This window comes from Diceros bicornis, chromosome 2 (genome assembly GCF_020826845.1).
Source record: "Diceros bicornis minor isolate mBicDic1 chromosome 2, mDicBic1.mat.cur, whole genome shotgun sequence".
In the NCBI taxonomy this organism is placed as follows: Eukaryota; Metazoa; Chordata; class Mammalia; order Perissodactyla; family Rhinocerotidae; genus Diceros; species Diceros bicornis.
In genome coordinates, this window is record NC_080741.1 from 40,006,036 (window position 1) to 40,062,809 (window position 56,774).

The 56,774-nt window shown below is 41.0% G+C and overlaps 2 protein-coding genes across 7 annotated transcripts; one reads left to right on the top strand and one right to left on the bottom strand.

Moving 5' to 3' along the window:
• Positions 1 to 581: 581 nt before the first annotated feature.
• On the bottom strand, positions 582 to 8,624 carry EPM2AIP1 (EPM2A interacting protein 1). Of its 5 annotated transcripts, none has more exons than XM_058554904.1 (2): positions 6,157 to 8,624; positions 582 to 2,494 (listed from the first exon to the last, which is right to left on the bottom strand). In XM_058554904.1, exon 1 carries the CDS (start codon positions 8,451 to 8,453, stop codon positions 6,627 to 6,629), a length of 1,827 nt encoding a protein of 608 aa, XP_058410887.1. In that variant the 5' UTR covers positions 8,454 to 8,624; the 3' UTR covers positions 582 to 2,494; positions 6,157 to 6,626. The 5 variants fall into 5 exon arrangements, with proteins under 5 accessions (XP_058410887.1, XP_058410849.1, XP_058410878.1 ...); XM_058554866.1 differs by having other exon boundaries at positions 582 to 2,499; XM_058554895.1 differs by having other exon boundaries at positions 582 to 2,499; positions 6,098 to 8,624.
• A 291-nt stretch (positions 8,625 to 8,915) lies between these two features.
• On the top strand, positions 8,916 to 56,173 carry MLH1 (mutL homolog 1). Of its 2 annotated transcripts, XM_058554844.1 has the most exons (19): positions 8,916 to 9,064; positions 11,208 to 11,298; positions 13,645 to 13,743; positions 16,969 to 17,042; positions 18,677 to 18,749; positions 20,112 to 20,203; positions 21,639 to 21,681; positions 21,817 to 21,905; positions 24,182 to 24,294; positions 26,938 to 27,031; positions 27,930 to 28,083; positions 37,902 to 38,278; positions 39,970 to 40,118; positions 47,701 to 47,809; positions 49,726 to 49,789; positions 52,795 to 52,959; positions 53,528 to 53,620; positions 54,241 to 54,354; positions 55,717 to 56,173. In XM_058554844.1, the coding sequence occupies exons 1-19, from the start codon at positions 8,949 to 8,951 to the stop codon at positions 55,882 to 55,884; spliced, it is 2,277 nt and encodes a 758-aa protein (XP_058410827.1). In that variant the 5' UTR covers positions 8,916 to 8,948; the 3' UTR covers positions 55,885 to 56,173. The 2 variants fall into 2 exon arrangements, with proteins under 2 accessions (XP_058410827.1, XP_058410835.1); XM_058554852.1 differs by lacking the exon at positions 53,528 to 53,620.
• Positions 56,174 to 56,774: the final 601 nt, after the last annotated feature.

Genomic DNA, 56,774 nt, shown 5'->3' on the forward strand with positions numbered 1-56,774 from the left:
GCAAGACCTTACACATTCTTGAATTTATCTAGGTTTTACATTTTTAACCTTATTCTCTAAATCTCTTCCAGGAGTTAAACAGTATTAGAAACCATTTTACACTAATTATTTTAATCATAGGGCAATGTCTCTTATTCCCTACAGTGCTAGTAATGGATTTAACATAAACCAGTGTTACGGCTTATTAAAATTATGTATGTAGATTACAACTGTTTTAAGGACAGGGTTAAATCATTTATCTTGATTCCCCAATCTATAAGCAGTGTCTAGTACAGAGAAGAGTAGGGAGAGGGATAAAGGATATGATCTAAGATGGGGTTAGGAATAAAAAGGTATGTGTGGGTGTAGATCATGCAGGGCCTTGTAGACCATGATGAAGACTTTGGATTTTATTCTAATTGTGATACTAAGCCACTGGAGGATTTTGAGCAGAGGACTGGCATGGTCTGATGTATATTTTAAAACAAGGATCACTCTGGTAGCTGTGTGAATAATTGAGGGAAGTATAGAAGTAGGGTATATACCAAAGAGTATACCAAGAGAAATAGGTGCACATGGTCACTGAAAGACAGATACAAAAATGTCCATAGCAACTTTATTTATAATAACCACAAACTAGAAACAACCAAAATTTCCATCAACAGAAGAATGGATTCATAAATTGTGGTATAGTCATACAATGGAATACTACAAAGAAGTAAAAATCGAACTGTGGCTACATGCAAGAATACGGACTCATACACATAGTGTTAAACAAAAGACACAAGAGTACATATAATTATTACATTTACATGAAGTTTTAAAACAGACAAAAGTAATTCATGGTGATCAAGGTCAGAATAGTGGTTATCTGTGTGGAGGAGGGACACAGGTCACCTATTGGGGTGCTAGAAACGTTCAATATCTTGATCTGGGTGATGGATTCAAGGGCGTATTATAAAAACCCACTGAGGCATACACTTAATATTTACACACTTTACTGAAATGTTTTACCTCAATAAAAAAAATATTTTGAAAGAAATATTAATGGAGAGATATAACCATGTGTTAATCAGGAGAGTTGTCTTCCAAATATTTCTGGTTTTCCTCCGAGGCACGTGGAAGGATTACACTCCTCCTTGAACTTTGGTGTGGCCATGTGATTTGCTTTGGCCAATGAAAGTGCTTTAAGGGCCTATAAGTGATTTGTCATACTTTTAGACTTTGTGGGCCATACACTCTCTGTCACTCAACTCTGCCATTATAGAGCAAAATCAACCAGACAATACATAAATAAATGAGCAAGGTTGTCTTCTAATTAAAACTTTATTTACAGAAACAGGCAGCAGGACAGATTTTGCCTGTGGGCCAGTTTGTTAACCCTTGGCCTAGAGCAAAGTCCCTAGCTAAGTTGTAAGAGAAAAGTTGTGTGCGACGCTGAGATTTTGTGGTTGTTACCGCATGGCAACCTAGCCCATCCTGATAGAGAAATTGGTTGTTTTCAAAACACCGACATACTGAACATTGGCTTAGTTGGCAGGCATTCAGGAAACTGCTAGTGAAGGATGGAAGAAATAATTTATGCAGGGGCAATTCATGTTATGGAGTTGTGAAACTGTCCCTTGAGAAAATCTGGAAGGTAGAGAATCTATCCTTTATTAAAAAAAAAAAAAAAAGACAAGAAAACAAAATATTTTATAGTTCCCGTTGGCTGCATTTGACAAAATGTAAAAGAAAGAGATGAACTCAGAGAATAATTCATCAATTTGCAAGCAGAAATGCAAGGGAGGAGACAGAATTCAAAAATTCAAGTACTTATTGAGTGGGATGACGCCACTTCTCAATTACAAAAAGATAAAGTGAGAAATCCTTTAATCCTAAGGTTGATTAAAACCCAGTTTTGCAGCAAGGATCAAATCACTGGATGACTAGTACACCTACTGTTAAGATCTCTGAATGAATTAACGTGTCTCTGACTAAAAGGCCAACTGAGAGTGTAACACTGGTAATCCCACAAATTGGACAAAATGGCTCAAGGAAAATGAGACTAAGTGTATGGCTCCTCCATGAAGCCTGAAAGCCCTAGTTACCCAGAAATTAAATTCAGAGAGGCATGCGAACAAGAAAGCAAAGAAATATAGCAAATCTAAGAAGCACACATTGACTAGATGTCCCTTTTGGGTCATCTTCCTTGGGGAGGTGATGAGGACATTCTGCAGGTAGGAAAGCAAGTGAACTGAATATCTAGTGACCAGAAGGGCTGACCGAGTCATTCTTCTAATATTTTTTAAATTTACTTACTTTTAAATCCCAGAAGAGCCAGAAACCATCTGTAAAGGAAAGCAGCCAGTAAACAGTTTTCTCCTAGGATTGAGCTTACAAAAAAAAAATGGATATTAACTCTTAAGCAGCATTATCTTTTTCCAATACTGAATGTAACTTTTTAATTACTGAAGTATTGTTTTAGTCCACTAAACAGTTGTCCAATCTTTTTCATCCAGGTTCCTTTGGAAGTCTGCCCTTGGAAATTAAAAAAAAAAAAAAAAATTGAGACTTCCACATCAAGGAGGTAAACACTTACTATTACATAGCAGATTTATGTGAGTATATCTGGTTTTGAATCCTGGCCTTACTACTTATGTTTAGTAGGGCAAATTGCAATCTAAGTTTGTTTCCTTAACAACGTTCACATAAGAAATATTTCAGCTACATGCCAAGCACTGAGCTAAATTACAGGAATACAATTCCCCAGTCACAAAGAACTTAGTTTCATTTCTTAATTTGTAATATGTGGATAACAACTACCCAGTGAGCAGTCTAAGGCAGGACCACTGTGGAGGTCAAACGAGACTACGAAAGGGCTTCAAAAGATCCTAAGAACTATACAACTATTTATTCATCCAAACATTTACTGAAATGCCAAGTATTGTGCTAAGCACTAGAGATATAACAGTGAGCAAGGCATATGGTCCCTGCCTTATAAAGCTAACGGTCTAGCAGTGATCAACACATAACAATAAAGTATGCTAAGAGTATGGTTGGGAAAGAACAAGGTATTTAGGGAGTGCATAGGAGCACCTAGTCTAGAGTGCACTGATGAAGGCTTCCTAGAGGAAGTGGTACATAAACTGAGACCTGAAAGACGAGGAGAAACTATCTTATCCTAAGAGTAATGGTGAAAGCAGTGGAGTGATGTGATCAGACACGTCTTTTGGAACAATCTGGCTGCAATGTGCAAAGTGATCAAAACCAGAAAGAGGGAGACTAATGAGGAGTCTGTTGCTATAATTTAGGTAGGCTGATGGCCTGAATTAGAACAGTAGCACTGGAGAATTGAGAAAAATTTAGATAGCAGATTAACAGGTTTTTGTGAGTGGATGTGATGAATGAAGAGGGAAAACTCAGGGATAACTCAGTTTTTGGCTTGGGCAAGGGCAACTGAATGGCTGGTAGTGGCAGTGCCCTTTATTGAAAGAGAGAACATGAAAGGAGGAGCAGGTTTGGGGGCAAGATCAACGACATGTGGTGCCTATGAGACAGCAAAGTGGACTTAAGTTAGCAATTAGATACACGAATTAGGAAAGGTCTAGAAAGGAGATATGAATTTGGGAGTGCATACAGGTGGTAACTGAAGCCATGGAAGGAAATGAGATCAGTTAAGGAGATGATGCAGAAGAAGAAGATAGCCTAAAACAAAATTTAAAAATCCCAAGAACACAGGTATTTAAGGGAAAGAGTTGCCTGCAAAGACCGAGAAAACCCACCTGGAGATAGTATCTCCCTGAAGCCAAAACAAGAATTTCAAGGAGAGTGGTCAGTGGTGTCAAAGAGGATAATGCTGACAAGGACTTAGCTAGCTTGGTAGAGCCGTTTGAGTGGCAATATGGGAAACTGGAAACAGACAAATTTTTAAGAAAACACGTTGGAATGAGAGATATAGGGACATAGAGTTTTTGAAAAACAGCACTTATTATAGCTATATTCACTGACATAACAAGACCAGTAACAACTACTTTATAAAAAAAAATTAAAAAAAGACTGCCATGCAGTTACAGAATTACCTAATACAGAAAATAGTAAAATACACACTTTTTTTCTTTTTTACAAACAAGACTAGTTTATAGCAAATTCTCTATAATTCAGGGTCAATTTAAAATCCTTGACTTATAGCTCCCCCCCTACTCAGTGACTACATAATGCAAACTAATTTTATATTACCTTAGGCAAAATATATAGTGGAACTTCACAAAATGTACAAGACTGCAGAAAACAAAAGCACCTTTCAGGTCTTCCAATCATTCTTTCAATAAAGCACTTGTCAGGAAAGAGAATACTTCAAACTAGTGGGAAATTACCGGTAGACTTTTTTTGTTTGGTTTTTCACTATGTTGTTTTTCCAGATATTTAAGTTCACTCTGTTAACCAAACTCTCAACTTGACCATTCTTGATAAGTATCATTAATATATAACACTTCCTTTTCTGTCCTAATTATGTATAACAGAATAGAGCCCTTTAATCTGATTCAACATCAACTACTGATTTATAAATGCTATCGTGAGCAATCAGAAACTATCAAGGCCTTTATTGCACCTTACCAGCTAAACTTGAAATGTTGGAATTAGTCTCTCCTATCAAGTATTGTCAGTTTGCCCAAATTTCCCTTCTAATTTTGCTTCTACCGGTAATTTGCCGTTCCTCAAAATAAGATAATCTACACTAGGGGTCTGCTGGCACTTCAGGAGGGGTAATTCTTCATTGTGCCAGCTGTCCTATGGACTGCAGTGGGGGGGGTGGTCCTTCACACTTAAAGGCCAGCAGAACCCCCTCAGTAAATCTAACAACCAACAAAGTCTTCTATATGTTTCCCAACATCCTCTGGAAAGAGGCGTTACTGCCGCTGGTTGAGAATCATTGACACAATTTGGTTCTTGGGCTCTTATGGCATCTACTTGGATTGCTCCAGGTAGCAGTTCCTTCTAAATTCTTGGTTGTGGAGCCGGCCCAGTGGCTTAGCGGTTAGGTGCGCACGTTCCGCTACTGGCGGCCTGGCTTCGGATCCCGGGCGCGCACTAACGCACCGCTTCTCCGGCCATGCTGAGGCCGTGTCCCACATACAGCAACTAGAAGGATGTACAACTATGACATACAACTATCCACTGGGGCTTTGGGGAAAAAAAGGAGGAGGATTGGCAATAGATGTTAGCTCAGAGCCGGTCTTCCTCAGCAAAAAGAGGAGGATTAGCATGGATGTTAGCTCAGGGCTGATCTTCCTCACAAAATAAATAAATAAATAAATTCTTGGTTGTATCCCGGCTCCTTGAATTTGCTGGATTAGTGACTACAGAATAATGTGTTACAATAGTTAGGACTTTAGCACAAGTTTTCAATCGTACTTGAGAGGATATCTAAATTGGGTTCCGTTCTTAAATCATTTTACATATTTGGCTTTACTGTAAGATTTCCTTTTCATGGTTAACTTAAGTTTGAAAAGAGTTGTTTTACCACAAAGCAGATGTTGCACTAGTAATATGGAATTGCCACAATCTGTGAATACAGCTGCTTCTTGAGCTAAATATTTCCACTTGTGCACTGTCTTAAATACAGAACGTGTGGGACAGTTTCAAATTCTATAATAAATCCATTTCCAGCAGCTAACAAAATCTGATACCATATCACTTTAAAATAAAGGGTTTCCTTTAAGCAGGATTTCTTTATAAAGCAGTAACACCCATGCAGATAGGACAAATAAGCTAAACTACCTCACACCTCCTGATCCTGGAGTGCAAAAATCTTTTTGCATCTTTTGTGACAGGGCCAAACTTCTGTCTAGAGTAGGAAAAAGAATTACTAATGGGCAACAGCTAAGATTCTATACTTACCGTAGTCCCTTCATAGGCAAGCTGATATAACAGCACCCAACTGTGAAAAATACAGGGGACCCTCCAATAACTGGTTAGTCTCATCTCCAAACTGCAGGAAGCCGCCTAAACCAGCAATTTAAAAATAATTCTTGCTCGTCTGACTAAAATTTTATTTGATTATTTCCTCTAGTAGTAATATCATTATTGCTGGGGTGGGTGGGGGGACATGCGGGGGTAGGAATTTGTGAATATTTACTTCAGATTCAGAAATATATTTAAAAAAAAAAGTCTTAAACATTTTGATAGACAAAATACCTCCACTGTATGTACGTTCTTCCTTTTCAGAAACTTCTAAACTTGCTATGTGAGTTTCTGCAAATTGGCTCAAATATACATTTAAGGAGTTGATAATTTCAGATTATATGCATCAGAATTTTAACTTTGTTAAAATAAGAGCTAAAATTTCTTTGAAACGCCTTAAAAACAGACTCCTAATTCAACTCACATCACCAGTACTAAACATCTTTAAAAACAGTCATATCACAAAACCAAAAGACAATGACTTTGTCATTAAGTTTTAAAAAAGGTGTTCGCATGTTTCAGTCCCATGCTGCCTTTTGAGATGAAAAAAAAACATCTGTCAGAAGAATCTGAATCGTGATCAATTTGGATGAATAAACTTGCTGCTTTCCCACAATCCAAATTAGTAAACTTGAAAAATCAAACAAATTTTTTTTTTTAGAATTGGATTCTTGTTGAGTGTTTCAACGTTGTACTACAAAGGCTTATGGATTAGATTCATTTCTTCCTCTCACAAGATCATCCCAGTGCGGCTCTATTTCAGTTGTGGCAATCCTAAACAGGGCGTGGAGATGCTCGTCTGTCAATGGCTGGCTCAAAGTGTGTTGATTTTGAGTCAAATATGAAAAAGCTTTTTCGCAGATTTCACTACTATCAAACAAGGATGCCACCTTACAGGCAACCCCTTTGATAATCGGGTAAGATTCAGCAGACAATCCAGCGTAGAACTGCCCCAAGTCTTTGATTCTGTACTCATTCCAAAGGTTTGTATTTGCCTGAAGTTTTGTTAGCTCCACCCTTACCGAAATAGGGGCATATTCAGGTTTAAAGTTAAATGGATTTGCAAAAAGTTCTAAGTCCTTTTTAATGAACCTGAGGTCCTTGAAATGTCTCTCAAATTCTTTTTGTAGGCGACAGATCACCACTTGATATCTTCCAGAATCAAATATTTCTTGATCTTCTTTAAGATGCTGTTTAAGCTCATCAACAACCTCTCTCAAGGCAGCAAAATGTGTTAGATCTTTTTCCTCAATATGTCTCTGAAGTAAATTCAGTTTAACTTCAAAGGTACAAATATGGTCAAAGGCAGCAGCAGCAAAGACTTTACTAACTCTCAATAGTTCACTGAGTTCTCGAAGGTGGTCCATAATATCCACCAAGAAGCCAAAGTCACAAAGCCATTGCTTGTCTGCGAAATGGATCGTTGTTGCCCCTATTGACACCAAGAACGTTTCTATCTCTTTTCTTAGGGAAAATATTAGTTTTAAAGTTTTCCCTCTTCTAAGCCAATTGTTCAGACATCGTCCATTAACCCTTTCACCATGCTCTGACTCAGATTCAGTTAGTAAAGCCTGAAATTCGGGTCGCCTAACGCCTCTGGTCTTAATCAAAACGATCCATTCAGATACGGTATTTATGATCTGATTAACATCCACATCGTAGGAGCTCAACAGTTCCAAGTGAAGAAATCCTGAATAATGGATAACATTCCAACAGTTGGGGCTTACAGCCTTCTCTCTCATGTATGACACCAGTCCTGAGTTCTCACCAATCATCCTCAGAGTGTGGGTCGTGGTTAGTCCAACCATTCGCTGCAAGCTAAGCCCTGCCGTCTGTAGGGCCTCAAGGATTGCCGCCATCAGGGCACCAACACTGAAGTGATGAGTCAGGTTGATTATGGTCAGAAGCTCTTCTTGCACCTCCAAGTCCTGGCCCACGCCGCGGACAAAGACCAGGAGGTAGTTCTCATAGGCCACAAAAGCCTGGTCGTCCAAGGCAAGGGAATAGGCTTTAAAGTCCTTAGCTCGGTTAAAGAGCTGACTGCGTAGATCGTTGTTAATGTTCAGGACCCTCTGCCGTGTGAGCTCTGGAGATAAATCAATGCCATCCAGAACGCTCACGTGCTCGGGCAGCACATCTCTCAGCATCACCTCCATACACCGGTATACAAAGTCGCCCTCGCCCCAGCCGCGACCCTTCAAGGCCAAGAGGCGGGCGAGCCCCAGGCCTGCACGAGCGGCTCTCTCCTCGGGAGTGAGCGGGGCGACCACCGGCAAGTCGCCCTGACGCAGACGCTCCACCAGGGCCGCGCGCTCGCCCTCCGCCACATACCGCTCGTAGTAGTCGTGCTCGGCCTCGTAGTGGCGCCTGACGTCGCGTTCCCGGGTGGCTACAACGAGGCGGCGACAGACCAGGCAGAGGGCCCCTTCGCCCTCCGGAGGCTCCACCACCAAGTAACGCTGGGTCCACTCAGGCCGGAAAACGCGAGACTCGTCGACTTCCATTTTGCTCCTCTTGGGCGTCATCCACATTTCACTGGAGGCCACAGGAGCACGGCCGACCGCCCGGCGGCCGCAAGAAAAGGGGATGTGCAGGAGCAACCGCCAAGCACCTCCTCCGCTCTGCGCCAGATCACCTCAGCAGGGGGACGCCAACCTCCGGCTACGGCACCGCCGTTCCTATTGGCTGGAGATTTCGTATTCCCCAAGCCCCAGGAATGAGCCAATAGACTCATTGCGCGGACAGTGATTTCTAGCGCGCAGGCGCATACCCTTATAGCTTGGGGCTGAAGCTGCTTTAGGGAGGGGCGAAGAGACCCAAGAACCCACGGACTTAAAAAACTTGACTGGCATTCAAGCTACCCAATGAATAGCTCCCTGGCCCCGAAGCGCCGTTGTCACTGGAGGGTGGGGCAAGCGGCGTAAGCAGACTTTAATGAAAGGATGTAGGCACGAAGCACTGAGGTGATTGGCTGAAGGCACTTCCGGCGAGCGTCTCGACGTAACCTGGGCTCCTCTGGCGCCAAAATGTCGCTGGTAGCGGGGGTTATTCGGCGGCTGGACGAGACAGTGGTGAACCGCATCGCGGCAGGGGAAGTTATCCAGCGGCCGGCTAATGCCATCAAGGAGATGATTGAGAACTGGTACGGAGGCAGTTGAGCCGGGCTTCCTTACAAGCTACCACCTAACGGGCCGCTCCTCAGGATAGCGCGGACACGCCTCCCTGCCCTGGGCAGAGGCGTGTACCGCGCATGCCCCCAGCGGAGGAGGCCTGGGCGGGGGCGGGAGGAGGGTCTGCTTTCTCTGCCCGGGTATCGTGTGTTCTTGAGTGCTCTCGTTGTGGAGTAGGTGCAGGTGGAGGGCTACGCGGTGCTGTTTTGATGGTGCCATTAACTAAGGGAAATACTTTTAAAGTTATATATGTAGAAGGTGCAAAATTTAAAACATATAAAAATTTTCGGTGGAGAACAAAATCTCCCTTAATTCTTCAGAAGGTACCATGTTATCAGTTTCTGGCTTATTCCAGAAATCATCCATACACTTTCAAGAGAACAATTCATTTTGAATTTTATTCTAAATAAATTATCCAGATTTTAGGACAAACCGGTGGACTTTTTCTGGGTTTAACTTGTGATTTGCGTGTTGCCAAATTAGTGACCCCAGTTAGTGTCCTGCTGCCCTTTACTTTCTGGGGGGGCACTTTGAAGATATCTGATTTTATGGGGTATTCCACGGATTCTAAAGTTTAGAACTGTCAAACAAACCGTGTGGAGGGAAGAGATTAAAAACCGTGGGTGTAAACTGTAAACCTCAAAAAAGACAGATGCTCATAATGTACCTAAATGTTATGTCAGATCCTTTGTGTTAAAATCAGTTGATCTTAGTAAAATCCATACATTAAAGGAAAAAAAAAATCCCAGTAAAGAATAGTAGCTTTGTAAAGGACTTTATTGTGAAAACATGAACAACGATTCAGGGTATTGGGCCTCAAAGAACAGTGGGTCAGACAGGACCACCCAGGGAAAGGAAGAGAATTAGAAGGTAGACAAAAAGGAGCAGGGGCCTGGGAACAGTTTCTCCTTTGGACTTTACTTACCTAGTATGTAAAGGCTGGCTTTTGTTTCTGCCATGTTAGAATAAAGTGACAGAACAATTTAGGCCTATTATTCTACTGGGCCAAAATACTGTACAACAAAACTAAACATATTAGCTCAGTGGCTTATAATTAATTCTATAAGCAGATATTTTTGTATAGAAGCCAGTTATGCTCTTTTTAATATGTAAGTCACGATGGCTAATACAACTTCAATTCAGAGGCTCCTGAGAAAGGTTTTTAATATTTAAGTAATTCACTGTCTTTTTTCTGAATAAAGAATTTTCTGAGTAAGGAGTAGATGCTTCTCTTTCTTGTGTAGCCCCAGGCTGAATTTGTTTTCTCTTAGCAGATGGTCTGTGCCCCTCAGCTGCTCTTGAATGTACAAAAGATTTATTGGCTTCTTGAAGAACTTTCTGCATTGCCATTTTTTCTTTGCTTCAATATAAATATATTCTTAAAGAAAAGGGAATAGTAGAGAAAAATATTTAGAATTTTTTTTTAATAACACTTTATTAGGGTCATTTAGGAGCCTGAGGCTGAGTAAAGTTTGAGTAACAGATGGTAGAATTAGTTGAGAAAAAGGTAAGAAAAAGGTGTGTGTTAAAACATCCTATTTCTTCTGGGCCGGCCTGGTGGCGTAGTGGTTAAGTTCGGCACACTCTGCTTCAGCTGCCTGGGTGCGGATCCTGGATGCAGACCTATGCCACTTGTCAAGCCATTCTGTGGAGGTGTCCCACATACAAGAGGAAGATGGGCACAGATGTTAGCTCAAGGCTAATCTTCCTCAAGCGAAAAAAAAAAAAAGATTAGCAACAGATGTTAGCTCAGGGCTAATCTTCCTCAAGCAAAAAAAAAAAAGGATTCGCAACAGTTGTGAGGGGTGAATCTTCCTCACCAAAAAAAAAAAAAAATCCTACTTCTAGCTTCACTTTCTTTCCTAGAGGAACAGAAATGGTGCTGAATGTCCTACTGGAAGTGATGGTTGTCTCTTTCTGCCCCGCTCTTCCCTGTCTCTCACACAACATGTAAACTGATAATCGCGTAGTCACAGAGCCTGTAAAACAGGAAAAACACATTAACGAGACAGTCTTATTTATCTGGAATTTGTTTTTATCCCTTGCCTCATATTAAAATATGTGCATTAGAGTAGTTGCAGACTGATAAATTATTTTTTCTGTTTGATTTGCCAGTTTAGATGCAAAATCCACAAGTATTCAAGTGGTTATTAAAGAGGGAGGGCTGAAGTTGATTCAGATCCAAGACAATGGCACTGGGATCAGGGTAAGTAAAACCTCAGAGGAGCAGAATGTTTGTGTGCTTCATGTGATACGTCTGCGGGACACAGCAGAACCTTCCCTGTTCTGGAAACTCTGGGCTTTTGTGGATGGGATTGTTTGACTGAAAAACTCAACACCAACAGTAAATATTTACTGAATACCTATTCTAAGCTGGGCACTGTTCGGGGGAATATAGAGGTCAAGGAATGAGTCATGAGGCTGTTTAAAGGATGAATGTTCTGGGCAGAGAGAATAGTACATCAAAAACCACAAAATGGAAGCATGCCTGACACGTTTAAGGACCAGCAAGGAGGCCAATGTGTCTAGAACAGGGTGAGGGAGTGGAAGAGTAACAGATGAGGTCTGAAGGATAAGCAGGCTGATCATGTAGAACATTGTGGGCCATTGTAAAATCTTTAGCTTTTACTCTGAATAAGGTGGGATACTATTAGAGGGTTTTGAGCAAAGAGGTGATGTGGTTTGGTGAAAGTCTACAGTATGGCAAGTAGACTATAGCGGGACAGGACAGAAGCAGTGAGGAGGCTCTTGGAGCAATCCAGGGGAGGAATGATGGTGCCTTGGACCAGTTTGGTCACAGTAGAGATGTTAAGAAGCCATGAGATTCTGGGTTGATTAGGAAGACAAAGCTCTCAGAATTTGCTGGTGTAGAGTGTGAGAAAAGAGGAGTCAAGAATGATTTCAAAGTTTTGGCCTGTGCAAATGGAAAAAAGAGTTTCCATTTACTGGTAGGAGAGACTAGGGAAGAAGCAGGTTTGGGGGAAAATTGGAAATTCATTTTGGGGCATGTTAAACTTAAGATGCCTGTTAGTTGGATACATGTGTGAGTCTGGAGTGCAGGGTAGAGGTTTGGGCTGGAGATAAAAATTTGGTGTATTGCATTTTGATGGTATTAAAAGCCGTGAGACTCCCATGAAAAGATGTTCAACATTGCTGGTCATTAGGGAAAGACAAATAAAAACTATAATGAGATACCACTTGACATCCATCAGGATGGCTATTATAAAAATAAGTTTAAAAAATAACAAGTATTGGCCAGGATGTAGAGAAATTGGAACCATTGTACATTGCTGGTGGGAATGTAAAATAGTGCAGCCATTGTGGAAAATGGTATGATAATTCCAAAAAAAATTGAACAGAATTACCATATGATCCAGCAGTTCCACTTCTGGGTATATACCCAAAAGAATTGAAAGCAAAGTGTCAAAGAGATTTGAACACCCATATTCATAGCAACATATTCACAATAGCGAAAAGGTAGGTGCAACCCAAGTATCAACAGATGAATGGATAAACAAAATGTGATATATACGTACAATGGAATATTATTCTGCCTTAAAAAGGAATGAAATTTTGACACATGCTACAACATGGATGAGCCTGGAAGACATTTTGCTAAATGAGATAAGCCAATCACAAAAGGACAAATATTGTATGATTCCTCTTACATGAAGTTCCTAAAGTAGTTCAATTCATAGAGACAGAAAGTAGAATGGTGGTTACCATGGGCTTGGGGGAGGGGAGAATGGAGATATTTTTTTTTAATGGGTACAGTTTCAGTTTGGGAAGATGAAAGAGTTCTGGACATGGATGTTGATGATGGTTGCACAACAATGTGAATATACTTCATGCCACAGAACTGTACACTTAAAAATGATTAAAATGGTAAATTTTGTTATGGATATTTTACTACAATTAAATGTATCTGTAAAATGTGTCTGTAGATTTTTAATACAGAAGTTTCCTAATAATTTTTTTTTTTTTTTTTTTTTTTTTTTGTGAGGAGATCAGCCCTGAGCTAACATCCGCCAATTCTCCTCTTTTTTTGCTGAGGAAGACGGCCCTGGGCCAACATCTGTGCCCATCCTCCTCCACTCTATATGGGACGCCGCCACAGCATGGCTTACCAAGCAGTGCGTAGGTGCGCGCCCGGGATCCGAACCAGCGAACCCCGGGCCGCCGCAGCGGAGCGCGCGCACTTAACCGCTTGCGCCACCGGGCCGGCCCCCCTAATAATTTTTATAAAATCCATGAGACTGGATGAGATCATCAAGAGAGTCAGTGTAGAGAAGAGGTTCAAGATGGAGTCCTGGGTTATTCCACTGTCAGGGGAGATGAGACAGAACCAGCAAATGAGACTGAGAAATGAGACTAGTAAGAAAGAGGGAACACCAGATCAATGTGGTATTCTGGATGCTAAGTGAAGAAGTTACTGCTAATTTAAAAACTCTTCTCTTAAGAGGGATTTCTTCGTGGATTCAATGAAGAAAAGGGAAATTCAAAAACATTTGGAAAAATGAGTAACATTTACTTATTTTTTTATATTTTCTAGAAGGAAGATCTGGATATTGTGTGTGAGAGATTCACTACAAGTAAACTGAAGTCCTTTGAGGATTTAGCTAATATTTCGACCTATGGCTTTCGGGGTGAGGTAAGCTAAGGATTAAAGAAATACAATATCCTCATGTGATGACATTTCTGCCATTTGTCAGCATATGTTTCTCGACAGGTAAATAAGATATGATATTTTTTACTTGTTAAATATATCAAATATAAACAAACTTAAATTCAATTTTTCAAAACAGAATTGTTCCTAAATACTTAATGTACCATAAGGTATATCTACAGGGACCCCCAGGACATCATATGTCTCTTCATAGAAGAATGCAACACCACCTACAAAGTTTTCTTGTCCAAAAATCAAACTTGAATCTGATCAATACTTAAATCTAAGTACTTATATACAGAAAATATAGGGAGCAAGGGAACATGGTAAATGATACTGAGATTGGGAAACTGCAATGGTAAAAGATTTATTTCCTTCAACTAATAAGCTGCAAGGAAAAAAAAAAAAAGTAAAGAAGGGAGCAAAAACCTGTAGATTAGGAGATGTGAGAGGCATATGAACCAGCTCCCATGTAGAGCTCTTACTTGGACCCTGATTTGAACAAACTAAAAATTTTTTGAGACAGAGATATTTGATCACAGATTGGTTCTTTGATGGTATTAAGGAGAAATTATTGTTCGTTTTCTTGGTATAAAAATAATATAGTGTCATGGGTTTTTTTTTGAGTCTTTATCTTTTAAGATATGTACTGAAATATTTGAGTGAAATTATTGATGTATCATAGGAATATATAATATAGAAAATACATAAATATATATATATATATATTTTTTTTTTGGCTGAGGAAGATTTGCCCTGAGCTAACATCCGTTGCCAATCTTCCTCTTTTTTTTTTGTTTGAGGAAGATTAGCCGTGAGCTAACATCTGTACCAGTCTTCCTCCATTTTGTAATTTTATTTATTTATTTATTTTTTCCCCCAAAGCCCCAGCAGATAGTTGTATGTCATAGCTGCACATCCTTCTAGTTGCTGTATGTGGGACGCGGCCTCAGCGTGGCCGGAGAAGCGGTGCATCAGTGCGTGCCCGGGATCTGAACCCGGGCCGCCAGTAGCAGAGCGCGCGCACTTAACCGCTAAGCCACGGGGCCGGCCCAGTCTTCCTGCATTTTGTATGTGGGTCCCCACCACCGCATGGCTGACGAGTGGTGTAGGTCCGCGCCTGGGATCCAAACCCGTGAACCCGGGCTTACGAAGTGGAGCATGCCAAACTCAACCACTAGGCCATGGGACCAGCCCCCATAAAAATATTTTTAAGACTAAAATAGGATCTTATATTTTTATGATAATACTCTGTGGATATTTTTTCATTCAATGTATATAGGCCTACATAAATTTTAATGGCTGCGTACTATTCTATTACATGTAGGTACTGTAGTTTGTTTAAATGATCTCCTGTTGAACATTTATACTCTTTGCCATTTTTTCCTGTTTAATGCTCTTGTGAATATTCATGTACATACAGTGTGTTTTGTTGAATTATTTCCTTAGGATAAACTTATAGAAATAACATTTGTAAGTAAAACTATGCATACTTTTGAAACAGTTTGTATTAGTTTCCTATTGCTGCCAAAAAAAAGGGCCACAACCTTACAATTTTGGAAGTCAGAAGACATGAGTGTCACTGGAGCTGACTGCGCTAAAACCCAAGTTTTGGGTTTTAGCCAAGTTTTGGCAGGGCTGTGTGCCTTTCTGGAGGCCCTAGGGTACTAGAGAAGCTGTGTGGAGTAGTTATTTTGGAGGAATGAGAGTGAAGGTGCGGGAGGGGAATGGAACCAATTACTTTTCATTTTAGGCCTTTCTGTAGTTTTTAGTTTTATATCATGTGCATGTATTTTATTCAGTGTTTTTAAATTAAAAGAGAGCTGTGACCCAATCACTGCAATTCAGATCAAACCTGGGTTGTTTCGAGTACCCTCAGCCTCACAGTGAGCCCAAGTTGTTCCAGGCAGGGGCAATATCAGACTGTTTACCCTGAGGTTCCCCTGATTTTAAGTATGCCTCAGGTCAAGGCCTAGCAAAGCAGTTTCGTTGTGCCTTTGCAACTTCTGTGTCGATTTCAAATCCCATGGCCTCCCAGAGCCTTAGCCTATCTAGGCTAGGGTATCTTTGGGTTTATTTCACTGTAATTAAATGGGGCAGATTTATTGAGGGGTTTCTGTGTGCCATCCGTGGTTCTCAGTACTTTGTGTGTATTGACTCTTTTCCTCTTTAACAACTCTGCGGAGTAGGATATATTATTACCCTTTTTTACATACGAGGAAACTGTCATTGAGAGATTAAGAAACGTGGCCAGGGCACACAGCTAGAAAGTGGCAGAGTAGGGAATTGAACACTTGACAGTTTGACTTCAGTCTGTGCTCCTGTCTTCTTGCTCCAGTGCCCATACAAAGGCCCCTGAAGCAGAAGGACCATCTGCCAGTGTCTCTCTCTCTTCCTGGCAGTTATGTAGTGTTGTAGTACTGTGTATATGTAATATCCTTCCTTACACAGGCGTCAAAATCATTTACATTTTTAATGGTGAAAATTAGCTCAGTTACATAAACCAGGGAAATCCAGCCTAGGATTGGTAATCTTTGAGCCTGATCCCTGCTGCTTGTTAATGAGCTGAACCTGCCTCAGGCGATATTCACTGTCTCCTGAGATGCTATCACACAGACCCATCACAGTGACTGGGTTGCATTTTTATGTGCTGTGATATCCTTGTGAAAGGAGATAGAGATTCCAAAGAGCTAGGAAACCAGTCTTGATTATAAGGGGAAAAAATGGTCATTTTTTTAATTTGTTTTTTCTTAATTGCATAATTTTAAATTTACATTTCTACACATATAATTGCCTACAGAAAACAGTTCTGAGTAATAGTATACAACATTATCTACTTGGAGTGACTCTAGTATCCATTTCTGAAGGCAAGTTTTTAAAATTGTTGAAAGACAAATCGTTGAGAATGTTAAACATGCCTGTAACTCTATACCTGAACACAGTTGCTATTAATACATTAATGCTTTGGTGTGTTTCCTTTTGTACTTTTTATATATATATTTTTTTCCCTTCTTCTAGTAATTATGCTACAATTTGATATCCTCTCTTTTTTTTGAACACGTCATCAAAGTGAGTGAACAGAGTGCTCATTGTTGCCATTTGTTAATACAAAAAGGAAGAGGCAGTTTAGATATCCTTTCCCTTAGTGACATGACAGGGGGTGACCCAGCAGTGAGTTTTCCTTTCAGTCCATTTCCTTTTCTTCCTTAGGCTTTGGCCAGCATAAGCCATGTGGCTCATGTTACTATTACAACTAAAACAGCTGATGGAAAGTGTGCATACAGGTATAGTGCTGTCTTCTTTTATTCATCTATATTCATCCAGAAATGTGCTTTTTGCCTGCATCTCAAAGTAATCCTACCTAAACACCAATGTTATCTTTTTTAGTTGAGATCTTGGGTTAGTTTTCTTTCCTCCCTTTAGATTAGATGATAATCCACAGAGATGATTATTAGGTAATAATCTTACTTCATGGATTCTTAAAAGATAATATGTGACATATTACAAGTGCCTAGCAAGGTGTCTGTTACACAGAGGTATTCTAAGTAAGGGGTAGCTGTGGATGTTATTCTGTCCTTCTTTCCTTCGGTAGGGTATCGCTTTGGGCGATAGTACTCCAGTACGCTGGAGTACTGGAAGCTCACAGTTCCTTAGCTGGCTCACGAGCCATCAACTTCCTGTCGCATGTGCATGCCTGTGCTGGCTTGCCTTCCCACAAGTGGCCACTAGCTGTCGGTTGCACTAGCACAGTTTTCAGAGGCTGATGAGCAGCCTTGGAACAGAACAAAAATGGGATTCATGGAATCAAAATCATACCTTTCTTTTTATAAGCACTAGCCATTCACTAGTGGAAGACAGATAGGAATACTAATTCATGCCTAACAAAGAGAATTTTTTTTATCATACAGATTGTATGTAAATTAATATAGAAAATAGCTTCAACAAGGGCGGTCCTGCCTATTTCTCAGTCTTCAACAGACAAATGTGTGAAGTAATGGAAGATGGAGCATTTCAGAGTATAAATGCTAGAGGAGTTTGACTCTCTGTAAATATTAATCGCCCTAGGGTCTGGGTGGGCTGATATGATTAGAATCTCTTCTCACAAAATGGGGAGACACTTTTGAGTTAATGTCTTCCTAAATAGCCTGGGACACAAGTTCTGTTTCTTCTCTTCTGGGATCATGTTATGCCCAATTGGGACGTATAGTGGCTTGCCTTCCACGGTGGGATGAAATTCAGAGTCATGGTCATAGCAACCAGCACCCTCCTTTCCACCTCCACCTTTCCAGCCTCTTCTCTCCACACAACCCCAGCTGACACATATTCTAAAGCTTCTGTGCCTTTGTGTTTATGTTTTTCTCTTCCTGGATGGTCTTCTGTGCTCTCCCCACCTGAAACTATTCCTCCCTAGAGCCCAGATGAGTTGTCATCTCTTCTGTGACACTTTCACTCACCCCTACTCCCACCCCAGGCTGAATGTTTTCTTCTCTAGATCGCCTAGCACGTTGTTCTACACTTTAAGTCAAAGTCTATCCCTCGCCAGATCAAGAGCTTTCCAAGGCCTTTCTTTATTACCGAAGCCTCTGCAGGCCCTGATACATGCTGTTTAATAAATGATTGCAGAATTACTGAAGAAATTTTACTGTCATCTTAGGCAATGGCAAAACGGTTATTTGTAGTTCAGAACTCAGAAACTAAAAAGTAACATTTTCTAGAAGAACAGGGATTTTTTTTTTAAGTATCCAGTTAGAATGGTTATGAAAGTAGAGGAGAAATAAAGAGGAAAGTGATAATTAAAATAGTATGTAACGTAGCTGTGTTTTAATGTATTGTTGGTATAACTTCCTTTTTTACCCTTTGGATAAGTATCTGTTCTGTTTCTATTAGATATTAATACTCTCTTATATTTTCTGATTAGAGCAAATTACTCAGATGGAAAGCTGAAAGCTCCTCCTAAACCGTGTGCAGGCAATCAAGGGACCCAGATCACGGTAAGAATGGTACACGGGAGGGTAAATTGTTGAAAAAGAGCTTTGTATAAATATTGAAATAAAAAATAAGATTGTCTCTGAGTTTTCAAAATAATAATAAAATGAATATTTACTAGTTAATAGAAGCCCCAGGATATCACTCTCTAAGCAAGAGAAATGATTATTGGCTTTGTGCCATGGCACCCTGCCCACCTCTCATCTTTTTTAAGAGGCTGGGAGATTTCTTTTATTGGGATGGCAGAAATCAGTGGAGGGTAGTTGGCATTGAAAGAACGTTAAGCTTTGTTCCAGAAGACGTAGAGTCCCAGCCTTGCCACTCAATGGTTGTGTGTCCAGAGGCAAGTCGTTTAATGTCCCTTCACCTGACTTTTCTATCAAATGGAATAAAGAATACCTGCCCAGGGGCCGGCCCAGTGGCATAGCAGTTAATTTCGCACCCTCTGCTTCAGTGGCCCGGGGTTCAGGCTTCGCAGGTTTGGATTCCGGGCGTGAACCGATGTGCTGCTTGTCAAGCCGTGCTATGGCGGTGTCCCAGATAAAGTAGAGGAAGATGGGCACAGATGTTAGTCCGGGGCCAGTCTTCCTCAGCAAAAAGAGGAGGATTGGCAACGGATGTTAGCTCAGAGCTAATCTTCCTCACGAAAAAGAAAGAAAAAAAAATACCTGCCCACTGAAAGGGTGTTTGAGTAATATGGCTGTAATCATTAGTCAGAAGAAAGTCTATTTTGCTGCCTTATTTCTGTGGTGCCACATTTGGTCTCTTCCCATTCTGTGATCCCATAAAGCACCGCACTGTCATATTATGCATCCCACCCCTCCCCCACCATCCCCAGCTAGAGCACATCTCCTTGAAGGCCTGTTGAGGCAGGCAGAAGGCAGAAATGAATGTATGCTTCCAAGTGCATGTTAAGAGGAATACCGTACCAGGGTGACCACACTGTGATTTCCAAGAACCCCACATTATCTCAGAAATTTTGTGATTATTCTTAGTTTGAAAGCCATGTGATATTATAATTGTTCATAAATTTATGTTTGCCCTACTAAATCTTGTGCTATCCTGGGCAAGACTGTGCTTTATTTGTCTTCATATTCCCAGCACAAAGCAAAGAGCCTGACATCAAGATAGCCTAGTACCTATTTGAGAAATCAGTGAAAGAATGTAGGAGGCAGGAAAAATATCCTTTGTTTCCATTGTTAAGGTTGCCCTGTCTCTTGCCCCCTCCCCCAATCAGTGCTTAGAACTGTGCTGTTGGTAAATGTAGTTGGATTCTCTGCCTTAAGACCCAGCTTTAGGTGGACAGCGTGGGTCTTTATTTCCATATACTTCTATGAATTTACAAGAAAAATCAATCTTCTGTTCAGGTGGAGGACCTTTTTTACAACATATCCACGAGGAGGAAAGCTTTAAAAAATCCAAGCGAAGAGTATGGGAAAATTTTGGAAGTTGTTGGCAGGTACAGTCCAAAATCTAGGTGTGGGTCTCTGAGATCTCTCACCGAAGGAATGTGTTCCAGTGCTTATAAATTGAGAACAGTTGCTGAGCTAGATGGAAAACAGCAGTAGTAGCCTACAAATTGTTTCTGGTCAAGGTTTAGTCACCAATTCTGCGTTTTCCCTCACCTCCCTAGGAGAGAGCATTTGGTGTCTATGGGTGAGGGTTCTCTAGTGGCAGGCAGAACAAACTGACTCTAGCTAACCTGAGCAAAAGAAATTTGACGGACAGCTAGGAGTGACTCACTAAGGAGGGAAGTGTAGACAGCTGCTCCTTGCGGAGGACAAGAACCAGAGTTCCTTCAGGGATTTAATGTAGTGACCCTGCCCCAATTGTTTTCGTTCTTTTCCTGGCTCTGCTGAAGAGTCTATTTCCTGGGAAAGTGCATCTGATTGGCATAGCTTGGGTCCCCCCATCATGTGCCCATGTCTGTGGGGAGAAGATTTCTTGATTGGAAGTCTAACTAAGGATATATCAAGTGGAATGGGGAAGGGGTAGTTTCCCAAAGGAAGACTAGAAGCTGTTAACAGAAGAAGGGATTCAGAGCAGGTGAAAACAACATTATGTCCATGATAGACTTAATCTGCTGGTACAGTGGTGCTAGCGTGGGCTCTCTCAGCCTGCATGTCCTGGAATTGTAACAGAGAGGTGGTAACTATTTTCAGTATTTATAAAAAATCTAAAATTAATAAAATATTTGCCCCTAATAAAGTAGAACAGATTTATACATCGTTTCTTTCCTTTTCCCTGGAATTGTGTAAATCAGTATCAAATTATCAATATTATCAAATATCAATCAGTATTAATTATCTCCTGGAAATAAAGAAGTTCTAGTTGGATGTTTTGGTTCTAGCTGTGGTAAAGTGAATTATTGTTGCTGCATAAATGCATTTTGCTAGACAGTCCTTCGGTTCATGGGGCCCCTGGAGGAAGGAGTAATAAATAATAGCCAACCGAGCAAAGGCTGGGAGGTACTGGAATAGGACCTCAGGTCAAGGAAGAAGTGGGTGAGAAGGAGGGTGTTTTGAGGGGCACTGAGAGAGAATAGAAGAGTGCAAGGGTTGTTAAAGCTAGGTTCTCAAGCTTTCCTTAAGGCAACCCAGACCTTTTGAGACACTGAAAATAAAACTGTAGGCGAGGAGGAGATTGCATTGAAATATCCTTGAGTCTAGTCAACAACTTATAAAAGCAATGTGGAGCCCTATTTTTTGTTTGATTCAGCCACATTTAGCATTGATAGCTCCATAAAATCTCTGCTGGCATATTTTCCTATGGGTAAAATATGATATATGAAGATATTTTTGTTTGATATATCTTTGTTTAGATAAAGAGGGCTCTGACGTGTCTTGTGCATTTGGCCACTCTTTGCTTACTGTTTTGTTTTTTTTCTTTGCCAGGTATTCAATACACAACTCAGGCATTAGTTTCTCAGTTAAAAAAGTAAGTTTTTGATTTATGGGGGATGGTTATGTATTGTAAAAGAAAAAAGGATTTTTTGTAGTTTTTCTGTGGAGATGTTATGATGTTTTAATCACAACTGTGCTGGGATAATAAGTTGTATCTTCTGTTTATCAGCAAGGTGAGACAGTAGCTGATGTTAGAACACTGCCCAATGCCACAACTGTAGACAATATTCGCTCCATCTTTGGAAATGCTGTTAGCCGGTATGTTGATAACTTATATTTTTAAAAAATCTTTTGCTTTCCATGTCTTGGTTTATCATTTCCTTACATTATTTTGGAATCTGTCAAATTAGCACCTGCCTTAAGAGTTTGCTTTAATCAAATATGCAGGCTTGTTTTCACGCTTCGGGTTTGTTAATTGTGTCCTTATTTCATATAATCAACACTTCCTGGATGAGTGTTATCTCCTAGATGCTTTGGCTGTAAATCAGCGTGTTCTCTCTAGGTCTCTGTCTTCAAAAGACTTATAATTTAGTAGAATTCTTTCATCTTCCAATGCTTCCTCTCTTCCTTGTATTTCTGTTATTGTCACTTTAGGATTTCATTTATTGTCATTCACCATTTATTAATTGCTTCCCATATCCCAGGCTTTGTGCCAGAAGTTAAGGATGTAAAGCCAAATAAAATATTTCCTGCCCTTAAAGACTTCCCTGTCTGGTGGCAAGCAGATTTGTAAGTGTCACCAAATCTTCATTGTCAAGGAAAGCCTAAGAGGGGGAATTGTTTGCGTGATAGATTCCTCATGGCACTCTCCTCTGCAGGTGGAAACCACCATTTCCATCACACACTCCTAGCTAAATCTCAGGCCTTTACAAAGCCCAAAGTGCCTGTGTCATAACTGAGGGGAAAAATAGTAAGACCCTTCTATACGCCAGGCATACAGCAGATGCTGGGTGCACAGATGAGTAAGACAGCCCCTGACTTCACTTTTTCCGATAATCCTTTTTGTGTGTGTGTGAGGAAGATCAGCCCTGAGCTAACATCCATGCCAATCCTGCTCTTTTTGCTGAGGAAGAGTGGCCCTGAGCTAACATCCGTGCCCATCTTCCTCCACTTTATGTGGGACGCTGCCACAGCATGGCCTGACAAGCGGTGTGTCGGTGTGTGCCTGGGATCCGAACCCAGGCCGCCAGCAGCGGAGTGCGCGTGCTTAACCGCTACGCCACGGGGCCGGCCCCCTTTCTGATAATCTTAAAGGCAGCAGCAGTAGTCCCAGAACCTAGTTTTCTACTTTGAAGGACAGATTATTCATTCTTTGATCAAAACAAGTTCCTAACTAGAGAACAGTCAATTTGCTTTTAATGACCCTCTTCTTTCTAATTAAGTGTTAAATTAATTTTTTTAACTGTGCTCCCAGAGCAAAGAGAGAGCTCTATTGTACAGTGAAACTTTTAAGAGCTTCCTGACTAAATTTTAAGACTCAGAATTAGTTGTTATGAAATTCTAGGGACTGTAAGATATTAGAAGTCCCCTGGAACAGCAGTTTCCAAAGCATGTTTCCAGAACACCAGTCTCTTAAGACATTTTGGGAAGAAAGAGTTTGCTGGTTCATTGTGTATGGAAAACACTGCAAGCCATACCCTCTGCTCCGAGATTCAGAGCACACGTTACTGCGTGAAAAGCTTCTGCCATACATTCAACAAATGCTTAATGAGTGCCTGCTGTTTGCTCAGTGCTGTGCCGTATGTTGGAGATATACAGTAGGGAATAAAGCAGAAATGACTCTTGCCCTCAGCGGACTCACATTCTAGTTGGAAAGACATGAAATAATTATGCCATTCATTAGTGATTGTGCCAGGTGCCTCTAAGGAAAAATATAAGGCACAATGGGGGATTCTCTTGGGGTCAGGGAAAGGGATAGAGAAGGCTCTTTGAGGAAGTAATCCCTGATATATATGAGGGATGAGGAGGGAGGAATTAACTATCTGACAGTAGATTAAGAGTGGAGCTTTCCAGGCAGAGGAACCAGCACTTGGGAAGGCCCTCAGGCAGCACTGAGTGTGGCTTGTGTGAGGATCTCCCTTTCACCTAGTAATCTCTCCATAAACACACTGAGGAAGACCACACTGGAGTCCCATTGTGATGGTATTCAGTATAGTAAGGGATTCAGTAGAGATGAGTTCTTTGGATCTCAGGGCTTTGGTTACTAAGATACATAAAAGTTTCGGCAAAAAAAGATCGCAGAGCTTGGACTTGTCGTTATGTCCCAGCAATTAGAGCAGTGCATGGCATATAGCATAAGTGCTTGAAAACACTGCCTGGGTGGGTAGGTGGGTGGATGGAGGGACAGACGCATGGATGGATGGGTGGTGGGACAGATGGATGGGCGGGGCCAGAGGACCTCAGTGAACCTAGGTCCTCATTTGGCAGAGTTAGTTTATGGGAAGGAGCCCTGATTTTTCCAACTCTGATTCTTTTATAATATTTGAGTTTTTTCTGTGTTTTCAAAAGCCTCAAAATTTCTCTTTTCCATCTAGAGAATTGATAGAAGTTGGGTGTGAGGATAAAACACTAGCCTTCAAAATGAGTGGCTACATATCCAATGCAAACTACTCAGTGAAGAAGTGCATCTTCTTACTCTTCATCAACCGTAAGTGAAAAAGAACCAGTGGGGAACTCTATTCACAGGGAATTTTATGGGACCAGGGAAAAATTCCTAATCCACAGGTTTGATTACACACACGGAAACCTCATGCTGAAGGAAGCGTTTATATGTTCTGACCCAAGTCTGTTCAGCCCTCTGATATGCGCTCATTGCTGCCTGACTGTTGCCGAATCTGGTTTTTGTCTCTAAGAAGGGGCCAGGAGAGGGCATCACAGGCCCCTGTGAGCCAGCACACCTTCCTCACCTGCTGGCTTCAGAGCCTTTGCAAGCAGGCCCTAGGCAGATGTTTGTTCTCTCCTTAGGTCAAGGTCCCCTGTTTGAAATTGCACAGCAGGGCACAGGGAGAGGGGTGCTTCGAGTGTAGACAGTGTCATTAAAGTAAAGAAATTGAATGCTAAACCCTTGAGATTTTTCTTTGTAAAGAATGCAAGTTATTTATGATAGAAAGAGCAGTACTGGAAATCAGGGAGAAAATTAACTAAATGGATTGGATTTTTCTCAGATTCCTCTCCAGTCTTTCTCTCTCTGCTGACATAGTGTTTACATGATTGCTACTTAATGAGTAAATACTATTTTGCATTCTGCTGCTTCTTACTTAATTGTATGTTATACGGTTTAGACAGACAGTGACAGGGCAACAACAAATAATCCCAAACATGGTCTGACTCAACTTTTCATTTTCCATCTAGAAACAAGATGCATCTTTCCATTTGTTCAGTTCTTAGCATTTTTATCATATAGGTTCTTTACCTTTATTGTTTAAGGCAATTTGTAATTATTTTATAAATTTTATTTTGTTTGTTATTGGAAATTGTATATTCCCCTCTTCCATTTATAGTGATAACCAGCTATAAATGTCCCAAATTATGCATATTTTATAGCACTTGTTCAAAACAATATAGAAACAATGAGGAGGGCCGGCCCCGTGGCTTAGTGGTTAAGTGCACACGCTCCACTATTGGCGGCCTGGGTTCGGATCCCAGGCGCGCACCGACGCACCGCTTCTCCGGCCATGCTGGGGCCGCGTACCACATGCAGCAACTACAGGATGTGCAGCTATGACGTACAACTACCTACTGGGGCTTTGGGGAAAAAAAAAAATAAAGAAGGAGGATTGGCAATAGATGTTAGCTCAGAGCCCGTCTTCCTCAGCAAAAAGAGGAGGATTAGCATGGATGTTAGCTCAGGGTTGATCTTCCTCACAAAAAAAATAAATAAATCTATAAAAAAAAAAGAAAAGAAATATTAAAAAAAAAAATGAGGAGATAGCTAATATTTTATAGATGCATTCTGTTGAACTGGTTTATATTAGCAGAATTTTTTCTACTTCATTAGGAAGAACCTAAGTCCAATATGTAACAAGCCTTGCTTTAATCAAGGCTCAGAAAATGTTTTTCATTGATTTTTCCTAACTGTGAAGAATAACTGCTTTCTAACACGTGTTGGCTACAGAATAGACAAGCAAAAATCAGTGTGAGTGCCCGTCTGACTAGCCCATGTCCGTACTTCTAGTAGGGTTGTTTACCACAGGGGCTCTGTGTTAACATTAGCTAATCTGGTCACGATGACAAGATCCCAGTAGTGAAGAGAGGTCATACTCTTTTACATGTGATTCAGTTATCTACACACTGTGCAGGCCCACTCAGGTGGCAGGGACAAAGAACACTCCTTTGGCCTGTCTCAAGTTCAGAAATCTCAGCAGAAGGGCTCCAGCTGTTCTCTTGTCAGGCGCCCACACCTGCTCCAGGCCTGTGTGGTCAGGACATGTGATAGAGAGGACAATGACATTATTGAGGGGGCAGTGGATGTAGTGAGCACTCAGAGAATAATAGACTCCTCAGTGATAGGATCGTGGCCACTCTTCTCATTGGAAATAAAAAGATGTGTTGGCTACACCAACACAGGACAACAGATCATCAGATCGTCTGGGGAGAAAAGAGAGCTATATTTTCTGAAAATAGATTTTCCTCTGATTTTAGTCCTCTCTCTCCCAGCTTTTATTGTTTTCCACCCCCTCAAACCTGCCTCATTTCCTAAATTACCTTAAACATGCATTCAGATATTTGTACTTCTTGAAATGCCTGGAGAACTCATTCGTACCCTTCCTTATTCAGCTGGATACCACACTCTTGGGACTCCCTGAGCAGAGTTAGCTGCTCCCTCATCTCACCATTTAGCACACACCTCTCTCTAGTAGTGCTTACTACTTAGAGTTGGATTTAGTTTATTCACCAGCGTATTGTCTCCTAGCACATGGCATGTGGGATAGGTAGCCAGTATGTATTTGCAGAATGAAAAGTCTGAGAGCTGATGTCATACTGCCTGCTGTGCTGAGCAAAGGCAAAGATAGTACATCTGGGCTGACTGCGGCAAAGGAAAGTGGGGAGGCAGAATTGACTGCCCTATCATGTTTTTGCTACTTGGGTGAGAGGAGAGAGCCCCAAGCCCACAGTGAGATGCTGGGAAGTAGTCACGGGTAAAGGGGGCCCTTCCTTCCTGGGGGACCAATGTGGATGTGGCTCTAGAAGTGTTCTTCCTGAGGTGATGTCATGGCATGCTATGAATGTGCACCTGTCACCTCACTCCTCAGGACTGTATTCAGCTGGTTACTTTCCTTTTAATTTTTAGATCGTCTGGTAGAATCAACTTCCTTAAGAAAAGCCATAGAAACGGTGTATGCAGCGTATTTGCCCAAAAACACACACCCGTTCCTGTACCTCAGGTAATGCAGCACCGAACTCCTCACCCAAGACTCACAAGGAACAGGAATTCTATCCATCTGCCCTCTTTGAAAGAGAAGGGCTTGCTAATAGCTCAATCAGAATGAATCCTACATACCACTGGCGAAGGATGTTCTGTCCCATCTCATAGGTAAAGGGCACGGTTTTCCTTCATTTATTACTCCTGTAGCAGAACCTCAGTGAGATCCTCCCATGTGCCAAGCACTGTGTTAGTGAAGCAAAGGTGAATAACATGTCTTACCTCTGAACCAAGCAGAACCTTCCTGAGCTTGGCAGAGAAACCCCTTCCTCCTCCAGGGTCCCTCCAGCTCCTTCTACTGACAAAGCTTCACATTGCGAAGCTCCATTATCACAGAGCAAATGATGAAAGATGGATTTGGAGCTGAGGCAATAAGTTGCTAGCTGGCACGACCTCTAAACTGACTTTTGTATTACATTTTTGATGATAGAAAGTTCTCTCACATATGTTCTTGTTTTGGTCCTCATATAATACTGAAAAGTAAGTAGGGACAGGTTCCTGGTTACAAATGAGAAAAACGATCCAGAGAAGTGCCTTGCCCTAGATCGTGTAATAGAAAATTCTACTAATTCTGGAATGATGATAATAACAGCTGACACATAATAAATGTGTCAGGTACGTGCAAAGTGCTTTACATGATTTTAATCCCCACCGTACAAATGATGTAACTTACCCAAAGCTACACAGCTCTTAAGTAACATAGGCAGCATTTGAACCCAGATTGCTCAGACTTGACCTTGAAGTTTTGACCACTGTGCCATTTGGCCTCCCCAGGCCTTCTGGCCACCACATGGACCATGTGTGAATTTTTTCCCCATCCCCCACCGTCTGAGATAATTGTTCTCTTTTTTTCCTTCCAGTTTAGAAATCAGCCCCCAGAATGTGGATGTCAATGTGCACCCCACAAAGCATGAAGTTCACTTCCTGCATGAGGACAGCATCCTGGAGCGGGTGCAGCAGCACATTGAGAGCAAGCTCCTGGGCTCCAACTCCTCCAGGATGTACTTCACCCAGGTGACGGCCCTTTCATCCAGCTCTTTCTCTGATGCCTTTGCCACCTTAAAATGTGCCCTGTCAGACGTGAGAGCCCAGATTTTTGCCTGTTGCTCTAGGACTTTGTTTCCAAGTATTACTTTGATAGCTTTCTTTTAGCACTGTTTCCTTCTTTGAACCTAACTGTGAAGGTACTGTGGTGTTACCCCTGGGCCTGGAGTCATAAAGCCTGAGTTCTTCTCACTCTGCCTCCACCTTAGACGACTTCCTAGGAAAACGAGCTGTCTAAAACAAAGTAGGGCGCCTCTTCCGTGTGTTCTTCTCCACTGGAGATGTCCCCAAAGAGGCTGATCCCACATCCACGGGGCAGAGTGGAGGGGCTGGCCCCCAGGGAGGCAGTGGGACAGTGGAAAGATCAGGGCCTTTAGTGTCAGACCTGGGTTACCGCTGTGCAACTGACCTTCGCTGGCCTCCAGGTGTCCTTCAGTAACAATGGAACCAGTCATCCCCACACCCGAGGACAGTTATAAGCAGTGGTGAACAGCAGATGGAAAGTGTCTGGTACACGGCCTGCCACCATTCATCTTATAATTATCCAGGTTCTAAGTGCTTATGATTCTAAGCTACTCTCGCTCTCTGGGGCCTCAGTTTTCCTATCTGTAAAAGAAGCAGCTTGGGTGATATGATCTCCAGTGTCCCCTCCCAGCCCTGAGATGATGTGATTCCAGGCAGCCCTTTATTCTTAGTGAAGATGTGTTCATCAGAAGCACAACAGACACTGAAACCAGAGATGGAAATATTTTCCCCATTAAATTACACACTGGGTCTTACAAGCAGAAAGTGGGCTTCTGTGAGACCCTGCTCCACAGAAAACTTCTTAAATTACCAAGCAGATGAATATTTCCCATAAGAACATTCACGCTTACCCCCCTGGACAGAACCTAGGTGGGAAGTGGCATGGGCACTAAGCACTGAGATTGAACCCAGTTGGGGCAGCTCCACCACCCCTGGAGCCCCTGCACCTGGAGATTGTTTGGGCAGAGGGGGAGTGAGTCCTGTCACATTGCTGCTGGTGACACCTGAAAGGTGTATGTGGCAGGTAGGCAGGAGGAATTTCTGCCTGGGAACCAGCCCTCATTTCTCTGTTAACTTTTGGTGGGCTCTTGGTACCAGCATTAGCCCCAGGTCTTGTCGAGGTAATAAGGGCACAAATCCTTGCAGTGCCTGTGGACAAGATGAGGACACACGTGCCCCCAGAGGGTTAATGGGTCTGGGGGGGAGCAGTGCCTGTTACATAGCAAGTGCTCGATGCCTGTTTGTTGGTTTGTGTCTGTTGTTGCTTACTTAGGCTCAATGCCCCTTTACTGCTTCTCATCCTCTGCCTCCCTCCCCAAATATGCACTAAGACCTCTCTATGGGTGAGTCCCATGTTGGGTGCGTGGGGATGCAGCACAGATGGGTTCCTGCCTTATCAGAGACGCTTGCAGTCTCCTAGAGAGTACATCCCATGAGAGAGAAAAACAGGGACTCAGGAATATGGAGGGGCACCTGTCCTAGACTTGGGCAGTCAGGGAAGGGAAGGAGGGATCTGGAGGCTGGGACCCCAAGGCGGAATAGGAAATAGCTGGGCAAAGGAGAGGAGGAATGAAAAGAGTCTTTTTGGCAGAGGAAAGAGCAAGGATAAAGGCCTGGGGCGCAAGAGAACATGCGTTTGAGGATCTGAAAGTTCAGCATGGTGGATCCAGTGGTTACTCCCTGCCTGCCAATAGAATCACCTGGGAACCTTTTAGAAAATACCGATGGCTGGGCCCTCCCCAAACCAATAAATCAATCCCTGGGACTGGAGCCTGGGCATCAGTATTTTTTAAAAACTTCACCAGGTGCTGTCATGTGCAGCCAGGGTGAATCAGTGCTGGGCCTGAGTGTGGGCCTCTTGGGGTTGGGGGTGGTGGCAGTGGTGACAGTTGAGGCTGCAGAGTTCAGGCCACATAGAGGAGTTTTTGTTGGCATATTAAAGAGTTTAGACTTTGACTTGATGGGAATTAATGGAATCTGATTTGCATTTTATGAAGAGCTCTGGCTTTGGTGTGGAAAATGGATTGGAGAGGAGCAAGATGGAAACCCACAACAATTTGGGAGAAATAGTGAGGATCTGGACAGAGGAAGTAGCTCCATTCACTAACAGTTGACCAATCTAGAATTGCCAGGACTTGGAAATGGGTTGGCTGCTGAGGAGTGGGAGGAAAGGCGCAAAATGTGAGATGAAGATGAGCAGCATATTGCCCGGGCCAGAGTGATTGTCCTTCGATCTGTCCTAGTTGAGGTCCAAGGAAATAGATTTGCCAGAGATCCTAGCGTGAGTCTGTGGCTTCACTGGGGAAAACCTCTTGGTTTCCCTCCTTGTCTTATCCTGCATGAGTCAGATTCATTTAGTTAGATTACATTTTATTTTCTGATAGAACTCTGCGTAGTCCTGACCAGTATCTTCAGAAGGAAAGTGGGTTTCTGGATCAGAGGGCCTGACTCTGTCTGTTGGTGTGGTGGCACAAGCCTTGGCACATTGCTGCGGGTGGTAGGATCCAAACTCAAAGCTGACCCTGCTCCTCTGGAGTCGTCAGAATACCTTCTCTGCCTGCCAACAGCAGGTCACCCCAGCCTCTGACTTTTGGCCATGGAGCTGCCTTCTGCCAGCTCCCCAGCTTGTGCTGTGTGCTCCACTGCCCAGGGCCAGTACAGTAAAAGCCCTGGTTTGCAGTGAAGCCATTTGGTATGGAAATCGGGAACCCTGGGGACTCTTGCAGTTTGTTCCAACTCCATCATATTGGATAAAGTACTTCACTTCTCTGGACTTTAAAATTACTGTCTGCAAAGTAGTTATGTTAATTTCTGCTTCCCCAAACCCACCTGTGGATATTGCACAGGCAAATGAAGTAAATACATTGCAAGGGTTTTAAATTGTCCAGGAAGAAATGAGGGAGGAGGGGAGTTAAAGAGTAGAGCTTTCAGGGCCAGCCCCGTGGCTTGGCGGTTAAGTGCGTGCGCTCCGCTCCTGGTGGCCCAGGTTTGGATCCCGGGCGCGCACCGACGCACTGCTTCTGCAGCAATGCTGAAGCTGCGTCCCACATACAGCAACTAGAAGGATGTGCAACTATGACATACAACTATCTGCTGGGGCTTTGGGGGAAAAAAAAGGAGGAGGATTGGCAATAGATGTTGGCTCAGAGCCGGTCTTCCTCAGCAAAAAGAGGAGGATTAGCATGGATGTTAGCTCAGGGCTGATCTTCCTCGCCAAAAAAAAAAAAAAAGGCATTAGAAAAAAAAAAGAGTAGAGCTTTCAGACAGAGGTCAAACTAAAGAGACCATCAATTCTGTATAGAAGAAGAAAGGAACAGAGAAGGACTACTAAAACACTGAGAAAAAAAGTTAAAAAATGGCAGTAAGCACATACTTATCAATAGCTGCTTTAAACGTCAGTGGACTAAATGCCCCAATTAAAAGGCATAGGGTGGCTGATTGGATAAAACACCAAGACCCATATATATGCTGCATACAAGAGACACACTTCAGACCTAAAGACACTCACAAATTGAAAGTGAAGGGATGGAAAAAGACACTCCACGCTAATGGCAATGAAAAGAAAGCTGGGGTAGCAGTACTCGTATCAGACAAAATAGACTTTAAAACAAAAACTGTAAAAAGAGACAAGGGCATTACATAATGATCAAGGGAACAATCCAACAAGAGGATATAACACTTGTAAATATCTACGCACCCAATGTAGGTGCACCTAAATATATAAAGCAATTATTAACAGACATAAAAACAGAAATAGACAGTAACACAATAATAGTAGGGGACTTTAACACTCCATTTACACCAATGGATAGATCATCCAAACAGAAGATCAATAAGGAAACATTGGCCTTAAATGACACACTAGAACAGATGGACCTCGTAGATATATACAGAGCATTCCATCCAAAAACCAAAGAATACACGCTCTTTTCAAATGCACATGGAACATTCTCCAGGATTGATCCCATATTAGGCCACAAAACGAGTCTCCATAAATTTAAGAAGATTGAAATAATACCAAGCATCTTTTCTGACCACAACGTTATGAAACTAGAAATCAACTATAGGAAGAAAATCAGAAAAGCCACAAATACGTGGAGATTAAACAAAATGCTACTGAACAATGACTGGGTCAACGAAGAAATCGAAGAAATCAAAAAATACCTGGAGACAAATGAAAATGAAAATACGACATGCCAGAATTTATGGGATACAGCAAAAGCGGTTCTAAGAGGTAAGTTTATAGCAATACAGGCCTATTTCAACAAACAAGAAAAATCTCAGATAAACAATCTAACAATGCACCTAAAGGAACTGGAAAAAGAAGAACAAACAAAGCCCAAAATCAGTAGAAGAAGGGAAATAATAAAAATCAAAGCAGAAATAAATGAAATAGAGACTAAAAAAACAATAGAAAAAATTAATAAAACCAAGAGCTGGTTCTTTGAAAAGATAAACAAAATTGACAAACCTTTAGCTAGACTCACCAAGAAAAAAAGAGAGAAGGCACAAATAAGTGAAATCAGAAATGAAAGAGGAGAAATTACAACAGACACCTCAGAAATACAAAAGATTATAAGAGAATACTATGAAAAGCTATATGCCAACCAATTCAAAAGTCTGGAAGAAATGGATAAATTCTTAGAATCATACAATCTTCCAAAACTGGATCAAGAAGATGTAGAGAATTTGAATAGACCAATCACCAGTAAGGAGATCGAAACAGTAATCAAAAACTTCCACAAAAATAAAAGTCCAGGACCAGACGGCTTCCCTGGTGAATTCTACCAAACATTCAAAGAAGACTTAATACCTTTCCTTCTCAAACTCTTCCAAAAAATTGAGGAGGGGGGGAAGCTCCCTAACTCATTCTACGAAGCCAACATTACCCTGATACCAAAACCAGACAAGGACAACACAAAAAAAGAAAATTACAGGCCAATATCACTGATGAACATCGATGCAAAAATCCTCAACAAAATACTAGCAAATCGCATACAACAATACGTTAAAAAGATTATACACCATGATCAAGTGGGATTTATTCCAGGTATGCAGGGATGGTTCAACATTCGCAAATCAATCAACGTAATACACCACATTAATGAAATGAAGAATAAAAATCACACGATCATCTCAATAGATGCAGAGAAAGCATTTGACAAGATACAGCATCCATTTATGATAAAAACTCTGAATAAAATGGGTATAGAAGGAAAGTACCTCAACATAATAAAGGCCATATATGACAAACCCACAGCTAATATCATCCTCAATGGTGAAAAACTGAAAGCTATCCCTCTAAGAACAGGAATCAGACAAGGATGCCCACTCTCACCACTCCTATTTAGCATAGTACTGGAAGTCCTAGCCAGAGCAATCAGGCAAGAAAAAGAAATAAAAGAAATCCAAATTGGAAAGGAAGAAGTGAAACTGTCAACTATTTGCAGATAACATGATTTTATATATAGAAAACCCTAAAGAATCCACCAGAAAACTTTTAGAAGTAATAAACGAATACGGTAAAGTTGCAGGATACAAAATCAACATACAAAAATCAGTTGCATTTCTATACACTAACAACGAAGTAGCAGAAAGAGAAATTAAGAATACAATCCCATTTACAAGTGCAATAAAAAGAATAAAATACCTAGGAATAAACAACCAAAGAGGTGAAAGATCTGTACACCAAAAACTATAAAACATTGCTGAAAGAAATTAAAGAAGACACAAAGAAATGGAAAGATATTCCCTGCTCTTGGATTGGAAGAATTAACATAGTTAAGATGTCCATACTTCCTAAAGCAATCTATAGATTCAATGCAATCCCTATCAAAGTTCCAACAACATTTTTCACAGAAATAGAATGAAGAATCCTAAAATTTGTATGGAACAACAAAAGACCCCGAATAGCTAAAGGAATCCTGAGAAAAAAGAACAAAGCTGGAGGTATCACACTCCCTGATTTCAAAATATACTACAAAGCTATAGTAACCCAAACAGCATGGTACTGGCACAAAAACAGACACACAGATCAATGGAATAGACTCGAAAGCCCAGAAATAAACCCACACACATCTATGGACAGCTAATCTTTGACAAAGGAGCCAAGAACATACAATGGAGAAAAGAAAGTCTCTTCAACAAATGGTGTTGGGAAAACTGGATAGCCATATGCAAAAAAATGAAAGTAGACCCTTACCTTACACCATACACAAAAATTAACTCCAAATGGATTAAAGACTTGAATGTAAGACCTGAAACTATGAAACTTCTAGAAGAAAACATAGGCAGTACGCTCTTCGACATCGGTCTTAGCAACATATTTTCAAGCACCATGTCTGACCGGGCAAGAGAAACAATAGAATAAATAAACAAATGGGACTACATCAAACTAAAAAGCTTCCGCACAGCAAAGGAAACCATCAACAAGACGAAAAGACAACCTAACAATTGGGAGAAGATATTTGCAAACCGTACATCTGATAAGGGCTTAATCTCCAAAATATGTAAAGAACTCATGCATCTCAACGACAAAAAAACTAACCCAATTAAAAAATGGGCAAAAGACCTGAACAGACATTTCTCCAAAGAAGATATACAGATGGCCAACAGACACATGAAAAGATGTTCAAAATCATTAACTATCACGGAAATGCAAATCAAAACTACAATGAGATATCACCTCACACCCGTCAGAATGGCTATAATTAACAAGACAGGAAACAACATGTGTTGGAGAGGATGTGGAGAGAAGGGAACTCTCATACACTGCTGGTGGGAGTGCAAACTGGTGCAGCCACTATGGAAAACAGTATGGAGATTCCTCAAAAAATCAAGGATAGAACTACCACATGATCCAGCTATTCCACTGCTGGGTATTTATCCAAAGAACTTGAAAACACCAATGCGTAAAGATACATGCACCCCTGTGTTCATTGCAGCGTTATTCACAATAGCCAAGACTTGGAAGCAACCTAAGTGCCCATCAAGGGATGAATGGATAAAGAAGCTGTGGTATATATACACAATGGAATACTACTCAGCCATAACAAAGGATGAAATCCAGCCATTTGTGACAACATGGATGGACATTGAGGGTATTATGCAAAGTGAAATAAGTCAAAGGGAGAAGGTCAAATACCGTATGATTTCCTTCATCAAGTAGTAGATAATAACAACAACAAACACACACATAGAGACAGAGATTGGATTGGTGGTTACCAGAGGGGAAGTGGGGAGGGAGGAGGGTGAAAGGGATAATTTGGCACATGTGTGTGGTGATGGGTTGTAATTAGTATTTGGGTGGTGAACATGATGTAATCTATGCAGAAATAGGAGTATAATGATGTACACCTGAAATTTATACAATGTTATAAACCAATGTTACTGCAATAAACAAAAAATTAAAAACAAACAAAAAAATAATAAATAAAAAATTGTCCAGCAAGAAAGATTTTCCCTTTTGAGCCCTTTAACTCTCTATTATTCAACTCTTTATTATTGAATATTTCTAAACACACATAAAAGTAGATAATACAACAAATCTCCAGGTGCCTATCACCCAGCTTCAACAACCATCAACATTTTGCCCAATTTGTTTTATCGGTCCCTCTCCCACTTGGTAGGGAAAGGAATTTTTTTTTTTTTTTGTGAGGAGATCAGCCCTGTGCTAACATCTGCCAATCCTCCTGTTTTTTTGCTGAGGAAGACTGGCCCTGGGCTAACATCCATGCCCATTTTCCTCTAATTTATATGGGACGCCGCCACAGCATGGCTTGCCAAGCAGTGTGTTGGTGCGCATCCGGGATCTGAACCAGCAAACCCTGGGCCACTGCAGCGGAGCTTGCATACTTAACCGCTTGCACCACCGGGCCAGCCCTGGGAAAGGAATATTTTAAAGCACATTCCAGACATTTATTTTTTCCCTAGTACTTAATTAGGTATGTAAAACATTTTTTTTCCTTATTATCACAATGTCCTTTTATACCTATTAAAATGAATAGTAATATCATTTAATAGCCAATCCATATTCAAATGTCCCAGTTGTCCAAAAAATATCTTTTTATAGTAGCTTTGTTCAAATCTATCCAGTCAAGTTCCACTCATTATATTTGGTTGCTATGTCTTTTAAATCTCTTGAGTCTTTTTGAAACTAGAAAAATCACCCTGCATTTTTTTGTTGTTCCCATTGGCTTATTCTAAAGGTTTCCTGTAGAATAATGCACATTTTGAATTGCCTGATTGCTGCTTCTTAGTGTTATGTAACTTGTTCTGATCCTCCATATTTTATATAAACTGGAAGTTTATATAAACTGGAAGAGGCATGATTATATTAAGAGTAAAAAAAATTTTTTTGCAAGCATTCTTGATAGATGATGCCATGTACTTTCTATTGCATCCCAGCAGGAGGTGCATACTGACTTGTTATGTCATTTTGATGATAAGATTCATCAGTGGGTTCAGCTGGTGACTGACTGCCCAATTCCTTCATTGTGACGTTCCCCATTGATATTTAGCTTAATGGTTTTGCTATTCATTGGTGATCATTACCGGTATCAGTTAATTAGGATTGCAAGATTATAATTTTCTGATTTAATCATTTTTTTCTATATTAACTATAATTCTTCTCTATAGAATAACTTTTCCTCATTTGTTAGAGGTATTTGGTTATCCTGAAATACAGTTCATACTAGAAAGTGAGGATAAATGCTGAGTTCTATCTTTTTAATTATCAGTTTGCAAAGGAATGAATTGGTGTCCTAGCAATCTCCAATAATGTTTAATGACTTTTTCCTCTCTCTCTCTTTCCCTCTCTCTCTCCCTTCCTCTCTCTTCCTTCCTACTTCCCCATCTTTCTTTTTCTCTTAGTATTTTTTCCCAGCTGTTAACAAAGAAATATAATTTAATCAGTTGTTGTCATTTTTCTTTTTGATACTCAAATTATGCCATCTTAGACCAGTGGAAGCCCTTCAAGCGGGTGCTCCTGTTCTTTTGACCCAGTCCCATTAGTCTGATGGTTCCCTTGTTTTTGGCAAGACAAGATGTTGTAGGCTCACTCTGTACTTTCCCAGACCAAGCCCTAAAATTGGTCATTTCTCCAAGGAGCTCTGGTTTATTTTAGTGCGGAATGGTATTTAGAGACTATAATCTGGGATCAGGGGGTCCTCATTGCTACTGGGTGGTCACTGCTTTTAGGCCTTTCCAACAGACAAAGGTAGGAAATATGTGTATTTAAAAATAGACAGTAGAATGGTAGTTGCCCGGAGCTGAGGGGGAGGGACAATGGTGAGTTATTGTAATGGGCACAGAGTTACGGTTTGGGAGGAGGAAACAGTTCTGGAGGTGGATGGGTGGTGATGGTTGCACAACAATGTGAATGTACTTAATGCCACAGAACTATACATTTAAAAATAGTTAAATGGTAAATTTTATGTTATGTTTGTTTTATCACAATAAAAAACATAAAATCCTCTTATGGCAGCAAAAAAAAAAAAGAGGCAAAAATATGAGAACTTTACACTAATATTTCCATTTCAAACCAATTTTAAGATTATAAGGATTCTGCTGAATTTTTCAATTTTATATTTGTATTTCTTTAATTTTATACTTCAAATTTTGGTCAGAGTTGCTTCTATAATAATACTTCTGTAATGATAATTATACCTGGTTTTAGCTTCTTTCTCTAACACTGCTCCATTTTGGGACCTGGACTTCTCTACTTCATATTCTGAGTCTTGCTCCTGTCTCCTTTTTTGACACAGACTTTACTACCAGGTCTTCCTGCCCCCTCTGGGGAGGTGGTTAAATCCACAACAGGTGTGATCCCCTCATCTACTTCTGGAAGTGGTGACAAGGTCTATGCCCACCAAATGGTCCGCACAGATTCCCGGGAACAGAAGCTTGATGCCTTTCTGCAGCCTGTGAGCAAGGCTCCATCCAGTCAGCTTCAGGCCATTGTCCCAGAAGATACGACAGATGCTTCTAGTGGCAAGGCCAGGCAGCAAGATGAGGAAATGCTTGAACTCCCAGACCCTGCTGAAGTGGCTGCCAAGAATCAAGGATTGGAGGAGGATGCAACAAAGGGGACTTCAGAAACGTCAGAGAAGAGAGGGCCCCCTTCCAGCCCTGGCAACCCCAGGTATGGCCTTTTGGGAGAAGTGCAGCTTGCCTCCTTTGTTCTTTAATAATAAACTGCCTTCTAACTTGGACTTTTCATGAACCACTCGCATCTTCTCTCTGCCTGACTCGCCCTCTGCCTCCAGTGGTACAGTGCTGTGGCTTTGTCCACCGTCAGCCTTTGATCATGGCTTGAGAGTCACCCATCACAGTGGCCTTTGAAATATCTTAAATGTCCATGGTTCCAAGCACTAGTTAAAAAGACATCAGGAAAAAAATCAGAAGATTTATCCTTTATTTTTAGTAATGAATTTTAATAAAGCCTCAATAGCAGAGGTAGCTAGAGAGAGAAGCCTAAAATATCCAGAGGATTCTCTTTCATCCTACTCAGAGCTGCTTTCACTCCTTTCAGAAGAAACATACTTTCTCAATTCAAATTATGAAACTCCATGAAGCACATGAGCTAGTGGTAAAACAGAGCTAGAGAAAGGGGGCAGGAACAATAATAATGACTGTCACTTAATTTTGAGCATTTCCAGTATACACTCTGCAGGTTCTTTAAAGACATCTCACTGAAATCTCTAAGGTGGATGTTCGTTATTTAATGTGTTCAGGTACTGAACGTGGAGCTCAGGTCAAGTCATTTGTCCATGGCTGCACATCCACTTGGTGGCTGACAACCAGAACCCTGGCACTAATTGGCCATTGGAACTTGGACGAGTTACTTAAGTCCAGTTTGTTCATCTCCGAGTCAATCTAGCAAGATGACCTCTAAGGATTTTTTTCCGGAGAATAATAAAGGATGCTAACATTTATTGAGCATCCACTATGTGCCACATACTTTACAGACATTATCTCATTTAATGCTCTTAACAGCCCTGCAGGGAAAGTATTACGTTTGTGTTTATCACTTGGGGAGCTAACATCACAAGCTGTTTACCACACAGCAGTCAAAGGAATCTTTTTAAACCAAAAATCAGATTGTATCACTCCTCTGCTGAAAACCAGTGGCTTCCCATTGCACTTGGGTTAAAAGCCCCCTGCTTCCCTCCAGCCCACCACCTTCCCTCTCCCTTGTGGTGCTTCGGCCACCCTGTTTTTGTGGGTGAACTCAGTGAGCTTCTTACCCTCTTTGCTCTCACTGTTCTCTCGGCCTAGGAAGACTGACTTCTTGTCACTTGGGTCTCAACTCAGATGTCACCTCTTATCAGAGGCATTCTTTGTCCTTGTTTTATTTTGCTCAGAGCATTTGTTGCTACTTAAAATGTTGTTTTTTCTGTTGCTGTTTGACTCCCCCGCTAGAAAGTAAGCATTGTGAAGGCAGGTACCTTGTCTGTCTTTTTCATGGCTGTATACAGTTGGTATTATAACAATGTCTGATGGCTGGATAGATGAAAGACTGAATGAATGAGACTCGGCAAGGCCAGCTCACTTGCTCAAGGCCCTGCAGCTCTGTGGGGCCAAGCTGGCCTCCAAAGTCCTGCTGTGTATGGTGGTCCGCTGCTGAGATCGGAGGGTTGTCAGATAAGCAGTGTACCGGAGAATAGACGGATCTTGCTGGGCTGCCGCCAGCACGGGGATCCCCCCCAAAATACAGGGCCAGCACAGGGAAGCTGCTCCCTTCTCCAAAATGCATTACACAAAATTTGGCTGAGTTAAAAATAATAATAAAAAAGAATAGTAATGATCTGCCACTTCCTATCTTCATTGCAGAAAGAGACATCGAGAAGGCTCTGATGTGGAAATGGTGGAAGATGATTCCAGAAAAAAAATGACAGCAGCTTGTACCCCCCGGAGAAGGATCATTAACCTCACCAGTGTTTTGAGTCTCCAGGAAGAAATTAACGAGCAGGGACATGAGAGTACGTAAGTGCTGAGGTCTGCCTGGGACTCTGAGGGCCGGAACTGCTAATGTTAAGTTTTTGGAAATGAGAGAAGCATTCATGTCAGGATGGCCACTGCAGTGTGCTGAGCAAACCTCCCTTCCTTTACCCACAGCAGCAGCAACTTAAAGGTGATTTTCAGTTGAGAGAAAAGGAAGAAAAATAGTCTCTTGTTTTAATTAGAAGTAATCAATTTTCTCGTTAAACCACAGAAGTTAGAGTAAAGTAGCCATTTAAATAATCTTCAGTTTGTTTTTTGCGTTAGCTCAGAGTGGTGTAATGATCAGCAAAATTCTAATCCTTTGGCCTGAATGGGTTGTGTTATTGCTGAAAGTGCACAGGCGTTAGAGGGCCCTGAGTTTACATCCTGGCACTACCACTTCTACTGTGTGACCTCAGACTCATGACTTCACCTTTCTGTGCCTCAGTTTTTCCTCATCTGTAAAATGAGATTAATTTTACCCTTGAAGATTCTTATGCTGATTAGAGTTAAAGTGTAAGTAAAACACTTGTTACAGAGTAAGAAGTCAGTAGATATTTTTATATCCTGGAGACAAAGTAATAAATTATCATCATCTTCCTCAGAAATAACTTCTGGGAATACCTGAATATAGAACTCTATTATGATCCCTATTATCCCTGTTCAAAGCTAACTCTTTAGTTTTAGGAATTAAAAGGGGGCTAGTCACCTCCCAAGGATGAACTGACGCAGGGATTGAGGTGTGCAACAGCAGCTCGGCCCTAACAGCAGTCGTGTCCCCACTTGATGAGTCAGACAGTCATGCTCCAAGTGTAAACGTCATTGCCTGGGGCTCAGATGGCATCTCTGCACTTGAGTCTACGCAGTTCAGCCATGGCCTTTCCATTTTTCATCTTTTACACATTTCTTGATTAAAATAGTTGAATTTCAACACTACTATAAAATATATCTTAAAATATGACAATCTGGATTAACTTTTAAAGGAAACGAGTGGCTGAGGAGCAAGTTAGTACCCTTCCCACTAATCCTCAACCTCCTAAAACAGCTGCTCTGACTTGGTGGCCTCTTACAGTTTTTCTCTCTCTCAGTCACGGCTTGTTTGAGCGAATTCAGAAGGCCTCAGTTTGCCTCTCCTTGTTTGTTCTCTCTTTTCTTAGCACTCTGGGCCTTTGTCTTCACGTGGGGAAAGAGATAGGGTCCCTACACTTGGAAAGGGTAGAAACTTCCTGTGACTAAGGTTTTGCCAGTTGTAGAAATAGCTGCCAGTTGGCTTCTGACTTTTGTTTCCATGAAGATTTGCTCTGGTTGCTCTTTCCCTCTGTCATTGGCTTTCAAGCTGGGAGCTTTTAAAACCATTCTAAATAGTATAAGAAAGGTGGGCTGTTACTTGATTTATTTAGCAGCCTTCTCACAGTCGTTTTGACAGACACTCCCTCAGATTTGGAATTTACTGAGTTTTTTTTAAGGGTTTGTATCCCTCATACAAAGCAGGCTATTTAAAGTTAGAATTTCAGTAAGTTCTGACTATAATTTCAATAAGCTGCAAACTATTTTCAGTGCAATATAAAACTAACCTGCATCAAGTTTGGTCAAATTTGGAGTCCATTGCTGAAGCTAAAGTGGTGAATCTAAATGTTCTAAAATTGTACATTCATGCACGTTATCTCATTTAATTCTAGAATAGTCTTGTGAGGGAGGCAGAGAAGATGCTGTTATCTTTATTTTAAAGATGAGGAAAATGGAATGGAAGATGGAGAGGACAGAGTAGTTGGAACATGCCAACAGTCAAAAGCAGGCTCAGGTACATGCCTTGTTGAGGGTGGGTTGTAACTGGCATGGCCTGCACACAGGGAGGCTCACCCAATATTTAAGTGCAGAACTAGGTCCACTGCCTGTGCTTGACAAGCACACCATATGGTTCTGATCCCGTACACTGAGGCTGGTGTGTTCAGACATGCCACCGGTGTCGGGCATTACAGATGGAGTAGCTGTCTATTGTGGGGAATGGAGTGAGCGCTTCCTTTGGAGCCAGAAGAACTCCACTGCAGCTCCTGCCAGCTACACCATTCTATAGCCAGTGGGAAATTCATTCAGCTTTTTTGGCATCCTTTTCCTGCTCTGTAAAATGATGCTACTTCTCCAGCCCTTACTAGGCTGTTGTCATGAACACCTAAGATGCCATGTGTGTGCTTTGTAAGCTCCAAGGCAGTGTTCAAGGGAAGGGACCTCTGCCTGGGGTCCTGCCGCTGGCATCTGGTTTACAACCACAGCCCCGGGTGGGGCAGGCTGGTTGTCTGAGTTGGATGCTGTACAGTGATTCCTCTCAGGCTCGGATTTGGTGAAGTAGGCCACTCACCTTAATAGACCAACAGCCTGGCTGCTGCCCTATAGAGTTGTGCCCTTGGCCAAGGAAAGAAGAGATAGTTTCCTCATAACAACGTTCTTAGTTACACTGATTTGTGTGATTATTTCATGTGTGTTGTCTCTGCAGAGATCATGTCTGTTGAGCTCCCCGCTTCATCCTTGGAGCTCCCCGCTTCATCCTTGGTGCCTGGCAGAGTGCCTGGCATGTGGACTCAGTAGATATTTGCTAAAGGAGTGAGTAAATGATTGAGAGGAGCAGCATGGGAGGTGAAGCCCTAGAATCTTTATTCTGAAGGGGTGTCGAAGTTGAACACTCAAGCAGGCAGCTCTCTCGAATCGGGTGGACTTACCCATCCCTGGTGGGCACACTCTCAGTTAACAAAGGAGGGTAATTTGGGAAGGCCCACTATCCAGTCAGGTGCTCCATGGAATTCGGCTCATCTCAGGATTAGTAATGACTGAACTTACTTATTGCTAGTCTCATAATTTTGATCTGTTAACTAATGAGGCCAAGGAATGTCATAAGTTAAGATATTTGCGATCACTTGAATGTGAAATTGTGCTTAACATTTTATCTTGGTCTTTGGTGAACAGTCCTGGGTCTACATCCTCTTTGGTTTGTTACCAGATCACGGTTTCTTTTCATACATGAAATCAGTTCACATTTGTCAAGTATCTTCTGTACAAAAGGTGCCCTGCCAAGCCCTGAGGCGGAATGTGAGATAAATGAGCCATGACCCTGCGTTAAAGGATACACAGTGTTGTGGCGATTGTTTAGTGAATAACTGGCTGCAGCAAAAGGTAGAATGAGACATTGTGTAACGGAGATAGAAGGCCCCTGCTGCAGAACCCAGGGTGAGATCTGCCCGGGAGGGCTTCGTGGTCATCTCAGGCGACAGCAAAGGCACTGGTCTACCGGCACTGCTGTCAAACAGGCAGTCCAGCAGGGCGAGGAGCGTCTACTCTGCAAGTGGCCATTAGGAACTAGAGGACTGATAGCCCTTTCCTTCGGGTTTGGCTTTACTTGCTGCTTCTCGGAAAAACACGCTGAGACCCAGTGGCTCTTTTGTGAACTCAGATGTGTGGTTTGACTTTGAAGCACAGAAGGATTTTGTCCCATTTTGCTGCTGGGAGAATGGCAAGGAAATGCCCACAGACTTGTAGTGCCGAGGGAATATTTAGGGGAAGAATGAAATATAGATCCTTGCAGTCCTGATAAGAGGTCCAGGTAGCCTCACAAAGCCCTGTGAAGAAAAGCCTTGTTGTCTTTGTTCATTTCCTGCCTGTTTGAAAGAGCAGCTCTGGGAGCTCTGTGCCGAGTGAGCAGACGCCTCCTCCCTTCGCCGCCGTTGCCGGCAAGGCTGCGCTTCAGTAGCTATGGATGCGTCAGAGCATTCCGTGAAAAATCTGTATGGAAAAATCTCTGACCCTTTTTTAGTGGATTACACTGCTTTCTGTTTCCTCCAGTGCCTCATTATTCAGGATTATTTGATGTTCTCCAGCTTTTAAAATAATCATTTTCTGCCTACACAGAACACCCTGTAGAGACATTGAGTTTTCAGTGGGAACAGAGGGGAACACTTATTATAAAAATGAAGAAAATAAGCCTCTTTTTATGGAGAGGGCAGAGAGTGTTGCAGAACTTATGTAACAAAATGAGAATTCACTTGTGGAGCCCAAGCTTTAAATAAAAAAGTATAGTAAAACGTGATGTACAGGCTTATTGCTGTCCCCAGACCCTTGTCCTGTTGTCTCCAGCCCCACTTTTCTGCTCCCCTTTATGGTGGTGGTTTTACTTCTTTCATACAAAAATATATATATACACACACACACACACACACACAGATATATTAGTAAATACAAAATCATACTTATAAATTGTATGTAGGATTACAGAAAAAAACACATGAACACCTGCTTAAACAAACAGAAGATTCCATCACCTCTGAAGCTCTTATGGTGCTTCTCTGTCCCATCCCCTTCCCTTCTCCCTGAGGGGTAACTATGACCCTAAATTTTTTGATTATTATTTCCTTGCTTTTTATTATAGTTTTACCACCCATACTGTAAGTATATATATATACTTATATATATGTATATATATATACACCCATACTGTATGTAAATATACTGTAAGTATATTTCCGATATGTATGTGTGTTTGTGTGTATATATATATAAAATACACCTGTGCTTGCGCGTATTCCTAAAACTCACCCGCCTTGTTATGCTCTGGTTTCCTTTTTCTGTGTAATAGATTCCACTTCATGACCATACTGCGTGTTTATTCATTCATTCTCCTGTTGAGGGACATTTGGAGGACTCATATGGCCTCATCCCTGCCTCTCACACTTCACCCCTTTTCCCAGACATGAGGGGATCGAGGGCTGGGCACACTGATTGGGAAGCTCTGCCACGGAGTCTATGCTTAAGAGACATACTGCTGGCTCATAAAATAACAAATTGTTTTCCAAAGAGGTCGTCTGAATGTACAGTCCTACCAACAATGTGAAGAAATTGCATTTGCTCCACTTTTCCTCCAATATTTGATATTGTCAGCCTTTTTACCAGTTTGGTGTTTGTGAAATGGTATCTGATGGTGGTTTTTATTTGCATTTCCTTGGCTACTGCTAAAGTTAAGTATCCTTAACTTTAGTTAAGGATAGCAGTTAAGTTTCCTCTTCTGTTAAGTGCCTATTTAAGTTTTTTGCCCATTTTTTTGGTTGGGTTTTTGGTCTTTTCTAACTGATTTTGTGAGTTCTTTATATATTCTAGATAGTTATCAGTTACATGAAAATATCTTGCCCCAGTTTAGGGATCATCTGCTATTTTTTTATGAACACTTGTTTTATGAACAGAAATTCTTAGATTTAATGTAGGCAGATGTTATGAATTGTTCTTTACAGATTGGCTTTTTTCATGTTATCTAGGAAATCCTTCCTAACTCTGGGATAATTAAAGATATGCTCTTATGTTGTCTCCTCAAATGCTTATACTTACAGCTCTAGTCCACCTGGAATCCCTCTGTGGTGTGTGGTGTCAGATCCACAGTTTCCATGTGGATATCTAACGCCCCATGATACATTGTTATTGTTAGTTTGTTTGGATTTAGCAAATATTATTTGCTCATAATTCTTCCCCTTAGACTTTTCATAGTCTGCCTGAAGCACATCCTTTAGTGGGGCCTTGGGTGGCAAATTGAGTTTTGCTTTGTCTAATTCATCCTTGCTTTGAGAAGTTTTTTTGCTGGATTTAAAATTCCAAATTGGCAATTATTTTTTCTTAGTGCATTGAAGGTGTTATTCAATCATTTTCTGGCTTCTGCTGTTGCTGCTGAAAATTTGGCTATCAGTCTTATATTTTATTACTTTGTGGGTAAACTCTCTTTTGTCTCTGAGTGCTTCTAAGGTCTCTCTTCTTTAGTGTCTTGCAGTATCTCTGTGTGTCACGTGTGGAGTTTGTTGGTCTTCCTAGAACTGAGGCTTGGTGTCTTCTATCACTTCTGGGATATTCTGATATTTTGTCTTCAAAGTCTACAAATCTTGTTTTTCCCCCTGCCCCCCGCCCCTTCTGGAACTTGAGTCATAGTATATTTATTATCCTGTATATTGCTTAAGCTATTTTTCATATTTTCCATCTCTTTGTCTCTCTGTGCAGCATTCTGGATAATTTCTTTAGATCTAACCTTCCAGTTAATTACCTTGTCAACTTTGTCTAATCTATTGTTAAGTCTATCTTGATTTTTAATTTCAATTATTACATTTTTCATTTTTAGAAATTTTATTTGGTTTTTTGGAAATCTCCTTGATCATTTTTTTTCTGCTTACATTTATTTTATTTTGAAATAATTTCAGACTTAAAATAAAGTTGCCAAATCAACACAAAGAATTCATGTTCACGTCCATTTAGATTCCCAAAAATGTTACATTTTATCATATTTGCTTCATTCTTTCTCTTGCCACAAATATCTTTCCTGAACCATTTTAGAATAAGTTTTTGAATTATTCTTTTACCCAGAAATACTTCAGTATGTATTTCCTAAAATCAAAGGGCATTGTCTCATGTAACCACACACAATTATGAAAATCAGGAGATTGACATCAATGTAGTACTATTATTTAATTTACAGATCTTATTCAAAATTTGCCAGTTGTCACACTAATGTTTTTTATAGCAAAAGGAATATTGTCTGGAATGCAATCCTACACCACACGTTGTATTTCGTTGTCCTGTTCTTAATCACTTTTGATAGTTTCCTCTACTTATTCATTGCTTTAATACCTCTTAAGCGTACTGAGCATACTTATTTTATCTTCTTTGCTGATATTTCCAATCTCTGAAACCTTTGCAGATAAGATTCTGTGGTTTCTTCTGGATTTTAATTCTTGGTGCCTTGTTTTTTTTGTGTGTTCTGTCATTTTTTGACTGCTGGTTCCTGGTACTTCATCTGTGGGGAATTATTTGAAGCCTGGATTGAAGGTGAATTTCTCCAGAGAAAATTTGTATTTGATTCTGTCAGGGACCTGGAGGAACAGTCAGCCCTGGAATCAGTTTAAACTAAAATCTCCACTTAAGGTTTTCAGGCAACCTGCTTAGTGCAAATCCTGGCTGCACAAGTGTGTGAGGACTCGCTTATGGTTATACATTCTCAGGCATGTAGTTTTTTCTTTACTCCCAACACCAAGGCTTGAGGCGGGTCGGGAGTTTAGCTTACTGCCTTTTGAGGGGGAGAGGAGTGGGCGTGGGACACTATATATAGTATTTCTTTTCCTTCACACTGAGGGTGCACCCTGGGCAAGTCTCAGCTTCATGTGTTGGGGAAGTGGTCTCCTATTAAATCCCCCTTTTCAAACCATTCCTAGGCTTTTGTTTTTCTTTGTCCATACCTCAGAGCCTGCAAAAACTAAAGTTCATGACTCCTGAGGTTCCTTTGGTGTGTGTGGTGGATAAAGCTGGCTTCAGAGTTCTCATTACTTCTCTGGCTCTCTGCTTTGTCTCAGATTGTGATCTTTGAGTATTCCTTCATCTTTTGGCAATTGCTTATTGCGTTTCGAATGATTAGTTATATTTTATTCCTCATTTGTGTTTGTTTCAGCAAGAGGTTCAGTTCAGGTATCTTTGCTTTTTTGTTCCCCGCAGTTCTGGTGCTTGGTGCTTTGGGCTGCAAAGGGGTGTTGTTGGGATGCTGCCATTACTCGCTTGTTGTTTGTTTTCCAGCTCTCCGGGAGATGCTGCATAACCACTCTTTTGTGGGCTGTGTGAATCCTCAATGGGCCTTGGCACAGCATCAGACCAAGTTATACCTTCTCAACACCACCAAACTTAGGTAAATCAGTGAGTACGTGAAAAAAGCAGAGCTACCAGAAGAATGGTCCTGGAGGCACAGGCACAAAAAGCTGGGGAGAGTAGCATGACATAGTTGGAAAGGGCCCAGGCTTTGGACTCAGACAGATGTGGTTTCAAATCTAAGCTCAACCATTTACCGTTTATGTGACCGTGGACAAGTTACTTTCCTAAACTGTGTCTCAGATTTCTCATCTGTAAATTGGGATATTACTACTTAACTTTTGTGAGAATAAGAAATGACATGGTAGGTACTCAGTGCTCAATAGATGTTGGCTGCTGTGAACCAGGTGTTGAGGGCTTCATGCTGGTAGAGAATTCTAACATCTGCTGTGTGCAACAGGGTACTGTGGGGGATGCGAGAGAGAAGACCCGATGCCTCCTTTCCTCCTCACTTGGAGAGTGTAGCAAAGGCTTACTCCTGCCACCAAACAAGCCAGTGGGTTGATGAGGACAGGAAGGGGGAGCCTAGCAGTGCCAGCTGCACAGTGCGTAGCCGACGATATTTCTTTGGATTACTTCCAGGGACCTTGGTGGATGAGCTCGTGTTGAGTCTAGAACCGATATGAAACATGTTCTCAAATCGGTAGTACAAGTGGGAGGGTGCTGCCACCTTGCATCTACTTGTCTATTATGGGACTCTTTCCCACTAAGCCTTGCTATGGCCTCACAGTGCTGCCTGGCCCTGTGAGTGGGGCAACCACTGTGTTGCTTGGAGCTGGCACACAAGATAAAAAGCTATTTGATCTCCCTAACTTAGAAACTGCCCCAGTCCAGAAGCTTACTGTTGGCACACATACCTCCTTGGATATTCAGAACTCATTCCTCCTAGGCTTGGAAATCCTTTTGGTGCATTTGTATTCCAGGACCATTATCTTTGCTTTGAGAATCCTTGGGCTTGCACAGTGAGCTGACTCTTATTAATTTGTTGGGAATTCTACTACCCTTGTTTTTTCTTTTCCAGCATATCTATGCACATGATTTCCAAGGCTCCAAATCACAGTTGTGTTCAGGTTCTTTCATTTTACACATATAAATCCAGGCCAGTGTCAGAATTTCAGCTGTTAATAAATGCGAATGGTTTCTTAGTGAGAAGGTAAAGAAACAGAGTGCAGTGTCTAGATTCAACTCCTTCCTTGCCCACTTTACTAACTCTGACCTGGGACAAGTCAGTTACTCGGTGCCTCAGTTTCCCCATCGTAATGCAGGCATAGCAAATGCTTTGGCTGCTTTGATAATGAAGTCTTTAAACAAGACCTATATAGTTCAGATTGCTTTAAGAACTATAAAGTACCATTTATTTCAATTCTGTGTTTTCGTAAGTAGTTCCGTATATTTTATTCTACTTCACAGCTGCTTTTGGAATGTTGCCAGCCAGTGCATCATCCTCAGCCATATACCAGTGTGGTCTAATTCTGCCTTATGTCCACTTCTGATTGTTTAGGAAGTCTCCCTGCCCTCCCTATACATTCCATATCATTTTTAATGGTGAGTTGTGGAAAAAAAAAAAAACCAACTGATTTATAGGATTCTTTTCTAAGTAGGGAAAAGGTAAGCAAACAAAAACTCCTTAAATTTCACTACAGAGTGTCAGAAACCTTTGACAGCACCAGTGGGGTGGGGACAGAGCATGAGTGATAACAAGCCAGACTTGGTCTCTGTGCTCTGACCTGCGTGTGGAGGCTGGCCAGCCAAACCCTGGCTGGAGCACACACTGGAATCCCAGCTGTCTGGAGGAATAGGAGATCTTGGTAGACTGTTAAAAAGGTTAAAAAAAGGCAGAACCATCTCCTTGTCCCATCCATGTTTCAGGGGTTATTTCTCCCATTTTGTCCCTACTGGTTAGCTCTCAAGCATGGATTCAGCTTTTCCTTAAAGTGACTTCATTTTTATTTTCAGTGAAGAACTGTTCTACCAGATACTCATTTATGATTTTGCCAATTTTGGTGTTCTGAGGTTATCGGTAAGTTTATTTCCTGCTTCTCATTTCTGACACTTCAACAACTGGTCATTTCTAAAAATAATAGCTCTATCCTAATATCTTATTTGTAGCATATTAAATTTTTCTAAATATGCTTAGGATAGTTTCTGTATTATATGATTTGCAGATAGAAATATCTTTAATTATAATTTTATACAAAGCAGAACAATCATTTGGTAGCCAATTTAAATGTTTATTATTATTATAGAAATTAATACATATCTACTTAAGAAAACTTGGAAAAAGATAAAAATAGAAATAAACATTCTCTAAAGCTCTGACACAAACACAACTCCAACTAACGATTTTATAGTCCATTTCTTCCAAGACCTTTTCATTGCCTAATTTTAATTTAGAGTTTAAATTATACTACCTATGTAGTTTCATATCTTCTTTTTACATTTGACATACTCTACAAAAAAGCGTTCTGGAATTTTTATTGGGATTGTGTTTAATCTGCAGATCAATTTGGGAAGAAAATCTTTTGTTAGATTTATTCCTTAGTATTTCACATTTTTTGATGCTATTGTAAATGGCATTTTTTAAAAATTTCCGTTTGTTGCTAGTATATAGAACTACAAGTGTTTTTGTACACTGATCTTTTATCTTGCAACCAAGTTAAAACCAAATTCTAGTAGCTTTTTATAGATTCTTTCCAATTTTCTACATAGATCATCATAGTATCTGTGAATAAGAACAGTTTTATTTCTTCCTGTCCAATCTGGATGCCTTTCCTTTCTTTCTCTTGCCTGATTGCACTGGCTAGAACATTAGGACAGTGTAGAAAGAAGTGGTGAAAATGGAAATTCTTCTCTTGTTCTGATCTTAGGAGAAGGGTGTTCAGTCTTTCACCATTCAGTGTTCTTTCCGCCATGGGTAGGTTTTTTTGTAGTTGCCCCTTATGAGGTTCAGGAAGTTCCCTTCTATTCCCTGTTTGCTTAGAGTTTTTATTCAGGAACGGATGTTGAATTTTTTCAAATGCTTTTTCTGCATCTGTTAAGATAATTGTATGATTTTTCTTTTTTAGTTTGTTAATATAGTGAATTACATTGATTGATTTTCATATATTAAACCAGTCTTGCATTCCTGGGATGAACCCTGCTTGTACATGGTATATTATACTTTTTATATATTATTGGAATTGATTTGCTAAAATTTTATTTACAATTCTTACATTTATGTTCATGAATGATACTGGTTTGTCATTTTCTTATAGTGTCTTTGTCTGGTTTTGGTATCAGGGTAATATTGGCCTTATAGAATGAGTTGGGAAGTATCCTATCTTTCCCATCTTCTGAAAGAGTTTGTGTAGAATTGATGTTTATTCCTTAAATGTTTGGTAGAATTCATCAGTGAAGCCATCTGGGCCTGGAGATGTCCTCATAGGAAGATTGTTAACTAAAAATTCTATTTCTTTCATAGATACAGTGCTATTCAAGTTAACTTTTTCCTCTTGAGTGAGCCTTGGTATTTTGTTTCTTTCAAGGAATTTGTCCATTTAAGTTTTCAAATTTATTGGCATGAAGTTAATATTTTTTATTATTCTTTTAATGTCTGTAGGTCTGTAGTGATGTAACCTCTCATTCTTTATAATGGTAATTTATGTCTTCTCTTTTTAACTTGATCAGTCTGACTGGAGGTTTATTAGTTTTATTAAGCTCAAAGAACTAAGTTGGTTTCAATGATTTTTCTCTTTTGTTTTTCTGATTTCTATTTCATTGATATCTGCTCTGATCTTTATTATTTCCCTTCTACTTATTTTAGGTTTAATTTGCTCTTCTGTTTCACATTTCTTAAGGCGGAAGCTGAGGTCACTGATTTGAGATCATTTTTCTCTTCTAACATAGGTGTTAAGCACTATAAATTTCCCCTCTGTGCTGCTTTAGCAGCTTCCCACAAATTTTGATAAATTGTTTTCATTTTCATTCAGTTGAGAATATTTGCTAATTTCCTTTTTGATTTCTTCTTTGACTCTCAGGTTATTTAGAAGTATGTTATTGAGCTTCCACTTATTTGGGAATTTTCCAGAGATCTGTTACTGATTTTTAATTTAATTCCATTTTGTTCAGAGAACATACTTGAATCCTTTTACACTTGCTGAGACTTGTTTTATGGCTCAGAATATGGTCTATGTTGGTAAATGTTTCATGTGGACTTGAAAAGAATTGAATTGTCTCGTTGAGTAGAATGTTCTATAAATGGAAGTATATCACGTTGATAGTGATGCCCAAATCTTCTTTATCCTGATTTTCTGTCTACTTGTTCTATCAGTTATTGAGAAAGGGGTATTGAAACCTCCAGCTGTAACTGTGGACGTTTCTGTTTCTCTTTGCAGTTCTGTTGGTTTTAGCCTTCATATATTTTAAAGCTTTGTTGTTGAGTGTATAAATGTTTAGGATTCTTACATCCTTTTGATTAATTGACTCCTTTGTTATGAAAAAATAATAGTGTACTGTGGGTTTATAACATGTAAAATTTATAACAGTGTCACAAGAAGAGAGATGGAAGAAAATTTAGGCATCTGATTTTGAACAATAGATTTTAATCTTCTTCCTCATCAGATGGTTTACCTGAAATGTTATTTGATTTAACTTATTTCCTCCCGCCTTGTTTTAGTTATGGGTAAGGCAGTAGGAAGAAATGAATGATCTGCCTAGTGATTTTCTAGAAATATGAAAGTAAGTGGAGTCCTTAAAGCTACACAAAAGGAAAGTGCCTCCTCACAGCCTCATTCTTCCCACCCGTTCAGCAAGCTTTTTGTCTGTCACATCTCTCTTGAAATGGCCGTTGGTGAGGAAGAGGAAGAGGTTTTGTTGTGGATTTTCAGGTGTTTTCTTTGGGGGAGATGGGGAGTGAGTGTTAGATTTGTGAGTTCTCACCTGCTGTTGTGATCATGGTTTTGTGGCTGATAGTGGTTTTATGGGACTTCAGGCTTCATTTGGATGCGCTGTTAATGCTTACTCCTTAATGTTCTTGCTCCTTTGTAGGAGCCAGCACCGCTCTTTGACCTCGCCATGCTCGCCTTAGATAGTCCCGAGAGTGGCTGGACAGAGGAAGATGGCCCCAAAGAAGGACTTGCTGAATACATTGTTGAGTTTCTGAAAAAGAAGGCTGAAATGCTTGCAGACTATTTCTCTTTGGAAATTGATGAGGTGTGTGACAGCCATTATTATACCTCTGTTGTATTTTTCAGCTAAGAGTCAAGTTCTGTAGTTGGGCCAAGATCAGGAGGAAACTGCTGGACCCCCCCTCAGAAACATCATGTGACATATATGACATCTTCTTCACTCCCTATTTGCATTTCTAGGTTACGGAACTGTTTTATCATCCATTCATGTCCATTCCTGTTCCCAGGGTTAAGGACCCAGACACAAGGGAGAACTAAATCCTCCAGTCCCTGCAAGCCACAGTGAATGAGATTATGCTGAGCCACTTGCTCTCCCTGTTTCTTTGTCTTACCCCTTGATCTCTGGAGCTTTCCTTCTTGATATATTCTTTGGTTGGTGAACAGATCCAAGGAAAAGGTTGTTCTCCTGCATGTCAGGACAAAAGCTCTTTTTTAAGTGCTTGGCTCTCCTACCCCCAATGCCCAGCCCAGTCAAGCACCTGGTCACCCAGAATGGCAGGTATGAGGAAACACCAGGGAAATGAGATTTGTTTAAATTAAACTGTAATAGCATTATTTCTTGTCGCCTTGTGTTGGCCTTTTTCCATAAGCAGGAAGGGAACCTGATTGGATTACCCCTTCTCATCGACAACTATGTGCCCCCTTTGGAGGGTCTACCTATCTTCATTCTTCGACTAGCCACTGAGGCAAGTGATCAAGCCAGTACTAAGTATGTGGGTATGTGAGTGCATGCTAGAGAGAGAAGGCACAGGGCCATGCCTTCATTTGGAATGATAAAGAAGAAAAGGGTAAAACAGCTGAAGAACCCTTCTCATCCCCACCTACCCCCAGCAATGTTTAGCAGTTCCACTTTACAGCTTTAATGCCTAAAAAGTCACATTTAGGTTTTTTTCCTTATTTTTTTTTTTTGTGAGGAAGATCAGCCCTGAGCTAACATCCATGCCGATCCTCCTCTTTTTGCTGAGGAAGACCAGCCCTGAGCTAACATCTATTGCCAATCCTCCTCCTTTTTTTTCCCTTTTTCTCCCCAAAGTCCCAATAGATAGTTGTATGTCATAGCTGCACATCCTTCTAGTTGCTGTACATGGGAAACCGCCTCAGCATGGCCAGAGAAGCAGTGCATCCGTGTGCGCCCAGATCTGAACCCGGGCCGCCAGTAGCGGAGCACATGCACTTAACCACTAGGCCATGGGGCCAGCCCCAAAAGTCACGTTTAGTTTTAAGTAGTCTGTGATCTCCACTTAGAAATGAAATGTGTTTAGAGCGTGTACCTATGTTGAGGTATTGAATTCTCTTTCTGGACCAGGTGAACTGGGATGAAGAAAAGGAATGTTTTGAAAGCCTCAGTAAAGAATGTGCTATGTTTTACTCCATCCGGAAGCAGTATATATCTGAGGAGACAACGCTCTCAGGCCAGCAGGTAGTGTGGGGGTGCATGTTGGCACCCCAGTACTGGGATGAGCCCTCATGCAACCTCATGCAATCTTTAAGAGAAGAAACTTGCTCATCTCTAAATTTCTAGGATTTCACTGCACATAAGGTTTAAACACAACGATCACCTTTTAATCATGAGTTTTTATTTGCTTCTGCTGGTTTAGAAGGTACCTCCAGAGTGATCTCACTAACTGTCAAATGTAAAAACATAAGCATTGCAATGAGAAATGGAAGGTTGAATTAGATTGTCCAGGGCTGGTGAGTCCATATATCCCACTGTTAGCCCTTAAATGTGTAGCCACCGTCTTCAGATTCTGGGTCAGTCTCCCCAGTCTCTTTTAGCTTTTGCCTTATTCTACATCTGACCACTGCTTTGCCAGGAAAACAAGGCTGTACTGAGATCATATCCCCAGCTTTTCTTATGGAAGGTCAGCTTGACACAAAAAAGGCCTGGGTTCCTCATGTTTCTGTGTCACTTTTTCCAATCAGATGACAGTGCTTTTCAATCAGCTGTTTTGGAAGGTTGGGTTGGGGGTGGAAGGGGGACTGAAATAGTGTAAGAATCCAAGGGTAGCCACTTTACATACATAACCATCTCGCTGAATGCTTACAGTCATCCTCTGAGCTCCAGTTTCATAGGTGAGGAAACTAAGGGACAGTTGGCATGCTCGAGGTTTCCCAGAGCCTGTAGGTGGTGGAGCAGAGATCAGTCCTAGGTCCTATTAGCCAAAGCCCCTAGGGAATATCTCATTCCGCTGGAGGGGGCAGGGTAGCAAACTGTGCTGAGAGTATCTCATTTGACTGAAAAAATTTACTTCAAGGAAAGCATGGATGAGAATGAACGTTTTCTTGTACGTAAGACAACTAAGGCTTAGATGTAGGAGAGAAAGAGTGAAGCAAAATAATCCTAATTGTTTTTATTTTCATTTCTTACCTGTGGAGCTTTTTGGAAAACAGGGCTACATTAAGACCCCCAAATTTAGTGGTGAGTTAGGAATGTACTTCCTACTATTGCCATCTAAACATCGTAGTCAGGATCAGACATTATGTTAGAGCCTACTGCAATCAACACATTCTCTCTGAATGGAAACAAAGGTTCCATGGGAGAAAGCCTCAGGAGAGCAGGGGCTTCTTTTTTCCCCTATCTCATCTCTTGGGTTCAGGCCTGTAGGATCCCTGTGAGGCTGACCTAGAGAGGATGCTTCACAAGCATTAGATAACACAGCCCATTATAAGCCATAAGACTTTGAGGCCCAGTGCACATCAGCCAGGAAGCCAGTGTACACTGGGATGCGAACGGGGAGGCTTATGACACCTCACATATTGACACCTCACATATCTTTTCCAGAGTGAAGTGCCTGGCGCCACTCCAAATCCCTGGAAGTGGACTGTGGAACACATTGTCTATAAAGCCTTCCGCTCACACCTTCTGCCTCCTAAACATTTCACAGAAGATGGAAATATCCTACAGCTTGCTAACCTGCCTGATCTATACAAAGTCTTTGAAAGATGTTAAATATGGCCATTTATGGATGCTGGGGTGTGTTGTGCTTCCTTTGTATCCTGATGTTGGTAGGTCTTAAGGTTGAAGACTCATTTGTGCCTTCTAACTAGTAGCACTCTTTCATGCATGGTGGGTCTGGGTTGACTATAAATAAATAGTCAGATGTGTCCTAACATGATTTCTTATTTAATTTCATTACACTTGAAAGTTTTTCTAGATTTTCACCTAGTATATACCTGATTATATTGAAAAAATCCCAAAAGTAGATTGAAAGCCCTCTGGGCATCTGGTAAGAATTCTAAAACTCCTTGAAGATTTCATAGATCATGCTCTGATTTGATGCTTTCTGTATGCTGTTAAATTTCTATCACGTGATATATATTATGTTGGTTCAGGTGCCTTTTAAAACAGGTCCTGAACATAGGAGAGGCTCTGATGACACTGACTGTGGAGAAAGCTGAATTGATAATCTGTTAGTACTTTCAATAACCAAAGCTAATTAATTTATTCTTAATGAAATACCTTGAGAAGATAATAGTCCTTATCTAGTCTATAACTGGTGGGAGTTTTTAAGTTAGCCCACTTTGTTGATGGCTATGAATACTATCAGCTTAAGATAAAGTTCTAGGTGTTCCTGTTTGAAGGATGGTGTGAAAAATACGAACTTAAACTGTAAGTGCCACTAAAATAAGCTACCTTAATATTAGCCTGCATTAATAGAAATGTGCATCAGCACAGGGAGGAAGAATGCCTATAGTTTTGAGATAAAATCCAGATTACAAGACTCAATGAACAAAGTTCCATGAAAAAGCACAGAAAACTCTATCTTATGAAGAAGTGGAGCCATTCCATTTGGAAAAGACTGAGACAACAGAATGAAAGGCATATTTGTTGTGCCACAA

Bases quoted from the DNA above. Each gene is read 5' to 3' on its own strand.
- EPM2AIP1 (XM_058554904.1), bottom strand. From the start codon at position 8,453: ATGTGGATGACGCCCAAGAGGAGCAAAATGGAAGTCGACGAGTCTCGC.
- MLH1 (XM_058554844.1), top strand. From the start codon at position 8,949: ATGTCGCTGGTAGCGGGGGTTATTCGGCGGCTGGACGAGACAGTGGTG. The intron at 9,065-11,207 runs GTACGGAGGCAG...TTGATTTGCCAG, and splicing joins AAGGAGATGATTGAGAACTG to TTTAGATGCAAAATCCACAA. The intron at 38,279-39,969 runs GTATGGCCTTTT...TCTTCATTGCAG, and splicing joins TCCAGCCCTGGCAACCCCAG to AAAGAGACATCGAGAAGGCT.